General features: G+C 32.2%; 3 protein-coding genes and 1 pseudogene across 3 annotated transcripts; 3 read left to right on the top strand and 1 right to left on the bottom strand.

Annotated features, from left to right (window-relative positions):
* The first annotated feature begins 12209 nt into the window (after positions 1–12209).
* On the top strand, positions 12210–35712 carry LOC107615373 (2-alkenal reductase (NADP(+)-dependent)-like; annotated as a pseudogene).
* Positions 35713–37552: 1840 nt separating this feature from the next.
* LOC107615374 (rhodanese-like domain-containing protein 6) lies at positions 37553–38349 on the top strand. The gene has a single exon (XM_016317439.2). It carries the CDS (start codon positions 37553–37555, stop codon positions 38237–38239), a length of 687 nt encoding a protein of 228 aa, XP_016172925.1. The 3' UTR covers positions 38240–38349.
* A 4674-nt stretch (positions 38350–43023) lies between these two features.
* LOC107618007 (2-alkenal reductase (NADP(+)-dependent)) lies at positions 43024–66851 on the top strand. Its single transcript, XM_088500135.1, has 7 exons — positions 43024–43226; positions 45325–45610; positions 58675–58852; positions 63726–63858; positions 64596–64629; positions 65355–65437; positions 66341–66851. Exons 2-7 carry the CDS (start codon positions 45377–45379, stop codon positions 66726–66728), a joined length of 1050 nt encoding a protein of 349 aa, XP_088356261.1. The 5' UTR covers positions 43024–43226; positions 45325–45376; the 3' UTR covers positions 66729–66851.
* Positions 51329–55136, bottom strand: LOC110266254 (uncharacterized). The gene is made up of 3 exons (XM_088497939.1): positions 53349–55136; positions 52792–53268; positions 51329–51609 (listed from the first exon to the last, which is right to left on the bottom strand). The coding sequence occupies exons 1-3, from the start codon at positions 54772–54774 to the stop codon at positions 51329–51331; spliced, it is 2184 nt and encodes a 727-aa protein (XP_088354065.1). The 5' UTR covers positions 54775–55136.
* Positions 66852–72089: the final 5238 nt, after the last annotated feature.

Genomic DNA, 72089 nt, shown 5'->3' with positions numbered 1-72089 from the left:
TACGCCCAAATCCTAATTCGGTAGTTTATTTGAGTGCATACCTATGATTTAACGTTCTCTGTTTTAACACGAACCATGTAACGTTGTCATGCACGGTGACTTGTTTCAACTTCTGAATACTCCCTGAGTAACCAGGCCGATGTAATGGAGGGCGTCCACCCTGAAATCTTGGCGCAGCGATACGGCAATGACCACATGCACCCGACGGAAGACCTGTGCCTTGTAAGCTACCGACCGATAAGATTATTATACGCAAGTTCTAAACCTGGGCGGACTGAATTATGACTCTCTTATCGTATTCAGCTTTTTATTATACGCAAGTTCTAAACCTGGGCGGACCGATAAGTCTATATGCCAGTACTGGAAGAAGATTGTGAGAAGCACTGGTTCTTGGCTGTGGTTGACCTGTCGGAGAGGCAGGTCTTCCAATTTGACACGAATGCAACTAAAGAATCAAAGGCAAGGAGGAGACGTGTTATACAATGCATGGTAAGCAACGCACATAGGTTAATTCCGCGTCCTATCCGAATACGCTAAGCTTTATTATCTTGGCGAATCTATGCCAACTGACTGCGCTGGATGGAATCGTTGCAACTGACGGGTATAAAAACTCACACTCTAAGAGTGCTCCCGAGTTTGCCTGTTTAGACATCATGGCCGCACCGGGAGTGCCAAAGAATAGCAGCAGTACAGACTCTGGTATTTGGATCATGCAGTGGATGACAATGGGACGGAGGTTCACACACGCGGTGCTGCCAATTGTAAGTTAATGCTTGCCTACAAGTACAATGCAATTGCACTGTGTGTCTCTGATAAACGCCGCATTGACCATTGCAGCTGGACGAAGAGAAGATCAGGATCAAAATGGCAATTGCACTGCTAACGGGAAGATGCAACGAGGAAAGCGGTCCATTGCTTACGAAGGCGGCGGAAGCGGCCAAGACGGGGGAACCGTGTCTAGGAGACGTGTGAATGGGCCGAATACAACGTTTTTTTTTCTTCCACTGCAATTTTTTTGGTTGTTGGATGCATTGATACCGGTTATGTTATGTGACATTGTTGGGTCTCCTCAATGGACGGACAGTCTTCGTGGGGTGATTATATCATGGTCCATATATCCTATTACTGTTATTGCATCTTTATGTTGGGCCCCTCTATGTTATATCATGTTATTTTCCACCATGCATCTTCGTTGAGGATGATCGGCTGTGTCATCGCCACCATGCATCAAGTTTTCCGAGTCTTCCGAGCTTCGGTTGGAGGGGGAGTTGACATCGGCGGAGCGAGGAGTTTTACCTTGGATGAAGAGGAAAGTAGCTTCGAATAGGGTCGGGCATTAGGGGTTGGGTCGCTTTGCGAGTTCGGTTTCTGGGTTTTGGGTCGAGTCAGTTTCTCTGGCCCAACACCCAGTCAAAAAAAAAGTTATTTTCCAGCATGACAAAAAAAAGTTATGTTACAAGGAAAAAAATTTAAAAACCGTTAAGATACCAAAAAAATAAAGTAATTATGAACAACTTACTTGCTTCCATCGCCTATATCAATTCGTCCATCCATCGCCAATGCAAGGCTGCCAATACGAAGTGACTATTCACTGACCCACGCAATGGAATGAATGATTCAATGATAACATTTAATTAAGGCTATGTTTAAATCTTGAACTCATTCGGTTGGTAGCGCTTTTTTTGAAATCCGGTTATTGCCCTTGGTAATTGCACCAACGTTAATGCCCCATTAATGCCCAGTCTAATCAGGTTTAATAGTTATTTATTAAAAAAATAAAAAAAGCGGGAGATGTTTCGCCTATTTAACGCGCGTACGTTTCTCATTTACCAAAAAAATAAAAAAGCAAACTTTTCAAAGAAGGGAACCCATTGTTGGAGACTCAAAAACTCCTGGCAGTAAAGAACCGGAAACCATCAGAGAAATCACAGGCGAGGTATCACAATGCCGACGCTCGCTGATTTCCGCTTCTTCAGATTCATAATCCCCAACACAGAAAATCAGTTTGTAAGTTTTCAGTTGTCTTTTTTCTACTACCCTATCCCCAGGCCCCACATGCAAGCCCACATCAATATCGATTTCTTACTCGTGTAGAGAATGCCGGCGCCCTTCTCCAACGCTGTCCAGGAGAACATGAGCAACCCCGTCGAGGTAAGCACCACAAATGGTCAGTCGTGGAGCATCTCCTGGGTTGTCGAGGAGGAGCATCTGCATCGAATCGTCTTCACCGGAGGGTGGCGAGCCTTTTACGAACACTACCGTCTTCGAATCGGAAACACAATGCTATTTTCGTATCACCAACCAAAGTTTTTCTACGTGGCCATCCATGACGCAAGATACTGCGAGATCAACTATGGAAGGTAACAAGATTACTCTAGCGGGTTTTCTGTATGCACTCGGCTAAGGCGTTTGTTTAATGCCCTTTTTCGTTGTACCAGAAACTTGCGTAACGGAAGTCTTCCAGCAATCCCCGCACATGGCAACTATACAGTCCAGTTCTTCGCGATAATCCCGGTGAACGACCCTGATACACTCGTATAGACGCCAATTTCAATTCCTTTACTACCTACAATCATCAATCCATCCATGTCTGACACATTGTGAACCTTTTTTTTTCCACCATCCGCTACAGATGCTCCCGCTACGGTTCTCGCGGGATTATGGCTGGTCCCTACCGCGACCCCTGACCCTAACCACGCCTACAAGACATCATCATCGCGTGGGCTGGAATATGGAACCTAATGGAAGGATCGTGCTTCATGGAGGATTGGACGCTGTCCGGGAACACTACGGCCTAAGGGATCAGTGGCTGGTGCTGTTCCGTTATCACGAAGCTCAAAACACCATGTATGTCATGTTCTTCAACGGTCATACAATGGAAATCAACTACTTGGCCCATGCCGAGCCGGGGACGGACTCCACTTGTATAAACTACCCGACGGCCCCCAAGTCAAGGCACATAGCCGATGGGTTCAGATCGACCAATCCCTTCTTTGTTAGTCCAATCGTGCACAGACTGCCAACCCGTTTTCTAGTAAGTCTCTCGACAGTTATTTTTAAAGGCAACTATTTCCGGTGCTATTATTCTATTCAATTATTTCGTTGCTCTCACCCTAAAAAATATGTCCTCGCTTCCAGCCAAATGTCCCCCCTCTGCCGGGAGTATACGAGAATAGCCCAATTTCGATTACCAATGAGAGGGGCGTGTGGACCGTTCAGTATACGCACTATGTCGGGAGGACGAACGGATGTTTTGGAATGGGCTGGAGTGTCTTAGCAACAACATGTCAACTAAGACACGGCCATGTATGTGTCTTCGAGCGGCTGGTGCCGCAGGACTACCGGCTGCATATATATTGAGAAATCCTGTATCCTAAACCCCCTAGTCGCCGCCCCCCAACCCAATCAAAGTAACTCGATCGGTCCTTGGTGTTTTCTTGCCTCAGTTTGTCAAATACAATGATGCAACCTGCGTGTCCATATATCTGTATCTTTAATCTACATTATATTTCCAGGCATAAAATTCTACCTTGCCCTCATTAACTTATGCTTTAGATGATAAACACGATAATCGTTTCTGTTGTTAATGTGCGCATGGCATTGCAAATAGACTGATCTCCCAATATTACAAATGTATGTCAATTAGTGCCTGTGAAGTTTGAATGTAATTTTATGATGTGAAGCTTGAATGTAATTCGATTCACTTCACCTACGTTTTGTATGTTTGAATTTTGAAACTTCACACTGATTTGTTAATTCCCTAAAAATGAGAATTAGTAGTGGTTTTTTAATGATTCAGATTTGTTGCCGTGCTTCAATTAGTGCATTTTATTCAATACTTCCGGTGTTTTAAACGTGTGTTTTAAATTACATCCAGAAGCCATGTTCCCTTACAAAGAATTTCAAAACCGCGATGGAACCACATGCATTTTCCAACTAGCACACAAGGTAGTACGAGACGTAACTAGTTCTGAATGTCTGCTGCAAAGAGGCGGACGAAGGGAGTTTTTTTAGGAGACGTCCATCTGAATATCCACTGAACGTTACAACCAAAATATCCACATAAACATTACATACAAAATATCCACTTACCATACATACAAAATATCAACTACACATAGAATCGCTATAAAGATGCCCCTAACTAACATGTCCGGTTCAACAAAAGGGTCGACAAAGAGCGATTAATAATACATCAGGTTTGACAGTGGATTTGCAGCTATTCGCATGACACAACTTCACACCTCTACTTCTTCAATCCCGATTAAAATCTGTTCTATCTAGAGCACAGCCACATACCAACGAAAGCCAGCATAGCAAAAACTTGTTTTAACGTCGACGACATATAGACGATTCTGTACCCAGATGAAATACAGACAATATTCTGTGTACGGCTACAGCCTACCGGAGAGTGTGAAAGGATTCGACCAACCTACCGTTGCAACACACCATCGTGACGCAACACACCATTGTGACGACTGTAGCCCCCTTTGCTCAATCGGCGAGAGACATGACAGGCCCGGACGTGTTGGTCCCAGCGAAGTCGCTGTTAGCAAACCCAGCCTGCGTGTCACTATCGGAGCATTGGAACGAAAGAATCTTGGCTGTCGCATACAGATCGCCGGATAGGTTATCATATAGCTGACACCAATGTGAAAAACAAATGATTAGAACCATTTAACAGGGCAAAAAACTTAACTAGATCATCTATAAAGCGACTAACCCACCATGTCAGTGTCCATCGAATCCATGTCATCTGCAACTGCGCTGGATGACTCCATTGTGCGGCGGCCCGGACACGTCGTCCTATTGTGTCCGACCTCCCGGCACAAATGACATCGCTGGATTTTCTTTTCACCATGAGCACCGTTACCCTTTGTATTGCGCCTGGGTGGATTCCGCGCCGGGCCCCTGCCACCCTCAGTAGGTGGCCCCTCGGGTGAAAAACTGGTGTCCCCTGTATCTTCGTTCTCGAAGTGCTTCAGCATCAGCATGGCAGTGTCTCTTGCAAACTGGAACTTTTCAGTGCTATGACATGCAATCTTGCACACTTTTCGGTACCAATCCATCAGTCACCAGTGTTGCGTTAGTTGCACAGAATCCCAAATCACGCCCATCAACTGCACCGCCACAAGTTTTGCATCCTTGGTTAGGGGTGTCAGGCGGGGAAGCCCGCCCCGCCGGAAGCCCGCTCTCTGGCGGGCTGGCCCGCCCCGCCCCGCCTATTCTGGCGGTCCCAAAATCCTAGCCCGCCCCGCCTAATGGCGGGCTAAGCCCGCCTAATTGGTTTTTTTTTTTTTTTTTTTAAAGAACATATCTAATATCTTTTATTTAAATCAATATAAATCGGGCTAAGCCCGCCTAATTAATTTTTTTTATAAGAACATATCTAATATCTTCAATTTAAATCAATATAAATACAAATATTAAATATAAATAGTCTTCAAAGTATATAAATAGTCTTCAAAGTAAATAAACATAATCCAATTATCCAAAATACTCAAGTCATAGTTATAAATAGTCCCATAGACAAAATAAATATATAATCCAAAGTCCAAAAACATAATTATAAATAGTCTTCAAAGCAAATTAAACTTAATTTAATACACTTAATTTTCATCTTCATCTTCATATAAGTCAATAACATCATTGGAACCAACTCCTGAAGAATAGCCTTCTCCTTTTGCAATATCTTCCTGATCTTTATCTTCCTCTAGAAAAAAGTAAATAAATATATTAGCAAAATAGTACATAATAATGTTCAAAATCACTCAAGTATGTATGTCATAAATATAATATACCAAAATCATCATATCCACGTATCCAATTTCTGGTGCAAATCACCGCTTCAACATTATCTGACAACAAACGACTTCTATACTTATTCAAAACATGAGAACCCATGCTAAATGCAGATTCTGAAGCCACGGTAGTAATAGGAATGCTCAACAAATCTCGTGCCATTAGTGATAGTGTTGGAAAACGATGATGATTGTCTTTCCACCATTGCAAAACATCAATGATTGCATCATTGCAAAATAATGTTGCCTCACTCAAATAAATATCCAGTTGGTTCTTTCCACTTTTCACTTCAGCTTCTTGATTACGGGACATCAAATCCTTTGCATTACAAACAATATATGAATCAAAAAGCATGAAAAATAAAAAACACATATAATCAAGTAGATAAAAATACTTACACCAACAATTTTAATAAGCTGAGTTCCAATTGCAGAAGATGTTGCTTGAGAAAAATTACTTGAAAGTTGGGAAGAACTCTCTACAGTTGTAGAGGAATTTTGGTCATAAACCTCAAAAAGCTTGTATAACTTGCTCTTCACATGCTCCACTTTGTCTTTAGCACTAATAGGATCAATCTCATTATAGCAATGAACCAAAGTGTTGAGTTTAAATCTAAGATCAAGAACTGCCCCAAATGCAAGAACAACACTGTATTCTTCCCAATATTTCTTGAACTTAATCATCATTTTTTCTCCCATGTTCCTTATAAGCACTTCATCATTCTTCAAACTATTCATTAAAATCAGCTGAATTTGCCAAACTTGTAAAAAATACAAGTTGGATGTTGGGTAAGAAGTTCCAGACATCAACTTGGTAGTTTCGTAAAATGGTAACAAGAAATCACATATCTTTTCAGTTCTTCTCCACTCATCTGATGAAGGACAATACTCCCTAAACCCAGCTTCTTTTACTTTATACAATTCAAAAGCTTTCTTATAAGGAATAGCACTTGCAAGCATTGCATAAAGTGAATTCCACCTAGTAGGAACATCTAAACATAATGCAGTTGTATACTCAAGTCCCTCAATATCTTCAAAACATTCTTTAAACTTAACCATTCTACTTTCAGATTTTCTCAGAAACTTAATACCCTCTCTAATCTTACACACTGCATCACCACATATTTTCATTCCATCTTGGACAATAAGATTTAAAATATGAGCAGAGCAACGAACATGAAAGAATTCACCACCACACAACAATGAACCATGCACATCCAAAGTACTTTTCAAGTGTTCAACACAAGTATCATTAGAAGAAGCATTATCCAAAGTAATGGAAAAAATCTTTTTATCAACTTTCCACTCGGTCAAAAGCGTAAAGATTTTAGAAGACAATTCATATCCTGTGTGAGGAGGAGGCATATGACAAAAATTGAAAATTTTACTCTGTAATTTCCAGTTCTCATCAACAAAATGTGCAGTCAAACATATAAACCCCTCATTGGTACTTGAAGTCCAAAGATCAGATGTTAAGCAAATTCTATTTGGAATGGAAACTAAAATTTTTTTAAGTTTCGCAGCTTCTCTCTTGTGGACTTTCACTATGTCAGCCTTAACCGTATTCCTAGAAGGAAGTTTCAAAGTTGGACTAATATATTTCACCCAATTTCTAAATCTCCTATCATCAACCATATTAAAAGGCTTATCCCCAGCAACTACATACCCAGCAAACATATCTCTAGCCACTCCTGAATCAATCTTAAGTGAACCCATTTTAAGTTGCAATTCTGCTATAGTCTGACCAATATCTTCATGCTTAATTTGAGTACAACTATCAAGATGACGTTTTATAGTAGAAGTGCCATATCGCTTACCTCCAACTTTAAACACTTTCTTGCATCCTTTACACTCAGCACGTTCTACTCCATCCTTATCTGGACCGAGCTTTTTGAAAAAATTCCAAACATTGGAGGTTGCTTGTCTCAGCCTTTTTGAACTAGGTTCATCAATCTCAACTGGAGCAGCCTCAGAACCAACTCCAGTAGTAACAAGGTTACTCACAGTTTCAGAATTCATATTTTCTGAAATAAAAGTAAATTCTGTTTAAAGATCAACAGTTTCAGAATTCATATTTCAAAATTCAAGTATTTAACCAACAATCATTAAAAATACCTACTAATAATATTATAACAAGTTTAATAAATTTTAATTATACCCCTAAAAATAGTTATATTAGAACATCTCTTTATACAGTTGAATATATAATCAACTTTCAAATAACAAGAGTTGCACTCTTAAAATATTTTAATTTTTTTTTATACAAAGCCATGCATGTCTCATACAATATATGAGGGACATCCTAACTTATTAAGACTAAATATCTTGTAATACAAAGTAATTGCGACAACAATTTGACAAATAATTTTCTATTTCACAATATATGAACTATTTATGGCAAATATCTTGTAATACACTCTGTTGCATTTGCTTCTAAGTTTTGATGGTTGATTAAAAGTAAAGGAGAAAATAGTAAGATAGAAGAGGCAAAGCTAAAAGAAAGAAAAGGAACATGATGCAAATTAAACGAAATCAAATCAAAGGTGAAACAGCAAACGAGCACTACTTAATTATACAACATATATATGGCAAATATCCAAATAATTTACATATCAAGTATACTTTTAATTTACTGCTAATAGTTCACACTTGACAAGCTACTTAATTATTAATATTAATTACCACTGGCATACATGCAAGTATACATACAAGTAGAAACGAACACTGTCTTAGAAAGCATCTGAATCTGAAATCTGATACATCTATCATAATCATATCATGATGGAGTTGAACTCAAAACCACTCATAAACACCCTTTTCTGTACATAATAAATAACAACACCATGCACTTTCACTTAGCAACGCCAACACACACTATAAATTACAATCATCAAGTATATCATATATCAACTTATGTTAATAATTTGAAAACAAAGAATTAGTTACAAATATGTGTTCAGGTAATAGCATTAGCAAAGGTTAGAGTTGTGGAGAGTGGAGACCTTGAAGGATCAGAGCACAAAACAGCCCAAAACACAAGACCCAGAGCGTGGAGCAGCCGTGACCGAGAATGAGACCAGCAGAGTCAGAGGACAAGTCACGACTCACGAGACCCAGGAGCCAGGACCGAGACCAGCAGGCAGCAGCGACGACGACCGAAGATCGACGGTGAGGAACTGACTCCGACTCAGCGACCGTCAGGGGTGAGGATGGAACTCTGAAGTTCGAGCTCAGGTCGATGGACGATGGAAGTGAGAGACTGAGAGTGACGGTGAGGAGCTGAGGATGACCGAGTGAGGAACTGACGATGAGGAACTGAGGAACTGAGACTGAGGAACCGAGTGAGAGGCTAAGAGTCGTCGAGGAGACTGGAGACGAGACGACTGAGTTCTGAGTGACTGAGAGAAGTGAGACGTGAGAGTGAGGCAGCTGCAAATCTGGAATTAGGGATTAGGAAGTGGGGAATGGGGATTCAATTTAGGGTTTCAGGCTTTCAGCCGTGCCCGTTTCGCTGGGTGGGGGGAATGGGGATTGGGTCGGGTCGGGTCGGGTGGGTCTGGGTTCATGGGTAATGGCCTAATGGGTTCAGCAAAAAAAAAAATAAATAAATTCAGCCCGCCGGGGAAGCCTGCCCCGCCCCGCCAAAGCCCACGGTTTAAACGGTTTGGGTTAGGCGGGCTTTTGTCTTTCGGCGGTCCCAAATTTTCAGCCCAGCCCGCCTTTTTGGCGGGTTACGCGGGCCGGCCCGGCGGATTAAGGCCCGTTTGCCACCCCTATCCTTGGTCCATCTCGGCAATATCAAAGACCTCGGGATCTCATGAACATTGTTAAGAACAAGAACCGCAATTATATGTTCGCAGGGGACCCCGAAATATTCCATTCTCATGCACGTGCATCGGACCTGCCTCATATCAGACGTTGCAACAACACGCCAATCCTTCCCCGGAGTGCCGTATCGCGAGACGGTGTGGATAAAATAGGAACCGTTGTCTTCAGAGTCAACCACCCTCATTGCACAGGCCTTGTCAAGAATGGGAACAAACAAATAGAATATTGCATGAGTGTAGTTCTCGGCTGCACTCCGCTCCAGCTGTTTCAGGTTGGTAGTCATAACAGGGTCACCCTTTGCACACTCGAAATCAGCCTCCACCTCCTTTGCACGCACGAACATCAAGCATCGCTGGAAATGACGTAAAAACTCAGTGTAGCTGTATCGAGACTTAACATACCGTGATATCACAGCGTGCAAGCCCTCGCACCTTGACGTTGTTCGAAATCCGGCAAAAAACTTTCCCCGTATGTGTGCTGTGGCCCAACTGTGCCTTCTCTCGTACATGTCCTGTACCCATCTTTTATCGGCGACGCCAAATTTCTCAACCATCTCAAACCACTTTCTCTCGAATGTTCGGACCTCGTAGTCACCAAGCATGCAATCCCTAAACATCCTGGTGAATTTGGGCTTTCCGATGTTGCTCGTGGCGTTTCGGAGTAGATGCCAAGCGCAAAGTCGATGGTGAGCCTCCAGAAAAACTTGCTCGATCGCAGACTTCATTTGCATGTCACCGTCGGTTATTATGGACACGGGAGCCTTCCCTTTCATTGAAGTTTGCAACTGTTGAAGCAGCCAGACATAGGTCTCTTCTTTCTCGTCTGCCACTATTGCGGCGGCAAAGACAACCGTTTGGTTGTGGTGATTCACACCGGAGAATACTACAAGAGGTGAAAGGTAAACGTTTTTCTTATACGTTGCATCAAATGCAACCACGTCTCCAAACACCTGGTAATCAATTTGGCTGGTGCCGTCACACCAAAACAAATGTTGCAACACGCCCTCACCGTCAACAACTTCCTTGTAGTACAGTGCTGGATCATTTGTCTTGCACTCTCGGAGATACCTTAGGCACGATTCCGCATCTAGGCCACCCTCCCTTCGTTGCTTCGCATTTACATTGTGCATGTCCCTTGTTGTGTACGGGACATTATGATACCCGCCGCTAGGCTTGCCATAAAACCGTGGATTCGGGAGACGCCAATGCCCCCTTTGCGCATGTCGTTCATCTGCTCGATGTCCGCTTCGCTCATCCTCCGATGGCTTGGAAGCATGGAAGAAAATCGCAACTCAAGAACGTGGTGGTTATGCATGTCTGAAAAGTACGCAACGAGCCAACGTCCTGATTCATCATCCATGCGGAGTAGCATCCTTGCAGGGCATCCACAACGTGTCTCGGCCCTCGGCCTCTTTTGCCGGTTAGGCATCGAGTAGAACTTCGGGGATCGGTACTCTTGTCGGTGGCACACGAACTCCTGCCGTATCCTTACTTCGCCGCGTTTTTCGCTTCTGGAACGTCTCCCCCCGAAGCCATGGTGCTTTGCATATTGCTGGTAGAACTCAAATGCAATGTCAACGTCTGCGAAATTAAACCGGAAAACATCCTCCTCGCTCAAGTTCAAAAAATCAATCCAACCTATCGACTCCACGGAATCAACAACGTAAAACTCGTCTTCCGCATAATTGTCAGACATTCCTCCGGCGCCGTCCAAACTGTCTTCCAATTCAACCGCATCCCCATTGTCGACATCGGCCTCTGCATGACGGTCGTGTTCTGTTTCATCTTCCTGAAAGTCGTACTTGTCCGACTCCATCCGTGCAGAGCCTTCGCCCTCAAACGATCCAACTCCGTGCTCTGCTCCGTCAGACATTTCTGGTTCATCGGCGACGTGCACGCCCCCAGTGGTATCTTAATCCCCGGCAACCCTGTGCCAAACAGCAACAATGCGGTAATTTAGCGAAACACACAAAATTGGGGGATGTCCTCCAAAGAAAATTGCAGTCCTATGACGAAGAAAAAGGGGGATATTTGTAAATCAAGTGAAGGGTGATAATACAACGGGTACCTTCTTTCCATTGATGGAGACGGCGAAGCCATCAACTGCCGAAGACAACCGACGTCGTCAGAGGTGAGGCTATTTGTGTGCTTGGATCCGCCTGAACAGACTCGTTAACACTGAGTGGGGGTGGGAGAAGAAGTTAGCTCAGTGTGAAGGTTTCAGTCGTTGTCGGTGGTGGAGATAACAAGAGATGGTGCGATTGGGTCAGAGGGGGAGGGGAAGAAGAGGGTGCGATTGCGACGGACGGGAAAGGGGAGGAAAAGGTTGCGATTGCGACGGAGGGGAAAGGGGAGGGGAAGGGGAGGAAGAGAACCTGGGCTGGAGGAGGAACTTAGCGACAGTAATAGTTGTTAACCAAATGCTGATTGTCTACCTAATTCTAACCATTAAGTTAAATGTATTCATTTTAAAAATTCTAAAAGTACCCCTCTAACTTATACAAAATTATAGAAAAGACTCACCAAAACAATATATTTTTATTCTTACCTCCTTCGACTGATAGGTGCGCCAAACAACAAAATGGCATTTCAGTGCGCTATGTATAGCCGCTTACCGAATCCGTTCCCAAGTAACAAATACATAGTGATAAAGCATCACATTGAAGGTGCACCAAAAGAGTCAGATTTTGAGATAAAAACAGAGACTTTAAGTCTGTCAGTAGAGGAAGGAAACGATGATATAATAGTGAAGAATATGTATATATCTATTGACCCATATCAGATTAACCGCATGAAGAGATTTAACACTTCCCAAGATGCTATCAGCTATTCCACCCGCATAACTCCCGGCAAGGTACTTATTATTTTGTTATTTCTATTTTTATTTTCTTTTGGCAATCAATGGTATCTTTTATTCTTTTTAGGATTTGTTTATGGTAAAAAAAAAAATTCTTTTCATTCTTTAAGGTTTATGAATGAATATTTTAAAGGTGAATATTATTATAAAAATTTTATAATTATCTTTATATAAAAATATTTTTTTATTTATTTTTAGATGATGAATTGTATGATTAAATTTTAATATATTCTAAAAGTGTTGTCTTTGTTTAAAGTGTAGCTAAATAAATAATTTAATTTTTTAACAAAATATTTTTATAAAAAGATATTTTTTCCATTTTCATTTAAATAATTATCTATTTTAAATTTATGGCTATTTTTTGTACCGTATAAAAATTGTAATTATATCTACTTTAGCCCTAAAATTTTAGTAATAGCAAACCGATACCAATTTGACAAAGCAAATAAACCATCTTCTTTTGGTTTATAATAAACCATGATTTTGATTGAAATTGTATGAGGTGACATGTGATTTATTTATTAGACTTGAATAATGAGCTTTTGTTAATATAAGATAAGTGTTATATATTTTATTATAGAGGAGTGTTAGGGCCAACAATTTTTGGTATTTGTAATCATCAAATAATCATTAATGATGATTTTAATAGTGTAAGATTGGTGTGAGATTTCATCCAATGGCTCACTTTTTTTTGCTGGTTACATGCTGATCAGAATTTAAAAAAGTTGCTAGCCCCCTAAACTTTTTTTTTTATTATATATTATTAATTTTATTATATGATACTTTTTTAATTGTAATTTATTTTTTTAAATTAATAAGTTCTTTTTTTTTCTTTTTTTTATCACCTATTTTATTTTATTTTTTAATTTTGATATTGAAAAAATAATAATATTTTATAATGTTATTAAAATATGATGTATTTAACAAAAATGTAAAAGATACAAATTTAATTAACAGATTTATCATTTAAAACACAAACCTAATTCTCATATATTTGTCTACCTAAATTTTTTAAATTTTTATTACACAAATTTGACACTCCAATTTATGTATCTGAATTTTTAAAAAATTTTAATGTATAAATCTGACATTTAAATTTGTATATCCAATCTAAATGGGACGCGCTACATATCTATATAACCATGTAACCAAGTTGGCCCAATCCTAAATAGAGTCATGCGCATTAATGAGAGTGAAAACACGCGCCTGAAAATCTTTCGTTACTTTGCGCTCATTATGAAAAAACGTTACTTCTTCTTCTCTACTCGTGTTATAGGTTTTACTGTTCTCCTCTGCTTGCGTTTTCTTTTTTGTTCTTCAACGTAATTATCTTTGTTGTTGTTGTTCTTCTTCTTCAATATGAACTCCTGAATGGAAACAATGAATGAATCAACTTCAAAATCAGTTAAGTGAGTGCGATTTGGATTATTCTTCCGAAACGCATCACAATAATCTTAAACATTGAACAAAGTAAAAGGAAGTCACCGAACCGAACAACATTCATTTGATGAATCAAAATTACAAAGGCCACCGAACCGAACAATGTTCATGTGGTGAATAAATGGTGATCAACTTTCAATCAACAAGAATAATACTTAGGGTGAACCGAAATCTTAATTACGGTGAACTGAAATCTTAATTATGATGAAACAATTATATAGTGCTTAGGGAACAAAACAGAATATATTCGTCTAATTTTTTTTAGACTTCTTTCTGCATACCGAACCGAACACATGCACATGGTGAAACACCTCTATAATACTTACTGAACCGAACAGTTACTCACAGTTACATATTATCAATTCAAATAAATTCAATTTAGATATAGATCACCTCAGTCCATTCAATTCACTTCAAATAAATTTAGCAATTGCATTCCATTGAATTCGATTCAAAATTCAATAATCCAAACCTCATCAAATTGATGCGTTTTGGAAGAATTATCCAAATCGCACTCATTCTACTGTGTTCGGTTCACCATGAGTACTGTGTTCGGTTCATTCTGCAGAAAGCTGTTTGAATTTGATTTTATATAATGGATTATGTTTCGTTCACTCAGTACTATACAATCGTATTGTGTTTGGTTCACTATGAATACTATGTTTGGTTCACCATGAGTACTATGTTCGGTTCACCATGAGTACTGTTCAGTTCATTCTGCACTATTCAAAACTCTTCTTCCTCACCTTCTACTGCTTCTTCACCAGAGAGAGAAGGAGGAAAAGACAAAAAAATACAGCAGCAACAACAACAAAAAAATGACGATAAGGAGAAAATACGTGAAGAAGAAGAAACGCGAAAAAGGAGGAAAAGGAGGAGAAGGAGGAACGCGAAGAAGAAGGCGAAGAAGAAAAAGACGCTCCGTGCGTAAACGAGAGCGTGAGAAGAAGAAGAAGAAGAAGAATGAATGAATTTAATTAGGTTGAAGAAGAAGAAGGAGAAAAGGAAGAAGAAGAACAAGAAGAAGAACGCGAACAGAGAAAAAGAAAAAGGTACTTGGATTACGTTATATGAGGCGCGTGTAAAACAAACGAGTGTATGGGTGGGGGAAAACACGTGTAGTAGAAGGTACTTGGATAACATCCATATAATTTTTACATGGATGTAGAGCTTTTCTCAATCTAAATCGGTCCTTCAAATTTTATTTTTCTTCTCTCTCCTTAACAAATTTGATCCTCCAATTTGTTTAATAACAATTTAAAAAAAATTAACTCCATATTAAAGAAAAATACCAACTTTTTTAATAACTGTGCATTACACACACTACAACAATATAGATTATTTTTTATGGTTATAATGTGTAAAAGAAAATTAAAATTTGTCAAAAAAACAAATTTTGACACTATTTTAACTATGAAAATATGTTAATAAAAATTTTGTCAAAAATAGTATTTTTAACATATAAGTGATTGTGAAAAAAATTTAAATCTTATTTTGATAAATATTGGCTGTCAAAAATAATTTGTTAGAAAATTTTGAGAACATATTTTCTGTGATACTTATTAATTGTCAAAAATACTATTTATTTTGACACTTATTGACTATAAAATATTTTCAACAAAAAATTTTAACAAAGAATGAAATGAGATCTTGAAACTAAAGAATAAATTGAGATTTTGAAGATAAAGAATGAGTAGTATAATCCTAAACTGAGAGCAGTGTGATGTCAAAATTAACAGAGCCCAAAGAAGAAGAAAAATAGTGGAGTAAATTGAAAACAAATGAGTATCAAAATTGAGAAGTAATTTTCTACGGTCAAATTATTCATCAAGAAAATATAGAAAATTTGACATTTGTGATATTTGTCAAAAATATATATTAAATTTGACATTTAATTATGGTGTTAAAAAATAAAGTGTTAAAATAACTCTATTTTTTGTAGTGACACTAATTTACTTCATATATAAAAAATTAACCACTCTATTTTTTTATATATTATTATTAATTATTAATTTGACAACCAAAATATATCACATATCATTTGTTAGTTATAATTAAAATTAAATTTTAAAATCGATATTTGTATTTATATTATATGATTAGTTTGACAACAAAAATATAAATTTTTTATTTTAAATTATTTAAATATTTTATTTATTATTAAAATGTGCAACGTATACTTTTTAAACTACCATTATATATTTCGGATACAAAAGATAAAAGATTAATCAATATAGAAGTAGAGTACTATCCATCCTAGCTGTGAAATACCTTAAAAAAAAAATTCCAAATACACTCGGGATGTATTATATTTATGTATATATACATATTTAGAATACAACACTCGAGATAAAGCCAAAAAATTAAAAAATATAGGTATAATAATATGATTATTAAATAAAAAATGAAATAATAGTAAATAATAAATTATTAATTAATTTTATTTCAGAACAAAAAATTAATTGTAAGAAGAAAACTAATATATTAGCTAAATAAATAGATATACAATAATAGAAAAATAATAATCATATTTTAATTAAATTAACAATTTTTTATTAAAAAAATTAAATATACGTCTTCCAATCAGGATTTAGAATTACAGTTTTTGATTTTGATTTTTTAGAATTATTTTTGTTAGGCCTATAACCTATTATTTTATTATTATTATTATTATTATTATTATTATTATTATTATTATTATTATTATTAGTAAACAGTATAAAAGTAAAGGTTGCAAGAAGGATAATATTAGCATGACTATAAGGTTAATTTATATCTACATATGCTCCAATTATTACAATCTACTATTTGTGGGCCGATTTCTATATTTCTGTTTATCTTCATTTATTGGTTGATCCTTTACACTGTGTTTGGAACAAAAGAAAACTAAAGGAAAGAAAATGGAGAGAATGAAAATGAACGAAAAACTTAGTTTTCTTTTGATTGGATGTGAAAGGAAATTGGATGGAATGGAAAAGAATTGACGTCAGACCCATGTTTAATTTTTCACTTCATCTATGTGAAAAAAACCGAAGAAAATTTGTAAGTAAACATGATATTACAAATTTACCTTTTGTATTATATTAATATATTATAATTTTCATGTAATATAAATAAGAGTATTAATGTAATTTTGTATTATTATGATTTTCTTTCTTCTCACTTTTCTTTCAATTCAAACAAAAAAAAATTTTTTTTTTCTATTTTCTTTCCATCCATTCTCTCTTATTTATCCAAACAACATACTAATAACTCTACTTTTTTTTTTCTTTCCTCTTATTTTCTTTCCTCTTATTTTCTTTCCTTCCATTTTTCTTTCTATATCCAAACAAAGCATAAGGTCCGATTTATACTTTTTTTACTGAAAAAAGTTCCATCTTTTTATAGTAAAAAACTCTTCTTAAGCGGGTCATATCAGATTCTTCCCTAACATTATTAGAATAATACATGATTCAACTTACAAAACACAAATCAAATCTATTTTTTAAAGTTAAATAAAAAAGAAATATAATTTAATTTGAAATTCTCCTAAATTTACTTGGTATATTTTTATTTTTAAGTTTAAATTTAGTAAAATTTTGTAGAGTGATCTTTGTAAAGTATCTTATTTTGTGTTTAATAAATAAAAAAATTATGTTTTATACTTACAATTTTTAAAAATTTAAAAAATACTTAAAAATTTGTACTTACTAAAATTAAAAAGTCTAATCTATTTTTGTATATTAATAAATATTTAAATTTACTTTTATATTTTTACTAAATACAATTAGTTTAGTGTTATTTGTATTTATTAAAAATTATTTATAGTTTAATTTACTAAACAAAGCTATTTCAACTTTTAAAAAACTATTTTTCAAAAATTAGTATTTTGAAAAGTAAAAATTTTACTATCCTTAATATATTGCAAGAAGATCGTTATATCCAAAGTCTCTTTCTTTAGTTGAAACGTATATTCATACTTTCACTAATAAAATTAATTTTTATTAAATTTTGACTAATTTAATTAAACTTAATTGTCAAAATAATTTGAATATGTAATAGCAAGGCTCTTCAAAAAATTATTTTTCAAAAACCCAATATATTTAAAAAGTAAAAATTTTACTAATTTGACCCTTAATAATATGTTGCAAGAAGATCATTATTATGTCCAAAGTGTCCCCTTTAATTTTGCCTCTCCCTACCTCGGCTTCAAACGTTATGTGTTGATGTATTCACTTTCCAGGCAATTGATGGTCCTGTTATTGAAAAAGTTGTGGCTTCTGGTAACAATAAGTTCGTGAAAGGTGATTTGGTTCTTGGAGTATTCACTTGGGCTGAGTACTGTTTAGTGAAAGAAACAACCATACTGAGAAAATTAGAGCTCTCCGAATTTCCACTCACTTATCATCTTGGGGTTCTAGGTAAACTTCTGTTGTAAATGAACATAATCTTAGCTAATTTACATGAATATTCTTATATTAATTATATGGCTCATCATGGTATTTGCATGGATACTTCATTATTACAGTGATGGTCAAGCATACTTTGTGCTATATTTACCTATACAAATGACACAATTGACTACATATTTAAATTAATTATTAATTAATTAATTAAATCCAAGTAAATCATGCCCTGTGAAAAGAGAAAAGTTGCAAGAGTAATATCATGTTTTTGTCGGATTTTTTATTTTAATAAATAAAATAATTATAATAATATTGAAATAAACAATGTAAAAAATATTTATCGAAATAAATACCCCTCTCTTATCTTGTTTACACTGTAAACGAGATAATTTTGTACGTATCTCGTTTACAGTCTAAACGAGATAAGATCATCTTGTTTACAGTGTAAACGAAATACGTACAACATTATCTCATCGAATACGTTGTGCTCGTAAACGTGGTACTAACCTCATCGAATCCTAACCGGTCAATCGATACCCGCCATCGCAGGACCCTGACCTCATTCTGATCTCTGCTCTACTGCTGCAATCCAACCAACCTCACACCAACCAGAAGAATAAAAGCAGTTCGTTATGCAATAAGTCGTAGGAAGTAACAAAGTCATAACTAAATACAAAAAAAAATATTTATTACCTCGCAGCCATAGAATACTGGTAGATCCCTCTACCTGCCAGACAACACTGAAGAAATTTCTGGTAGATCTAGGACATCAACAACGGAGTGCAGCCGGCAATGTCCGTGACGCTTCGGTATGTCACCGAACACAGTGACCGGTACGTCCAGGCAAGCACGGCCGAGCCCCAAGACAACACTCGGCACCGCCTGAAGTCCTCCAGAAGTGGGAGCCAACGCAAGTGGACCAAGTTGTTCAACTTGTCCATCATGAGATATCCTTCGATTAGCAACATAATGTAGCACCTGACGTACTGTCGAAGGGTCTCTGGGTCGTCTGTAGGGGCATCTGGCGGACATGGTCCCGCAGCCAAACAAGCTTCAGCGTGAATGACTCCTTCCTCTGCGCGGCCTACTGTGGAGCCACCGGAGGCCTGGCACCCAGCAGCTGCTCCACAAACTGCCACGTCTCCGTCTGGTGGTACCTACCGAAGTCACGGAGGCACCCCCGACTGGCTCCCCGTGTGCGCGTAGCCCTAGGTAGTACGCCACGTCCTGCAGGGTGATAATGGCCTCACCCCACGGGAGATGAAACGTGTGTGTCTCCGGACGCCATCGCTCCACGAATGCCATAATCAAAAAATTGTCGAATGTGAAATTCTTGAGGGGCATCATGTTGCCGAATCTAGCCTCAACCAAACACGGGACGATGGCATCTGGTGGAGAAAGGGTATGACTCATTCGCCAGAACAGTAGAAGGCGAGACTTCTGAAAAAAAAAAAAAACAATTCAGAATTATAAAAAAATATTTTGAAATGATTAATTGGATCTTAGACGTTTAACGGTCCTCGTATTTTAAAACTTTTAAATAGGCTTCTATATTTTTCCTATTAAATTCTGACACTATTTTTAAGTAATTAAAAACTTTTGTAGTAGGATCTTTTTAGTATAAAAAATATTACAGTAAAATAAATATTTCTTTTTAAGTTAAACATATTTCTAGTTAAGAACATATTTACATATTTAATTATTTGTTTTTTAGACAAATATTACTATGTTAATTTTAATATATTTGATACTAAAAAAAAACCCTAACTAAAACATAGAGTTCTAAACTAACAACTATTTAGTAATAGCTTACCACAATTAAATAGAGTTTCAACTTTCTACAAGCAACTTATTCCTAACACTACAAACTATATGACAGTTCTTTGCGAGTACGCTAACCATAGCTACATACAAAAATATATCTATATGGGATTTCATAAAATTCAACACAAAAGAACTAACTTCAAAGTCGGCTGCCCGGCGTAATGTGAAATCTCGTTCAGCCTGTTGATATCTCCATCATTACATGCTGCGTGCGCCATCATCGTATATATTGATAATATGCTTAGAAAGGGATAAAAAAGACTAGAAAGAATTTGAAAAGTTTAAAATGGGACCCGGTCAAAGACTGTAAACGACATATATTTAAAGACGTCTTCCAGCCATATCTCGTTTACAGTATAAACGAAATAGGTCCCCACGTATCTTGTTTATACTGTAAACGAAATACGTGCAAAATTATCTCATTTACAGTGTAAACAAGATAAAAAAAGAGTATTTATTTTGATAAATATTGTTAAAATTATTTATTTCAGTAATTATTATAATTATTTTATTTATTAAATTAAAATAAACCCTGTTTTTGTCCTGTAAAATATGTGTCATCGTCGTATCGGTCCTTGAAAAATATATTTCACAAATTTAGCTCAACAACAATGTTAAGGTTATGACTTACGATAGTATATTGGATTCGTTATTTGGAAAATCTAACTTCGTATTCCCCTAACATTTTAATTTGAATATTACATAAAAGAGTAAATGAACAACGAAACTCTCGCGCGATCTAAAATTTTCACAAATAAATTTCCGTTGTAAGTATAGTTTTTAGATCGACAAAAATTTCTTTCTTACAAAAGTTTGGTTGTCACAAGTAACAAAACCCAATAAAATTTATAACCGAAGTATTTAAATCTCGGATCGTCTTCTCAAGGAATTGCAGGAAGGTATGATTTATTATTGGTTATATAAAAAAATATGTTTTTGGATTTTTTTAATGTATAAGATAAAAAGCAAGAATAGTAAATGGCAAGAAAGTAAACTGTAGGAATTAATTTAAATAAATAATAAAACTCTTAACAAGGTATGAAAACTGGACGTCCTATCCTAGTTATCCTTATCAATTGTGATGAGAATTGGATTCAGCTCCCACTTTTAATTAACCTCTAACTATGAAGGTAAGTTAAGTGGATGAATCAATTTGATTCCTCATGTCCTAGTCAATTCCTAAGAAATGACTAGAGTTATTGGAATTCAAATCAATCAGCAAAGAATTCCAATTTTCAATCAACAAGGAGTTTGATAACTCAAGTGTTGCCAATTGATCAACCAAAAAGGAAAGAAAATCTACTCGAATAAAAATGCTTTCAGATGTGAAACAACAGTAACACAAATAAAAGAAAGAAATCTTAATTCTGAAATACCTCAAATTATATTAAATAGAATATTCAAATGTAACATGGAAAGCTTCATAAGCCAACTGGGCAACATAAGTCAAATACAAATAAAAGTATTATAGTAAATAAAAGTAGAAGAGAAATATAAATTAAAGGAACATTGAACCTGGAAATTGAGAGAAGTAGCCTAAACATAATAGAAATCCTAAATCCTAATCCTAAGAGAGAGGAGAAAACCTCTCTCTCTAAAAACCTAAAATTGTGTATTTTAAAGTATGATTCATGAATGAATGGATTTTCCCACCTTATAGCATCTAATCTGTGTTTTCTGGGTCGAAAACTGGGTCAGAAACAGCCCATAAATCACTGGGGCGAAATCTGCCACGCTGATTTTTGTCACTGCGATGCGTTCACGTGGAGCACGCGTTCGCATCGCCTAGATGTACGGCCACTATAGCAAATTATATATCAAATCGAAACCCCGGACGTTAGCTTTTCAACGCAACTAGAACCGCATTATTTGGATCTCTATAGCTCAAGTTATGACCGTTTTAGTGAGAGAGGGTCAGGCTGACAGCTTTGCAGTTCCTTCAACTTCTTGTATTCCTTCCACTTTTGCATGCTTCCTTTCCATCCTCTAAGTCATTCCTGCCCTGTAATCCATGAAAACACTTAACACACATATCAAGGCATCGAATGGTAATAAGAGATGATTAAAATTAATAAAATATAAGGCCAAAGAAGCATGATTTCAATTATAGCACAAAATCAGGAAGGAAAAAGTAAAACCATGCAAATAGTATGAATAAGTGGGTAAAGAGTTGATAAAAATCACTCAATTGAGCACAAGATAAACCATGAAATAGTGGTTTATCAACCTCTCCACACTTAAATATTAGCATGTCCTCATGCTAAGCTCAAGAGAAGCTATACAAGTGAAGAGGAATGGTAGAATGTATGAAATGCAACCTATGAATGCAACTAAATGCAGAATGTTTTTTCCTACTTGGTTAAAAGTAAATAAATTCTTCAAAAACAAATATAAACTGGATTTCAATAATTCAAGTCATGCAATAAAAGACAAGTAAACTTGTAAGAAGATAGCTCATGAAAGCAGGGAGCATAGAATCAAGCATTGAACCCTTACTGATGGTGTATATGCACTCTAGTCTCTCAAGTGTATAGGGTAATCACTTTACTCTTCTCTAATCATGCTTTCTAAACTTTGTTCTTCATCTAACCAATCAACAAAAATTTAATGTACCAATGCAAACATCATGAGGTCTTTTTCAAGGTTGTAATGGGGCTAAGGTAAGGGTAAAGGTATATATATGGCTAAGTGAGCTATAAATTGAATCTTTGACTAACCAAGCTCTCACCTAACATACATACACTCTATATAACTCTAGAATCATGCCTAGCTACCCAAAAAGTCCCACTTTTGTATTACATACTCATACTCATGCATCAACCTTTCTTTTAATTTTTTATCATATATGTATTGATCTTTTTTCTTAACTTAACTTAGCATTGGGATAATTTTGTCCCCTTATTTATTTACTTATTTATTGAATATTTTTTTGGATTTTTTTTCTTTTTTTTCCTTTTTTTTAAATAGAAAAATAAACATAACTTATTAATGTACATGGATTTTTATTTTTTCTGGTCTCACATGAGTAGGCACCCAAATTTCTAATATTTTGTCAACATAACACATTCCCTTATTAACCCATGTTCCCACGGTTCCTCACACTTAATTGTTACACAATCTCTATCTTAAGCTAACCAAAGATTCAATTTGGGGTATTTACTTGTTTTTCTGCTTAAGGCTAGTGATGTGGTAAAATATAGAACAAATGAGGATAAAAGAGCTCAAAGTGGCTAACAATGGTGATTTAAAAGGTAGGCTTATTTGGGATAAGTGAGCTAATAATAAATAATGGCCTCAATCATATGCAAGCATGTAAATACACTAAACATTGGACATATAGAATGGAACAAAGCAAAGATTGCAATCATAGGGAAGAAAACATACAAGAATAAAAATTTATGGTTAAATAATGTAACCATATAAATAAGCTCAAAATCTCACAGGTTGTGTGTTCTTAGCTTTAAACCATATTCCAATTTACAATCTTCAAACAAATTTAACACAAATTTTAATTTAAATTAGTGAAATTCTATAAAAAAGGTCTTGAAAAGAAACTTATTATTTTTCAACCAAGTAGAATATGCATAAAATCAAACAAACATGCAATTAATACATGCAAATACAACAATGAACTAACACATAAAGTAAAATATTGGTGTTGAGAAGAAAATAACTAACCCATGGAGATCGGTATCGACCTCCCCACACTTAAAGGTTGCACCGTCCTCGGTGCATGCTAAGATGTGCAAGTGGATGGGTTGCTCCAACTGACGCTTGTAGATAGAGGCGCCTTAGCTGGAGGTCTCTTGGTTCCTCTCCGTGCCGGTGTCTTATCAGTGGCTTTCTCTTTTCCTTTCTTGGTACCCATGCCTAGGAAGAAGAAAAAGGAAGAGTGTGAAATATAGAAAACTAGGACCGGAAGGGAAGAAATTCTAAGTGATAAGAAATGCCAAAGGAAAGATGATAGCCCAACTACATGGTAGCTACAACATGTAGGGAAGACAATAATAAAGATAAAAAAAGGACAATTCAAAATGATTAGAGGCAAGAGGGTAAAAACATGCAAATAATAGGCATGAGAAGCATAGTTCAAGCATCAAGTAATAAATGTGCCAAATTAAAGAGCATGTATAATGATGACAATTGTGAATGATAATCCCAAATACATGTGGAGCACAAGTGTTGTGAAAAAGAGGTATGCAAGTGAAAGAGTAAAATAAAATAAGATTCAAAATGCCATAAAAGCTTTTTCACAAACACTTGGTGTGCAAGTTAAAATAGGGATGAAAATAATGTAATCCAAATGTATATGAGAGCCATAAGTAAATGTCAATTGTCAAATCTCTCCTCAGAATAGCCACATGCTCAAATAAAATAAGGTACTATCCAAATAAAACTCCAACACCAACATGAAAAAGAATTGAAAAAGAAACCAAAAGGAATTAAGCTAAGATGAAATTGAGAAGAAAAAAAAAAGAACAAATAAATGCATTAAATTAAAGGGATAGAAGAGTAGAGGGGGAGAAGAAAAGAAAGAAAGAAGAAAGAAGAAGAAAGAAATTAGGATTTGGGGAAGAAAAGATAAGATATCTTGGCTGATCTGGATAAGTTGTGCGTCGCATATGATGCGGACGCGTGGGTCACATGGTCGCGTGACTTGATTTAAGCGAATGGCGCGAGGGCGGCCATGCGTTCGCGCAACTCTCTGTTTCAAACCCATTTTGCCAAAAATTTGGGGTGACGTGATTGCGTGGTTGATGCGATCGCGCGAATGGCCTTTTTTTTAAAAATGATGCGGACGCGTGGGGCACGCGTTCGCGTGGTAAGGCTTGTGCTTCTAGCATGGTTCCAGCCTCACTCCATCATAACTTACTGCCATACACCCATTTACGTCGATTTCACAGGGCCACGCGTTCGCGTGGGTGACGCGTGTGGAGGCTATTTCGCAAACAACGCGAACGCGTCAGCGACGCGGCCGCGTGATCATATTTGTGCCTAAGGCACGCCTCCAGCCACGCTTACGCGTGACTCTCTGTCCAATTCTCTTTTCTTCAAAACGCACTGGTGACGCGGACGCGTCAGCGATGCTGCCGCGTCGCGTGCGTGCTTTTTTTTTTTATGCAGTATGCAGAATGCAGAATGCAAATGCTGATATGGAGGTTATGAATAATTCCAGGTTCAATAGAATAAAACAAAACTTTAAAACAAACAAAACGAAATAAAATTAAAATTGAAAAGGAACGATTATACCACGGTGGGTTGTCTCCCACCTAGCACTTTTAGTTAAAGTCCTTAAGTTGGACATTTGGTGAGCTCCTTGTCATGGCGGCTTGTGCTTGAACTCATCCTGAAACTTCCACCAATGCTTGGACTTCCAATAAGCTCTATCAATACCAAGTAAATTTCTCAAGCTTTGATGGAGTTTGTCACAAGTTTTGAGCTCCTAAATTTGATCCTCATATATGCCTGGATCCCAAATCTTGTTTTTGCACCCATCTTCTTGTTGATCATTATTGTTCTAACCGGGTGGCAAACAATCTGAATTCTCACTAATGCAGCCAAACAACTTTCTAGACCCATTCAGTTGAGCTTTATACAACCTTTGTACTTTAATTTGGAGCATACAATCATATTGAACCTTGCATGACAATTCCTATTACTAACCATCTCCTGCTTGCTCTTATAGCCACAAAGAGCTCTAAGTTGACCATCTATCTCAAGTAAACCATATTCAAGTGGGATGAGAAAGTTAAGGGATATGAATTTTACCCACTTGAATGTTGTGAAGGATGGTGGTGACTTAGGCGGAGAGGTCTCCAACAACTTTGGTAAGGTAATTTCAAGCTCCACTCCCTTGTGCTCTTCTTTGAATTCCTCCACCTCCTTGTAAGTTTCTTTAATTTCAACCTCTTCAAAGTCTTCAACCAGGCTATGCCTTAGAGGTTGTACACCCTCCTCAACATCAATTTCAAATGTCTTTGAAGGAGGTTCTATGACTTGACTTTCCCATGGAGGTTCAGCATCTCTCAAGTCTTCAACTACTTCTTCCTCTTCAATAATTACTGCTTTGTCCAGTTGTTTTAGTATAAAATCGTACTCATCCTTGATGATTTCCTTTCCATGACAACTCCTTTCAATTATTCCTTCATCTTCAAGTACAGAATCCAACTCCTCCTTGTTGTCTTCCTTCACTAATTCTTCAACCACTCCTTCAACTTCAAGGATCTCTACTACCTTCACCTGTAGGGCCTTCTTTAGCTTTTTATGAAGTATGAATTTGCGAAGACGATCCCTTTTCTCTTGTTCCTTGTCAATAGCATAGCAGGGATCATCTTGCTCTTGGATTGATGGATGTGGGTGCTCTTCCATAGAGGGTGGTGATGGGATGGAAAGATTATTATGTGGTTGAAAAGGAAATGCACTAGAGCTTGAGGGTTGAATATTGGAGGTAGAAGATTGGTTCATGCGGGATATAAGATTTTGGAATGTAGAGGTGAGACCAATGATGTTAGAGATGAGTGTGTTATTATCCAATAGAAGTTGGGGTGGATAGGAGGGTTCATTTGTTGGGAGAGAGGACTCATAATACGGAGGTGTTTGGTTGTAGGGGACTTGTGATTTTGGTGGTTCAAAGGTATGTTGTGGAGGTGGTTCATAAGCATATGATGGGACTTGTTGGTAACTATAAGGGGGTCCACCATATTCATCATCTTGGTACGCATCACAGAATGGTTGTTGGTGATAGCGCATTGGAGGGGGTTGTTGCCAAGGGGGTTGATCAAATCCTTGTGACTCCTCCCATCTTTGATTCTTCCAACCTTGATGCCTATTTTCATTATAGTTTCCATTCCTTTCAACAACATTAGAACCAAACTTGAAAGCAAAGGGGTGAGAATTCATAGTAGCAAATAAAAACTAATAAAAATTAAAAACAAAAACAAATAAACAAGCAAAGAAAAATACAATAAAATAAAATAAATAAGAGAAAAGGTTTGAAAAAGATTTTTAAGATTAAAAAAAATATAAGATAAGTTAGGTAAGAGAAGATAAGTTTTTAAATTAAAAGGTTTTGAAATTTAAATTTTTTTTGAATTTGAAAATTAAATTTTGAATTTTAAATTTTGAAATTTGAATTTTAAAATTTTGAAATTTGAATTTTGAAAAAGTCAACAATATAAGATAAAGATTTGAAAAAGATTTAAATTTTGAAAAGGTTTGATTTTTAAAATTTTAAATTTAAATTTTTAATTTTGAATTTTGAAATAAGATAAGATAAGATTTTGAAAAAGATATGATTTTTGAAAAAGATTTGAATTTTGAAATTTAAAACTAAGATACGATAAGATAAAAATTTTAAAATAAAAATCTGAATTTTTTTTTTAGAAAAAATCAATTTAAAAGTAAATATTTACAATAACCAGTAATAAGGCACACGTTTGCAATTCCCCGGCAACGGCGCCATTTTGAAGAACGAAACTCTCGCGCGATCTAGAATTTTCACAAATAAATTCCCGTTGTAAGTATAGCTTTTAGACCGACAAGAATTCCTTTCTTACAAAAGTTTGTTGTCACAAGTAACAAAACCCAATAAAATTTATAACCGAAGTATTTAAACCTCGGGTCGTCTTCTCAAGGAATTGCAGGGAGGTATGATTTATTGTTGGTTATGTAAAAAGATATATTTTTGGATTTTTTAATGTAAAAGATAAAAAGTAAGAATAGTAAATGGCAAGAAAGTAAACTGTAGGAATTAATTTAAATAAATAATAAAACTCTTGACAAGGTATGAAAACTGGACGTCCTATCCTAGTTATCCTTATCAATTGTGATGAGAATTGGATTCAGCTCCCACTTTTAATTAACCTCTAACTATGAAGGTAAGTTAAGTGGATGAATCAATTTGATTCCTCAGGTCCTAGTCAATTCCTAAGAAAAGACTAGAGTTATTGGAATTCAAATCAATCAGCAAAGAATTTCAATTTTCAATCAACAAGGAGTTTGATAACTCAAGTGTTGCCAATTGATCAACCAAAGCCAAAAGAAAAGAAAATCTACTCGAATAAAAATGCTTTCAAATGTGAAGCAACAGTAACACAAATAAAAGAAAGAAATCTTAACTCTGAAATACCTCAAATTATATTAAATAGAATATTCAAATGTAACATGGAAAGCTTCATAAGCCAACTGGACAACATAAGTCAAATAAAAATAAAAGTATTAGAGTAAATAAAAGTAGAAGAGAAATATAAATTAAAGGAACATTGAACTTGGAAATTGAGAGAAGTAGCCTAAACATAATAGAAATCCTAAATCCTAATCCTAAGAGAGAGGAGAAAACCTCTCTCTCTAAAAACTACATCTAAAAACCTAAACTTGTGTATTTTAAAGTATGATTCATGAATGAATGGATTTCCCCACTTTATAGCATCTAATATGTGTTTTTTGGGTCGAAAACTGGGTCAGAAATAGCCCAGAAATTGCTGAGGCGAAATCTGCCACGCTGATTTTCGTCACTGCGATGCGTCCGCGTGGAGCACGCGTTCGTGTTGCCTAGATGTACGGCCACTATAGCACATTATATATCAAATCGAAGCCCCGGACGTTAGCTTTCCAACACAACTAAAACTGCATCATTTGGACCTCTGTAGCTCAAGTTATGACCGTTTTAGTGTGAGAGGGTCAGGCTGACAGCTTTGCAGTTCCTTCAACTTCTTGTATTCCTTCCACTTTTGCATGCTTCCTTTCCATCCTCTAAGCCATTTCTGCCCTGTAATCCCTGAAAATACTTAACACACATATCACGGCATCGAATGGTAATAAGAGAGGATTAAAATTAATAAAATATAAGGCCAAAGAAGCATGTTTTCAATTATAGCACAAAATCACGAAGGAAAAAGTAAAACCATGCAAATAGTATGAATAAGTGGGTAAAGAGTTGATAAAAACCACTCAATTGAGCACAAGATAAACCATGAAATAGTGATTTATCAGTAAACTACCATTTCTACTCACAAATGTTGAAAATGCTGACATATCTGTCCTTAGAAAAAGAAAATTATTATTTATACCTATGAAATATAGGTTCCATACAAAAAAATTATCCAAACACTAAAAAATAACATAAAAAATCCAAATTACCCTTATCATCATCTGCATCATCTTCCCCTCCACACTAACCACTCTATCATCCTCATTTGTTCATCACCTTATCACCACCACCACCACTAACCTCATCCGATGCCGTCCTCTTTCACCGTGGCCACCCCTCCTTATCTCCTTTCCTATCTCGCCCTCGCCGACCAGGGGACCTTCGCACAGCCCCTGCTTCGCCGCCGCCAGTAACTCTAGAGCCGCAGTGCCCCCTCTCCTCTCTTCACCTAACGTGGCTACCTTCTCCTCATCACTGAACCAGTGCCGCCGACGGGCCACCGAACTAGCCGCCACCACCGCGATCCCCTTTGCGAACCAAAACCGTGGCGAGCTCTCTCTCTCTTTCTGTCTCTTTCGCCATCTATTTTAAACCACCGAATCCTAATTCACTTCTCATTCTCCTCTTCTTTCCCTTCTTCTTTCCTCTTCAAGAACCAGAGACCTCTGAACCACCATCACAGCCCTGTCATCATCGCCGTCTGCACTTCTAGGCACCAGAACTGCCGTGAACCACCGTCGTCTCCACCATCTGCGATGAACCCGAGCCACCCTCACCGTCCCAGTCGTTCTTTCTCTCAGTCCAGACCACTGCCAAGGAGCCACATTAGTCTCGCACCTCCTCCACCGAACCCTAACTCAACCCCTGTTCTCACTCTCTCTTCTACTCCAATGAACTGCCGGCGATGTCACCATCATCATCAGCTTCTCAGTCGCCGAACCTTCAGAGTAACTACCGTAGCTAATGTCTCTCTCGCCGAAACAGAACAAGCTCACCCTTGCTTCTCAGAGTTTAGCTCAGGTGAGGATTGCTCAATTCATTCAATTCCGCACATGACCTGTTTGAGTTTGGCAGTTGATTTGTTGCAGGGGTATTAGGTGGTAACACTCTGTTTTGAGTTCAATGAAAAGTTGAAAACGATGATGATAAAGGTAATTTGAAATTTTTTTTATGATTTTTTAGTGTTTGAATAATTTTGTTGTTTCATAAGTACAAATAGTAATTTTCCTTTTTTATGGATAGATATGTCAATATTTTCAACTGTCGTTGATAAAAATGGTAGTTTAATCTTAAATAAACGTCTAAATATATTAACATGGATCAAGCTCATCCATAAACTATAAAGTAATGAGATTGATCATTTGTTGAAAAGTGAACTTATTAAATTCAATAGTAATTAAATTTTTATTTTTTTACTTTATTAAACGTTAGAAAAACTTTTTCAATATTAATGTATAACATGTGTGAATGTATGTGTGATAATAAGTTTGTAGGTTCCATTATTATTCAACTTTATTTATTTATGTATTATTATTTTCTCTCTTAAATTTAAATTTAAATTTCAATTTCAATTTAAATAAATGACTAAACAAACAGCATACTTACTTGGCTTAGGATTCGGTGGTCCCAGAACGTTTGGACCACTTAGTGGTCCCATAACAAAACATGTTTTTTAAGTTTTTTTAACAACTGCTACATAGTCTTTTAACTAATTTTAATTATAAATTGACCCCATATATTTTATATAATTATAAAAACGATTTTTTATTTTATAAATAATTAATTTATCATAAATCTATCATGTTCATTAACAATCAAAAACAAAAATAATTTTTTGGCCATTACAATCGATTAAAATATTAAATTTGATTCGTCTCGTTCGCGAGGAATCATAAAATTGTGTTTTCTGCGAAAACCAATCGATTGGAATAATGAATCAATCGATTGAATTATATCTCAATCGATTGGATTACAGTTTACCACTAAATAATCAATTGAAAATTGCCAAAAGCATGGTTTTCGCATAATTCAATCGATTGGTCATACGATCCAATCGATGGAACGATGAATAAAAATTGGATTTTTGTAATTCAATCGATTGTTTAGAATTTCCAATCGATTGAATGCTTCAAAACAACTTAGGTCTCACCAAATTCAATCGATTGCTTTTGTGACTCAATCGATTGTAGTGTGTGTGAATTCAAATTCAATCGATTGAAATAATAATTCAATCGATTGGAACGCGATGTATTACGCCTATGTCAGTCTTGTTTTCGTTTTTAAAAATTATCTTCTTATTCATCTATCTTATCTTTAAAATTCTATCTTCCTTTGTTAAGGTTTTATTTTGAATTAGATACTCCAACCGATATGAAAAAATCGAAAACCGAAAATCGAAAACCAAAAAAACCAAAAAAAGATAAGATTAGAGTATCTAATTCAAAATAAAACCTTAAAAAAGGAAGATAGAATTTTAAAGATAAGATAGATGAATAAGAAGATAATTTTTAAAAACGAAAACAAGACTGACATAGGCGTAATACATCGCGTTCCAATCGATTGAATTTGAATTCACACACACTACAATCGATTAAAATTGGCAAATTCATATTGTTTGGGTAAATTCAATCGATTGAGTCACAAAAGCAATCGATTGAATTTGGTGAGACTCAGGTTGTTTTGAAGCATTCAATCGATTGGAAATTCTAAACAATCGATTGAATTACAAAAATCCAATTTTTATTCATCGTTCCATCGATTGGATCGTATGACCAATCGATTGAGTTATGCGAAAACCATGCTTTTGTCAATTTTCAATCGATTGTTTAGTGGTAAACTGTAATCCAATCGATTGAGATATAATTCAATCGATTGATTCATTATTCCAATCGATTGGTTTTCGCAGAAAACACAATTTTATGATTCCTCGCGAACGAGACGAATCAAATTTAATATTTTAATCGATTGTAATGGCCAAAAAATTGTTTTTATTTTTGATTGTTAATGAACATGATAGATTTATGATAAATTAATTATTTATAAAATAAAAAATCATTTTTATAATTATATAAAATATATGGGGTCAATTTATAATTAAAATTAGTTAAAGGACTATGTAACAGTTATTAAAAAAACTTAAAAAACATGTTTTGTTATGGGATCACTAAGTGGTCCAAACGTTATGGGACCACCGAATCCTAAGCCTACTTACTTTTAAATAGACAAAATAATCTCACTCTTTTTATCCTTATATAAAACAAACGCTATAAAACAACTCACTTGAATTGGTCATAGCTCACTCATCTCCTTAAAAAATGGTTGGGAGTTTAAATTTCATACGTTTTGTGTATGCAGCAACGATCAACCTTTAAATTAAGTTTAAATTCGTGACGGATTAATTTTTAACTTGTCGAGACGAAAGATACCATAAAAAATAAAAATATAAAAACCAATATAAAGCATGTTAACCTAAGCTAGAATAGTTTATTAACGTTACTTATATATGTGAAGCAACTTTTTGTAACTTATGATAACTTAATCTGATTGGTCCATAATAATAATAATAATAATAATAATAATAATAATAATAATAATAATAAATATTATTATTTATATTTTAATAATATCATATCACTCCTTTTTCTATAAGTTTACGCAAAACATTCAATGAAAAAAATCATATATAGAATGCCATTAATTAATAGAAGATGAAGATTCACCTTTATACGAGATTTATAATTAAAAATTATTAGATAATAATTTAGACAAATTTATTAAATTATCTAACAATAATCAAATATAACTTCACATTAACACAATTATACCTAAACTTTCACCTTAATATAGAAATGGGAATGCCGTTATCATTTTTTTGAGAATGAAAAGAGAACAACTAGGGAACCAAAAGCATATCAGCCAAAAATCAGCCAAATACCTTTGGTGAATTCAAAATCTTTACGAATTAATATATATGGATGTTTTTTCTGCTAAGTATCAGAATGTTTCTTTTTCATGCTAAATGGATGTTATTTTATATATTTTTCGAATTTTTTTGTATTGCAAATGTGAATGTCTCTATTTTTTTAAAAATTTCATATTTTTTTAATTTTATAGATATTTAATTATTTTTGCTAAAATATAATTGGATGTTTCTTTTATTAAGTATTAGGATGTTTTTTTTCATATTAAATGAATGTTTTTTTATAATTCTATAATCGTATAATTTGCAGAAAATAAAATTGTTTAATTTTGTATCCTTTGTTTTATTCAACATCAACAAAGTCTTATTTCATTTAAAAAAAAAAAAAAAAAACCCGCCTTGCTGCTATATTGTGTGCGATGAAAGCAATGTATTTGTCACTAACAACAATGGCAACATGGCCAAGATTCTTGCCGGTCGAAGGAGGTATATGGGTCACAAAAGAACTATCAGACCAAATGCCAAGAGGCTTAGCACTCTGTTCGTGGAGCGGCATCAAATGGACTGGGACACTTTCGCCGAAAAGGTTAAGGCATCTTAACGAGGATTCATGGGAGAGCCAGATGAGATCAGGAGGATTCATGGGAGAGACAGATGAGATCAGGCCTGGACGCGGCGGCACCTCCAGCAACATTGGTGAGAGAGAGGGGTTTGTGTGTGTGGAGGTGGGTAGGTTAATGTGAGAGAAGAGAAAGGTTTTTATAGATTTTAATTAGGTTTACTTAATTAATTTTAAATTTTTTTAATTTTAAATTTAAAAAATTTAAAATTAATTATTAATTTAAATTAACATGATTTTATTTAGTTTTTGGCTGATTCCCTTTTGGTTCCACGTACTTTTTCGAATGAAAAAGGTTTTGTCTCCACGTCTCCAACTATATATGCTAATAATGCGCGCTACACACCTTTTACTAATAAATCTATCTTTTTGCTCTATATCAGCACCCGCTTATGTTTGAACAATGCAAATTATAATCTTGATTTTTTTTCTTAGGATTTGGGGGAATGACAGCTTATGTGGGATTTTTTGAATTGTGCAAACCCAAAAGGGGAGAAAAGGTTTTTGTGTCAGCAGCTTGTGGAAATATTGGAAGTTTGGTTGGGCAATATGCAAAGCTTTTCGGTTGCTATGTTGTTGGTTGTGTTGGAAGTTAAAACAAGGTCAACACTTGCTAACACTTTGATATCCAACTTGTATTGGGTATATCATTAACAAAGTCTAACCCTTATGTAATTTTATGTAGGTTGCATTTCTTAAAGATAAGCTAGGATTTGATGAGGCATTCAATTACAAAGAAGAAACAGATTAAAGTTCTACTCTTAGAAGGTATGAAATGTACTTAGTTTAATTGAAGTATTAAGGTGTGCAGAAATATTTGATAATCAAAATAAATTAGCCAAAAATAATTAGAACTTGTTTTATTTAGTATTTATTAATTATTGACAATTAATAAATGTTAAATAAGATAAATTTTAATTATTTTTTTGTCTTTCTAACATTACTGTAAGATGTAATGCTTCTTCATTCACTATAAAATAATTTAAAAATAATTTAAAATCATCACAAAATTAAGAAATAACCATTGCAAAGTTTCGACTGTGATGTAATGATTTCATTAGCTTTAGAAACTTATATTTCATCCCATTTTACTAATTAATTAAGGTTTCTGAGATCTTTGGTTAAAATAAAATATTAATTGTTTATAATTATTTACCAATTTTTAATATTAATTTAATTTTACATCTTATTTATTTAAAATACTAATGATTAAGATTTTTAATTAAAATAATAATTTCTTACTCATAAAATAGTTTTAAATATTTTTTATGAGTTCAATTCTATATAACAGTAGCGCATATATATAACTCAATATGAGCAGTCAAATAGTATAAATTCAAGAAATTGTAGATTCGGTTAAAGCTATTTATAAATCAATATTTATTTTACGCATTTTTATTATATATATATATATAGTGTATAAATGTTAATTACACTAAATACACTCTTAATCAAATGAAAATAAAACTCAAATTTTCAGCGGATTAGTCTTTGACTTATTAGACCGAAAAGTACTATAAACAACAAAAAAATGGGATGAAGTGTCAAAATATAAAAGTAATTAGAAGTTTTAACTTATAATTTTTTAATTATTCTCCTAATTTTTAAATAAAAAAAATTTTGTATTTTTTTTATGTTTCAAAAAAATAACACATAAATTTAAATTATTTTTTTTCAGTAAAAAATGTATCATAAGTAATTTTGCTTTTATTTCATTCTAGGTATTTTCCTGAGGGAATTGACATATATTTCGATAATGTTGGGGGCAAGATGTTAGAAGCAGTGATTGATAACATAAACACATTTGGTAGAGTGATTGTTTGTGGAGCAACATCGAAGTATACTGATATAAGAAAGCGAGCATCACTAGATTTAGTGAATGTTATATACACAAGAGAATCACCATACAAGGGTTTTTAATTCCTGATCTCATGATTCACCACTTCCAAAATTTTATGATAAAAACATCAAATTATCTTCGAACTGGCGAATTACAAGTAATTGAAGACATCCCATTGGGTATGGAAAGCACCCCTTCTGCATTTGTAGGCCTCTTCAATGGAAGCAATATTGGAAAGAAAATTGTTAGGTTAGTAGAAGAGGAAAAATGAAGGGATTATAAAAAATAGAGTATGAGATATATAGCAGAAGGTTTAAATGTCAAACTTTTCCGTTTATATATGTAGTGTATGGTGAATTTTATATTAATAATAAGAATAAGAATAATGTTGTTGCTATTATGTTCAAGCTTGCTAAAATAAAGGATTGATATGATGTCGTTATCCAATAAAATTAGTCGTCGTTTACTTTTTTTTTTACATAAATTAAAAAAGTTAATTGCAATAAACACATCAATAAATTTAAGGCAACTATTCAAATGAAGATAACAAAATTATTTTTTTATAAAGATGTTTTGTTAAAAAATATAATTTATTTATTTGGCTATACTTTAAACAAAAACAACACTTTTAGAACATATCAAAATCTAACTATACAATCTATCATCTAAGAGTCAAAAGAAAACATTTTAATATGAAGACAATTATAAAGTCTTCATAGTAATATCCACTTAAATTTAATATTTTGTACATTAGAAATTTTGGAGGCCATAAGTTTTATAATAATTTTAACTAGTATTTAATTAGTATAAATATTAAATTATTTTTAACAAATAAATTGTACAAATTTTGATATATATATATATATATATATATATATATATATATATATATAAATTGTATTAATTTATGTGCAAACTTTGATAATTAGAGATATAAATTATATATTTTTTGTATATAAATTCTTATAAATATAAATACAAATTATTACTGACTAAATACTGATTTAAAATAATAATATTTGTATGTAGCATTGTTGTTTTGTCTCCACCTCTTTAACTATGCTACCACATCTTTTACTAGTTAATCTCTCTTTTTGCTCTACATCAATATATGCTGCTTATGTTTGGAAAGCAGTGCAAATTATAAAATCTTGATTTTTTCTTGGGGCTTGAGGGAATGACAGCTTATGTGGGATTTTTTGAATTGTGCAAACCCAAAAGGGGAAGAAAAGGTTTTTGTGTTAGCAGCTTGTGGAAGTATTGGAAGTTTAGTTGGGTAATATGCAAAGCTTTTCGGTCGCTATGTTGTTGGTTGTGTTGGAAGTCAAAACAAGGTCAACACTTATTAACACTTTGGTATTCAACTTGCATTGGGTATATCGTTAACAAAGCTTAGCCCTTGTGTAATTTTATGTAGGTGGCATTTCTTAAAGATAAGCTACTATTTGATGATGCATTCAATTACAAAGAAAAAACAGATCTAAGCTCTACTCTTAGAAGATATAAAATATACTTAGGCCCAGTTTGGGTAACTAACTTAATTAAGTTCCTTTTGATAAAATAACTTAAACAATAAATGACTCTGTTAAAAGTAACTTATAAATAAGTTATTTTGTATTTGGATTTTTAACTCTAAAAGTGCTTATTTTAAAGAAATGTAGTGAAAAGTAGAAGTATTATGAGAGAAGTCATTTTTTTTAACTTCTCTATAAGCTTCAAAATAGCTTCTTAGAAAATTGCAATTTGGTTTTAAAAATTGCACCCAACATTAATACTACTACTTTTCATAAGTCAAAAGTTAAAAAAAGCTACTTCTAGAGTTTTCCAAACGGACCCTTAGTTTAATTGAAGTATTAAGACGTGATGCTTCTTTTATTTACTATAGGATGATTTAGAAGTAATTTAAAACCGCCACAAAATTAAAATATAACCACTGCAAAATTTCGGTTGTGGTGTAGTGATTTCATTAGCTTTAAAAACTTATATTTCACCCCATTTTATTAATTAAGGGTTTCTGATATCTTTAATTAAAATAAAATATTAGTTGTTTATAATTATTCACCAATTTTTAATATTAATTTAATTTTACATCTTATTTATTTAAAATACGAATGATTAAGGGAAGAACATCATCATTAGCAAAAAGACTAAAGAAAATTGCCGAATTTGTTTTCGTGGATGCACCTCATGAGTTGTCATTCATTTATCAAACAACTTTGGCCAAAGGTGCGATTTGTGAATCATCTCCAATGCTGTCTAGTCCACCTCCACCTTTGGAGAATTGCAAGAATAAATTTGCATGGTTAGTAGCTCCCAATTCTGATGGAAGTACTGATGTCAATTGGAAGGTAGCAGAAGGCCCATTCGATCCACTTCAATACCAGCAACAAACTGAAGGATATGATACTTCCCTGTCACACTTGAAGAACGTTTTTTCCCAACAAGGGTCATTTGACGGTATCTTGGGATTTTCACAGGGAGCGGCGATGGCGGCTTTAATCTCTGCGCAACAAGAACAACTAAAAGGTGAAATGGACTTCAAATTTGTAATAATATGCTCAGGCTTTTCTCTCAATGTAAAGGAGATGGAACGCGGCATCATCAAGTGCCCTTCTCTTCATATTTTCGGCAATGAACATGGTAAGGACAGGCAGATAGCCAACCAAGCAAGCAAGGAACTTACTTCATTGTATGACGATGGTTGTTCTGTGATAATTGAACATGATTGTGGTCACATAATTCCTACTCGATCGCCATATATTGATGAGATAAAGGGTTTCCTTGGACGTTTTCTGTAAGAGGTTATCGAGTAAAATCTCTAGTTTTTGATACAAGTGAAACCTTGCAACTTTGCTTTATTGTATTATCTGTGTTCTGTATACCATTTTTGCTCCATGATGATGCAATTGGCTTGCTTCTTCTTGTTATGTATTACAAATGTGCTTCTTGTTATGTATTCAAAAAACCATTCTGTATACCTAAAGATTTTTCGTAGTAGAATGGCAGGAGGCTATTCACACTGGCATTTACCTCCTCATCAAGATAAAGGGATATTATTATTATTATTATTATTTAGTAGGAGGAGGAAATTTTATGGTATTGTGATTTGTGACCGTAGAACATAATATGGAGGATGAGTGTAAAATTATGAAAAGCGGGAGAATCATCATCTTAAAGTTGTTGAGAATGACAATGTTTGTCAAATCTCTCTATGTACAACAGTGATTATTCAATACAATGTCTATATAGATAGGGTCAATGTAGAATAGCTTATTACTGATGTTCCACATTACGAAGATAATGTTCAAGTAGACCATATGATGGAGGATCAAACTCTTCATAATGAACATGTTATTCAATAACATATAGCTCAAGAATAACTTCAAAAAGAGGAAAAACCTGTTATGCTACTACCTTTACAAGAGGTTGATGATGCAACATTAAGAAGATCAACAAGAATAAGAAAGCCTGCAATTTCTAGTGACTATGTGGTGTATCTTGCTGAGTCTGACTATGATGTTTGTGATGAAAATGACCCAACGACATTTTTACAAGCAATGGAAAGTCGTAATTCCAATTTATGGCTAGATGCTATGAAGGATGAAATGAATTCTATGGCGGATAACCAAGTTTGGGATCTTGTAGAATTGCCTGATGGAAAAAATGCCATTGGCTGCAAATGGGTCTTTAAGACCAAGAAGGATTCATCAGGTAATATTGAGCACTACAAGGCTTGACTTGTTGTCAAATGATTTATTCAAAGGGAAGGATTGACTACATGAAAACCTTTTCTCCTGTTTCAAAGAAAGACTCTTTTCGTATCATTATAGCATTGGTAGCACACTTTGACATGGAATTGCATCAAATGGATGTGAAAACGGCCTTCCTTAATGGAGATTTGGAAGAAGAGGTCTATATGAGACAACCTGAAGAGTTTATTTCAACTGCTGGTAAGGAGTTAGTTTGCAAGCTTAATAGAGTAATGTATGGTCTTAAGCAGGCTTCCCGACAGTGGTATTTGAAGTTTCACAATGTGATTTCTTTATTCGGGTTCATTGAGAATATTTATGATCAATGCATATATCACAAGTTTAGTGGGAGCAAGATCATATTTCTCATCTTATATGTAGATGATATTTTGCTTAGAAAAAATAATTTAGGGTTGTTAAAGTGAAACAATTTCTCTCTAGACATTTTGATATGAAAGATATGAGTGATGCATCTTATATCATTGGCATAAAAATTTATAGAGATAAACATAAAAAAATTTTAGGTTTATCTTAAGAAACCTATATTAATAAAGTTTTTGAGAGGTTTAAAATGTAAAATTGTTCACCAAGTGTTGTACCTATTATGAAAAGTGACAAATTCTGCTTAGATCATTGTCCAAAAAATGAACTTGAAAAGGAACAAATGCAAAATATTCTTTATACTTCAGTCATTGGAAGCCTAATGTATGCTCAGGTCTGTATAAGACCTGTCATTGCTTGACCTGACATTGCTTTTGTTGTTAGCATGTTAGGAAGATATTAAAGTAATCCAGGAATTATCCATTGGAGAGCTACAAAGAAGATCTTAAGGTATCTTCAAGGGTCTAAGGACTTCATGCTTACATATAGACGAACTGACAATTTAAAAATTGTTGGATACTCATATTCAGACTTGGCGGGATGTGTTGATTCTAGGAAGTCAACGTCAGGATACATCTTTATGCTTGCTGATGGAGCAATATCTTGAAAGAGTACAAAACAATCACTTGTAGCCACTTCTACCATGGAAGTCAAGTTTATTGCTTGTTTTGAGTCTACATCACAAGGTGTTTGGTTAAAGAATTTCATCTCTGGGCTTAAGATATATGGATTGTATCTCTAGGCCATTGAGAATATATTGTGACAATTCAGCTGCTATATTTTTATGGCTACGAATAATAGAAGTAGTAGTTGAAGTAAGCACATCGATATTAAGTACTTAGCCATTAAAGACCGAGTTAGGTTTAATGAGGTACAGATAGAGTAGATTAGTACTAAACAAATAATAGTTAATCCTTTGACAAAAGGCATGCCACCAGGATTGTTTAAGAATCATGTTACTAGTATGGGTTTATGTTCTGTAACGACAATTATATGACTTATATATTATATGACATATTTGGATACGAAATTCTTATTATTGTTTGTTTCTCATTTGGTTAGTATTTATGCGCATACATGATTGAGAATGACAAATAAAATTCAGTGAAGGACCTAGAATAAGCATTGGGCTTATTTCTACAGAAACACCATATAAAGAGTTTATTCAATTAGGAGATGTTACATTGTAATACATAGAAAGTAATACTCGATTAATGAGAACCTACCGCTATGATTCTTGTAATTTGTCTTAATTGTTTAAGCATAGTATGTAATTATAGACTATACGTAATAAATGTTGGATCAAGTGGGAGAATGTTAAAATTTTTATTCTAATTGTGGTCTAATTTGTTAGTATAGAAATTAGTTTGGGTGATGTTGTAATTATTAATTAATTATATTAGCAGTTGGTCTGTTCTTTGATGGAAAGAACACGACTGTTCATAAACTTTATAAAGTTTGGGTCCCCAATTCTGATTACATAACAAAAATAAACACATTTTGATTCTATCTGATTTTATGATTCAAGAATTGGAAGTTCTAAATTAAATCAAAGAATTTATTAGTAATGGCTGGAGGTACGCAAATTATTGATTTTATAAAATATCTAACATTTTGAAGAAAAAAATTTAAAATTTAAAATTGTTGGCAGATTTATCATAGGTTAAATCTTCCGGTAGTTATTAATTTAATTATTAGTAAATAATATATTACCGTCGGATTCTCTTGAGAATAAATCCGACGGAAAAAATTATTGACAGCATTTTCTTACAATAATAAGTGGCAGATGAAAAAAACTGCCAGTAAACAATTACCGATAAAGTTTATACCATTAAATTTATTCTGACACTAAATAAATTACTAACAGATTTTTTTGATAAATTCATCGATAAATCTGACAGTATCCGTTAAATTTTTTGTAGTGAAATGCCAAGACCAAAGCAAATCGCGAGATCAAACAATAACGCCAAGACAAAGACACAAACTTAATCTTGAACTGAATTGACTTTTCTTTCTAGTTGAAGACTTTTCACTCATAAGCTTTTCCAAATAATATCTCATTTCATCATAAGCCTTTTTTGTATATAAGGAAGACTCAAACAAAAACTTAATATATCTATTGAGACCAAAATGAAAAAGAATATCACCCAATGTGTAGTGTTTGATTTCTGAATTTTCTCCTTTAGTTTCTTTGAAAACTAATTCTTCTTCTAGTAGCGAAATCCTAGCTTTACCAGCCGTTGTAGCAAATTATTTTTCATTGTTATCATGATACTTTCTTTTTCTATTTGACAGTAGTAAATCTTTACATATTCTTTTTGTGTCTTGTTGTTGATAGTTGATTCTTTCTAAACATAACAAACTCGGTATTAATATCATTAACAATCCTGAAATTTTATAGCACATTCAATCAAATCACAGATTAAAATTAATTCTCAATAAATTAACTAAATATTTGTTATCACAATAAATAACTCAAACTCAACAAACTGTCTTGGTTAATTTTTTTTTAAAACACATCATAATTATTCTTTAATATTAGAAGTTGTTTGAAATTAAATCAATTAGCTAAAAGAATTTCTTGAACTATATATGCTAACATATTCCATTGCATACAAGTTCAAAGACTTGATAGAATTTATAATTTACTTGCTTCAACGAAAATTATCCTAATATGATTCAACCCCATTCTTGTCTTACGTCTTTGTCATTTTTAACTTGGACCTCTAACACATCCATTGTAAAGCACTTAGCTTAGCTTAGAATAAAGTATGCAAATGAATATAATTTAAATAACATTTGTTTTACCCAAATTAAGTAAAGAAGAGTATTTGCAGCTAAATAATAAAAATAACAAATAAATAAACAACAACAATATCATTAATAAACCAATAAATGAAACATAAAAAAAACGAAATGAAAATTATGACAAACAAGAGCAAACTAGAAGAGAATTTTATTTATATTCTAATTATGTATAGATAAAAAAAAGGAAAAAGGGTAGGGAAGTAACACAAAAAGATGTTTCTTTTCCGTTTGGAGCAAACAAACTCAAAAGGAGAGTCAAATGAGGAAGAAAAAAAAATAGGAAGATTTGAATGGGTAACTAATAAGCCTATATATTTATATTAGCTGTAAAATTAGGAAGACTAAAAGATAACACCTAAAGTTATTTTATTTAATTTAATATATATATATATATATATATATATATATATATAATTGTATACATATAATATTTATAATTATATATTTATTGTATTTAAAATTATAAATAATTATAGTAATAATTAATAAAAATTAAATAAAATAACTTTATATTATTTGAACTATTTTTTCCTACCTTGCAAACGTTATCGATATTTTTAGGTGCTTGATTTGTCGGGGTTGCTTATCTACTTGCACGTGTTCTTCGTGGTTAATTACGAGGATATCCTCAATTTTATTTTGTGGCTATAACGAATTCAAGAAGTAATTGTTTTTCACTTTTTCTAATTTGGGGGCAATATAACATGGTGGTGACTGATATGCTGCACTTGTCTCTTCACTTTCTAATCATAATTAATTAATTAATTAATTTCCTTCCTCCCGTCCGCAGTTCTTTTCCAGTTGGTTGTGGCTACCAGGATCAACAATCTCATTTTTGTGTTAAAAGGTTAGTTTTAAGGTGCATGTTCTGTTTTCTGAGGGTACTTAACTGAAATCAATTTTATTGTAGAATAATGCAGGTTGCATTGGTATATCCGTATATGGTTAGTGAAAAAACTAAAGAAGTAAATTAAATTGCTAATATTTGGACCGTTTGGTGTGAGTCTAAACTCTATGGGGAGGGATAATTTATAATATAGATTTGAATTCTCTAAATTTTGAATTTTACTTTAGAGGGTAAAATATAATTTATTACCATTTATTTTATAGGTAAGACAAAAAAAAAATATAAAAAAAATATTCAATGATAAAAAATATCATTTTATTTTCTAAAATAAAAATATAAAATTTAGAAGATTTAAACTCGAAATATAATAGGAGATGATTTCAGTGAAATGATGGAAAATTTAAGGTGTAGAAAGAAAAAAGGGCTAATTTTGTTTTCAATCAATATTAGTTAATTTTTTAAAATTATTTTATTTATCTTAAATTATAAATCTTTAATTTTAACTTTTAAATTTTAAAAAATATTTTTAAATTTAAAAAATAACTAATATCAATTAACTAAAAATTAATTCTTTGTACTTTCTCTTTAAAAAACATATATATACACAACAGTGATGCATATGTCATTTTATTATTTGTTAGACACACAGTGTAAGTTCTCCTCCATTCATAATATATTATTTATGTATGTAATTCAACCTTAGACAGAAATACGAAAACAAAAGTTTTATGGAGCATATATATATATATATTCTAATATCATTTATTATATATTTGTATATAAATATATATTATTTAATTTTATTTTAATATATATTTTATATTTTAATATATATTATATATTAGTGGCTAATTTTACCATATATTTAATATGATATATATATACACCCTTTTTTATATTAAATATTTTCAACTATTTTGTGATAATAATTAGAGAAAAAAGATAATGAATTTTTCGATAAAAAAAAATCCTTTTTCTGCCCTTGATTTTTATTTTTCGTGATAATAATTAACTTTTCTGTTAATATATTTTTTTGGGTTAATAGAACATACTTATATAATACATTAAATTCTTGATTTGTTCGTTAAATGCTAATTAGAATTGACAAATTTTTTTATTAAGAGTCTCATTATTTTTTGAAAATAATTTGCAGGACTCATTTAGAATTTTTTTTTTATTTTTTGTTATTTTTTAGATATAATAACTAAATTTATTGTGTAAAAATTAAAAAATATTAGTAATTTTAAAATTTTTTTATTTATAAAAATTGAATGGAGGATATTTTTCTTAATCTTTTCATTGTTGTTTAAAAAAGTTGTTAAGATATTATATTATTAGGATTATGTTAAATTTTAGGTGTAGTCAATTTAAATTAATCATAATAATTCACATAAAAACTCATTATTAAAAGAAGTATATATTCTATTTTATAATAGATAATAAAAAAATTGACATAATATTTTATCTAAAATAGATATAATAAATGAGAATGTTTATGTCAACTAACCACGTAAATTTAATATTAAAATTTAAATTTTAATATTTTAGAATAACTAATAACAAATAGATACGATTGATAACAATAAATAATAATATTATTTTTATTAATATAATAATATGTATTTCTCTATTCAATTTTTATGAGTAAAATAAAAATTTAAAAATCACTAATATTTCATAATTTTTACATAAAAAATTTAGTGAAATATCTAAAAATGTAACAAAAAATAGAGAAAAAAATAATAAATAGTTCCTGACAATTATCCAAAAATAATGAGATTTTTAATAAAAAAATTTGTCAATTCTAATTGATGTTTAATAGATAAATTAAACAACTAATGTGTTAGATAAACAAGTTTCATTTACTCAACAGAAATATTATTAATAAAAGAACTGATTAGTCTCACAGAATTAAATATAATTCGCCAAAAATATTTTTTTTTTTGTTAGGATCTCGTCATCTTTCAAAAAATTATAAAAAAAAAAAAATTCTTCCTTCCTCTATATATCTAAGAATTACACGTTTTTCAATATCCTTCCCGCATTTTAAAAGCCTCATGCAACATGCAAGCATTCATTCTTTTCTGTCAACCTGTAGAGGCACAGGGACAAGCAGAGCAAGTAGAGGCAAAGGTGAAATTAAAAAAAAAATGGAAGTGAGTAACAAATACATAGTGATAAAGCATTACTTCGAAGATGCACCAAAAGAGTCAGATTTTGAGATAAAAACAGAGACTTTAGGTTTGTCAGTAGAGGAAGGAAGTGATGATATGATAGTGAAGAATCTGTATATCTCTATTGACCCATTTCAGATCAACCGCATGAAGAGCTTTAGCGCTTCCCAAGATGCTATCAGCTATTCCACCCGCATAACTCCCGGCAAGGTATTTATTATTTTAATTACATATTATATAAATATAATTAGTTATTTTATATAGAATAAAATATTAAATTAATTTTTTATATTTGGATATAATTCTATTTTAATATTTAAAGTTTAAAATATTCTATTTAAATTTAAGAAAATTTTATTTAGCTTTAATATAGTTCATTGTAAAGTCAAAGTTAAATAATTAATGGAATATCTTACATGACAGCAGTATAAGAACAAGATCAAGAATTTGGAGAACAAGTACAAGTTCTAGAGTTACAAAATAATCGTGAATTTATCAATACATTTATTTATCATTCTTCTTAGTTCTGTAGAAAATATTTCATTTAAATTGTAAGAAAAATGATAAATAAATATATTGATATATCCACGGTCGATTTTGTGCTTTTAGAGCTTGTACCTGTTTTCCAGATTATTGATCTTGTTCTTACTTCTTATACTGCTGTCATGTAGGACATTCCATTAATTATTTAACTTTGACATCGGACTATATTGAAGCTAAATGAAATATTTTTGGATTCAAATAGGACATTTTAAACCTTAAGAACCAAAACAAGATTATGTCCAAATGTAGGGGACCAATTTAGTACTTTACCCTCTTATATAAAATATAACTATTTGTTACTTTTGATGCTAAAAAATTTAAGTTTTAACCCCTATATCATCTTAGAGAGCTATACTTTATATTAACTTTTTCAGCATCAAAAGTTCCGGTAATGATTCTTTGGGCAATTTACCAAAATAAAACAATTGAGATTTAAATTTATCGAGATACAACTTTTACAAAATGGATACCAAAATACAAATTTTTAGTAAACTATGTAAATCGCGAGAGAGATCCTACAGATTCCAAACATACATAAACCGCTACATTCCTCCAGTGGTTTAAGTTGAAGCAAAATTTGGCCAGAAACCGCGATAGGCTCTTGCGATTTCTGTGGAGGCTGCAAATAGGCATAAACCGCGACAGAGCAAATGCTTTCATGTAACAGTTTCAAGATCCAATTCATCAAAATCAGAACAACGCAAATGCTTTGAGTTCTTTTGCCACTGAACCAAACACATATTTCATCCAACAACAACCATGAATGGATCAAGCACCTCTAATGGCAGCCGTTTCTCCGCCTCAACCTCTAATATTACTTGATCCATTCTAGACTGAGACTGAGGTGGAGGAACGGCTGCCATTAGAGGTGCTTGATCCATTCATGGTTGCTGTTGTATGAAATTTGTGTTAGGTTTAGTGGCAAAAGAATTCGAAGTTTATGCCAATTTGCAGTCTCCATAGAAACCGCGAGACCCCTACGCGGTTTCCGGCCAAATTTTACTTCAACGTAAATCGCTAGAGGGAATATAGCGGTTTATGTATGTTTAATTTGGAATCCGTGGGACCTCTCTTGCATTTACATAGTTTACTAAAAAGTTATATTTTGGTAAATTGCCCTGATTTTTATAAAAGGGTAAAGTACTAAATTGGTTCCCTATATTTGGGCGTAATCCTATTTTGGTCTTTAAGGTTTAAAGTGTGCTATTTGAATCTAAAAAAATTTCATTTAGCTTCAATATAATATAGTCTTATCGTGAAGTCAAAGTTAAATAATTAACAGAATGTCCTACATGACAGCAGTACAAGAACAAGGTCGGTAATCTGGAGAATAAGTACATGTTCTAAAGGTACAAAATCAACCATGGATGCATCAATACATTTATTTATCATTATTCTTATAATTTAAATGAAATATTTTCTATAGAACTAAAGAGAATGATAAATAAATATATTGATGCATTTGCGGTTAATTTTGTGTCTCTGGAGCTTGTACTTGTTTTACAGATTATCGACCTTGTTATTGTACTGCTGTTATATATGTAAGATATTATGTTAATTATTTAACTTTGACCTCACGGTGGGACTACATTGAAGCTAAATAAAATTTTTTTTGGATTCAAATAGGACACTTTAAACCTTAAGGATCAAAACATGATTATGCTCAAACGTATGAGACCAATTTAGTACTTTACCCTTTATAAAAATATAAACTTTCTAGAATTTGAACTAAAACACAAAAATTGAATTTCTATTCTTATTTATTTGGATTTTTTTATATTTTATTTAAATTTAAATGGAGATATTTTTTATTGACATTTATGTTTTAAAGTTAATAAACAATCATATTAAAAGTAGTAAATATCAATACTATATACAAATGTATAGTAAATCGAATCAATTAACGTTGTATTAGTAGTAAATCGAATTTATTTTATTCGATTTATTACTGGTACAACAAATACATGCTAAATCGAATCTAATTAATTCGATTTAATGCTAAAAAGTGTAAATCAAATGTAATTGATTCGATTTATATAGAAACATTTAGGACATGTATATAAGGGCAATTTATGTATATAAATTGAATGGACGAATTGTTTATCCAAATGCAATAATAGAGATTTCATTACTTATGTGTCCTGAAATAAGTTTATATAATCCGTGGAACCTCCCACGTTTTACAAATTGTATATAAACCATGGAAGCCTCCCACGGTTTATGAAGGAATCAAACTATAGAAAAACCGTGGTTTCCTGCCACGAATTATGAAGAAGGGAGCTTGAGCATAAATCGTGCCATCTTCTTACGGTTTATGAAGAGATCGCATTAAACAAAAACCTTTGGACCCTATAACGGTTTATGAATAAGAGACAAGCACACATCAACCGTGATAAATTTGTGTCAAAATTTTATGCATGTTATATATGTTCCTTAGTTATAATATCTTAAATGTAAAAAATATAGGATTACATGTTTGTTGGCGGTATCTTTAGGAATATAAAATAAAAGTAAATAAGAGAGGGGAGCTATTAGCACTTTTATTATAGTGATTTGTTTGGAGATTATTATTATTATTATTATTATTATTATTATTATTAGAGAAAATATAAATCAAAGATAAGAAATAAAAAATGTGAAATTTTAATTATGGATAAAGAATATATATGCTCAAGTTGTATGTTTATACTATTTTTTTTATATTATAGTTAATCATATTAATATTGCAAGTATGATGAGGAGCACATGATCATCATACTTGCAATATTAATATGATTAACTATAATATAAAAAAAAATTAGTATAAACATACAGCTTGAGCATATATATTTTTTATTCATAATTGAAATTTCATGTACTCCTCATCATACTTGCAATCAGTGACGGATCCAGAAAATTTTGATAGTGGGGCAATATATATATATATAAAAAATAATTTTTATAATAAAAATATTATGTGTATATAAAAATCAGTTATCAAATTATTCATTAATCGTTATGTATTTGTATATAAATATATGTATTGTTTAATTTATTTTTAATGTATATTTTTTATTTCAATATATATATATATATACAGGCGGTTATTTTCTATATACATATAATATATATAATATGGTTAGTTTTTAAAATATCTAATTTACAAATTAAAACACTAAAATAATAATTTAAATAATAACATATAATTTAAAATTTTATTATTTAGGTTTTGTATTATAAAAAAATTAAGTAATCTTTTTCTTAACAATACAATCGAAATATCTATCTTTTTATATAGGATAATGCTACATATTCATGTTCTTTTGTTAACCAAATCCACCCAAGTTAGTCTAAGATAACAAAAATCAGTTATCACTAACATTATTTCAAGTATTATTGTTTAACTTGGTTAGACTTAGTTCATAAAAAAACTTGGATGTGTAGTATTATTCTTACATATATATAAGTAAATACTTATCTAGAAATTTACTTCTCATGCAATTAGAAGCCAATATGTATTGAAATTCATAGTTGAGAAAGTTCTTTCAATTAATGCAATTGTTATGGAAAAAAATTAAAACTAATATAAAAAAAAGAATAAAGAATACTCTTTCGAGTCGATTTCTAAAAAAAAAAAAACACAAATTTCATTTAAATTGAGAATTGATCATTCTAATGACATCTAATATAAAATTTTTAAATCGACTATAAAGTACCAAAAATTGAATAAAAAATTATTATGGGGTCAAATTCAATAATTTAATGGGGGCAAATAAATATTATTATCATATACTACTCAAAAAATTTTAAAATTGTAGTGGGGGCGATTGCCCCATAATTATATATGTACATCTGTCCCTGCTTGCAATATTAATATGATTAACTATAATATAAAAAAAATAGTATAAACATACAGCTTGAGCATATATATTTTTTATTTCTTATCTTTGTTTTATATTTTCTCCAACAACAACAACAACAACAACAACAACAACAACAATAATAATAATAATCTCCAAACAAATCACTATAATAAAAGTGCTAATAGCTCCCTCTCTTATTTATTTTCATTTTACCTTCCTAAAGATACCGCCAACAAACATGTAATCCTATATTTGTTACATTTAAGATATTATAACTAAGGAACATATATAACATGCACAAAATTTTGACACAAATTCATCACGGTTGATGTGTGCTTTGTCTCTTATTCATAAACCGTTGTAGGGTCCAAAGGTGGTTTTTATTTAATGCGATCTCTTCATAAACCGTGGGAGGCTGGCACGGTTTATACTCAAGCTCCCTTCATAATCAGTGGCAGAAAACCACGGTTTTCCTATAATTTGATTCTTTCATAAATCGTGGGAGGCTTCCACGGTTTATATACAATTTGTAAAACGTGGGAGGGTTCCACGAATTACATAAACTTGTTTCAAGACACATAAGTAATGAAATCTGTATTGTTACATTTGGGTAAACAATTTGTCCATTCAATTTATATACATAAATTGCCCTGCATATAAGCTATTTTGTTTTAGGATATTGGTGTAATATTGAAGGCCATTTAATTTGTTTATGTTATTTACCCTAAAAATTAGGTTGAAACTCAATGTAAAATTTGTCATTTCAATTCTTAGTCTCAATTCAATTTATATTTTTTTATGATTTTTAATTATTTCAAATAATTTCAGTTAAATTGTGAAAAATTAATTAAAATAAAAATTATAGACTTACACCATTAATAATTATATACCATATTTAAAAATATAACCCATTAATAAAAATAGACTTTAAAATATTATCTAAATTTTATTTAATTAAGCATAACAACAATAAAAAAAACACATTACATGTTTTGGCTCATTAAATTTAAAAAATTCCAATAAAAAATTATAATTTTATAGATGTGAGAATTGAGAATTTTGTACATTTGAATTGAAAAAAAATTAAAATTTTATAAATAATTGACAAAGAATTTACATTAAATTGGTTTGAATCCATTTTTTTTATAAAATTAATAAAAATATGATGAAAAATTAAAGTAATAAAATGTAAGAGTATAACTGAATACATTTTATTTATTTTGATTGAGCTTTTGTCATAATGTTACAATAATGTTTTATTCAATGAATTATATAAGTGGTAATATTTAATATTTTTTTAAAAAGTTATATTTTCTCTTTAGTCTTATTTTAAATATTGTATCTAATACAAATTTTATTTCTAAATAGATATAGTTACAGTAGAGCAATGTAGTGAACTCGTAGTTTTTACCTCGACTCATTAACCTAACTCAAAATCGTAATTCGTTGAATCGTAAGAAGGAACGTAAATATGACTCGTAAATTATAAAAATTTAGAAAAATTTAATAGCAAAAACTAATTTTACAGAAAATAAAATAAATCTCAAATAACAGCTGTACAAGCCCCAACATCTTTTTGAGTTCCTGCTAAGTGGTGTTTCAATCTATAAACTCCTCCTGAAAAATTTTTATGACAGTATTTACATTGTATCTTCTTTCCATCTTCTCCAACAGATATCCCGTTCTCCCATCCTACATCAGTTCTACTTCCAAGAGCATTCTTAGAAACTTTTCTTTTACTAGCGATTCCAGCTGTACTTTCTGACTGAGAAGCTGGAATGTTAGTCGAATTTTTACTTGCATTAGCTTGAGTCGATGTCATTCCTGTTCAGAAAAAATGAAAATAGTAAATATTCAATGAATCAATTCAATATCATAGCAAAAATTCAACAATTTAACAAAAATTATAGAATTGTGTTCAATTTCAATTACAACCATCTAAGTTCACAGAAGCGTTTAAACAAGGAACATAATCATCTTATGATTCAAGCACAGTATATGAAGATATGTTCAAAATTGCTAAGATTATAGCACATAGATGTTTATTGCATTAGAAGATTCAAGTCAGGATCAGGAAAAAATAAAGCCCCATCTGATAGCTATGGGGTTAAGAACAGCATATTGAAATCCCTTGCACTCTAGTCAATTGAGTTACAAAACCTAGCTTATTGATATATTGATACAAAAAACTCACTTGGAGCTTGACAGATTGCTCAATAATTTGCATGAAACATATCGAACTTCCAACAAAAATGCAAGGACTCAACAATATCAAAAAAAAAAGTGGCATATATAAAACTAAGATGACGAGGATTACTATTTTCTCAATGTATTGTCATTAAGCACTTATTAGAGGAAACCACTCAACAAAACTATGATTTATGCCTGAATAAGACTGGAAGGAAGCTTAGAAAGAGAATTTGAAATTAGCAAAGTAGAATTCCAGACAAGAACACCATAGTTTTTTATTGCGGATGGCGGCTCATGGCGGTGAGCCAAAAATCCGCCATAAAGTTATAGCGGATGGCGTTGCGGAAAATGGCGGAAATGGCGGATTACCTAAAAAATACACATATATGTACAAAAAAACATGCAGAAAAATTGCAAATATAATAAACTATAAAATCTATCTATATAAGCAACTTTCTAGTCATAAAACATCCAATTAATATAGCAAATATAGTAGCAAATTTAGCAAATAAACATAACATCAAGTTCAAATCATAAGTTCATAACTCAAAAGTCATAAGCAAGCCATAAAATAGAAGACACAACATAAAAACTATAGAACATCTAGATTCTAGCTCTCATCAAATTCATCCAAATTAACACGATTATTATCATGTCCCTCTGCTCCCTCATCATCCTCTGATTCGGTATCATTGAATTGAATCTCCTCTTCTTGTTCTTTTTCATTTTCAGAATCCTCTTCATCTTCAAATTCTGGTTCTTCCTCTTCCACAATTACTGCCTTTCCTTTTCCTTTTTTTGAAGCCTTAGACCCACTTGGTCCACCTTTTGCACCACCTCTTGCAGTTGCAGGTTCTTTTCTTTTCCTATTTTGTTGTCTTCTAGTATTTGTTGTAGGATCATGTCCTCCCATTGCTTCAAAAACAAGGTTCCAACTCAAAGTGTTGTCATCTTGATGAACGAAATCAGCATCATCATCCACACTATCATCTCGAAAGGTGGCAGTCCCAATTTCTCCCACTAACCACTCATTACACTTATCAATATCATTGAGTGCAATAGGGTCAACTTCATCTTTGAGGTTGTACCTCTCGATGAGTTGTTGGTTATACTTTATCAAGACCAAACTTTCCATCCTTTCATGATCAAGCCTATTTCTTTTCTTAGTATGAATGTGCTCAAATATACTCCAATTACGCTCACATCCAGAAGCACTACAAGTCAAGCTCAAGATCTTGATAGCAAGGTCTCGCATGTTTGGAGCTTCATGCCCATATGTTCGCCACCAAAATGCTATAAAATTAAAATAAATTTGTCTAAGCCTTTAACCAAACTAAATTTATAAAGCTTTGTAAAATTTATAACAATCTTACCGGGTGAAATCTTTTTCCTTTGAGATTTTGCAAAATCTGATCCAAAAAGTCCATAGCCGGCCTTGTATAGTGCTTGCTCCTCCAATATCTTCTGTTTCACAGCTTGACTTGGCACCAATCTAGTGATGCACTCAAACCACCCCTTTGTAACTTCTAAATCCAGCTCAATCCGAGGGTTGTCATAAAACAACTCGGGATTTAGAAAATGACCGGCTGCATGCAATGGACGATGAAGTTGGCAATTCCATCTGTTGTCAATGATTTTAAAAACATCATTGTACTTTCTCTCATCATTAAGAAATGTTTTCATGATGCATTCCTTTGCCTTCTCCATTGCTTCATAAATATATCCCATTGGTGGCTTCTTCTCTCCATCAACAAGTCTAAGCACCCGAACAAGAGGGCCCATGATCTTAAGGGTGTACTTGACATGATTCCAAAAAGAGGGCATGATAACAATCTTTGTTGCCTCCCTCCCCTTTGCCTCATTTGACAACTTATTCTTTGCCCATTCATCCGAGGTGAAAATTCTTCTCAAATTTTCTTTCTCCTCATAAAGCCTTTCCAAAGAGAGAAATGAAGTGGCAAATCGGGTGACTGCATGCCTTACCAACTCCTTGCCATTTGTGAAGTGTCTCAACATAGCTAACGTGCTAGAGTGACTATAGGTGAAGCTAACCAATGAAATGGCCCTTTTTATGGTTTTTTGAATTAATGGTAACTTCCCAATGTCCTCAAGCATCAAATCCAAACAGTGGGCAGCACAAGGAGTCCAAAACAAATTTGGCCTTTTCTCCATCAGCAACTTACCAGCAAGAACATAATTACTCCCATTATCAGTTACAACTTGAACAACGTTGTGCTCACCAATTTCCTCGACAACATCATCAAGAAGCTCAAATAATTTCTCACCAGTCTTCACATAATCAGAAGTATCAATAGACTTCAAAAACATTGTCCCAGCTGGAGAGTTTACAAGAAAATTAATAATGCTCCTTTGCCTTTTATCCGTCCAAGCATCTGACATAATAGAGCAACCATACTTTTCCCATTGCTCTTTATGACCCTTCAACAATCCTTTGGTGTAATCCAACTCCTCATTAAGCAGTGGAACCCTTAGAGCATGATAACTGGGAGCAGGTAAATTGGGACCAAAGCTTCCAACAGCCCACAACATTTCTTGAAAACTCTTCAACTTTACCGGGTTCAATGGAATCCCAGCATGGTAGAACCACCGTGCTATGTATCGATGAACTCTACGAACTGCTTCCTTATTACATGCTTCTTTGATGTTCTGCTGCCTCAATTTCTCTCTTTTGTTTCTTGCAATGGCAGTTTCAGGTTTTCTAACAAACAAGTCCATTGGACCTCTAGCACTACTTGCACCCCCTCTAGCACTACTTGCACCCCCTCTAGCTGCTGCCATTGGAGCTGGATTATAAGGTTCATCAATCCCTTGAGCATCTTCCTCCGACAATCCAAACCCCAAACTCTCTAAGTCAAGTTCCCTAGCATTGACACTCTGTTCTTCGATGCTTCCCGGGGTAACACTTTGTCTTCCTCGATTTTTTTTTTATGGTAATACTCCCATAATTCAGCAATAACATCTTTTGGAACCATTTTACATCCAGCAACGTTTCCAGGCTTGATCATTAAGTGCTCTTTTGCCCGTGTGATGCATCCTTTCATAATTTTTCCACAAAAAGTACATACGGTGTCATTAGTATTTCCTTCTTCTACTGTACTAATATATTTCCAGCCTGGGTCAACTCTATTAGAGCGGACAGCTGCAGCGGGAGCAGGACCAACAGGGGCAGCACCAACAGTGGGACCAGCAGAGGCAGGGGTAGGAGCATTAGAATCAAGGGCTTGTCTAGAAGTGGACATTGTATACTGAATGCAAAAAAATGGAGGAAGAGAAGTTTAACACTGTCACTGATTATTGAGAAAGAATGGGTAGAAAGAATGGGCAGCAGGGAAGAGAGGAAAGAAAAAGATAGGAGCAGACTAGCAGAGAAGAAGGGGCACGAACCAGCAGTGTCAAAAGGTGATGAGCAGCAGTGTTGAGAGAACAGAGACGGGCGGCGCGTTGGGTGGCGCGTTGGGCGGCGCGACGGGCGACGTGATGGACGGCTCGACGGACGGCGCGACTGAGGGCGGCGATGGATGAGGGCTGGTGAAGAACTCTGGTTCGCAGAGATGAGAGCACAGAGACGAAGAGAGGGAATTTTTTTTTGAACAAGAGGCAGAGGAGGGAGTTATGAGTGAGGGGCTGAAAATTAGGGTTAGTGGTTAGTGGGATCTGACCTAGGTTTATTAAATTACCCTAACTACCCTCATTTTTTTTCTGGAAAACCCAAAACAGCCCGCCATTTCCGCCATACGCATTGCGTCCCGCCATGGTGCCACCGCAATTGCGGCCGCCATGGCGCCCCCCGTTATAACCCCATCGCGGCGTTCGGTGAATGGCGGCAGGGTCAAAACCCGCCATGCCATACCGTTATGGCGCCGCCATAACCGCCATTTCAAAACACTGAAGAACACTAAACAAAACCCGAACTTAAAAACATGAGGAATGAATTTTATATAATAAATTAATAAAATTTTATTTTTACTATCATAGAATCAAGAGAGTCAATTTAGAAATCAATATCAGTTCTAGCATTTACTTTTCCAAAACCTCTAACGGCAAGGTTATATACCACATTGTCAATGGAATATGGGTTATCACTTATCATCACATAAACTTTAACCCAATATACAAGCCTGAACATTTATAAGAAAGACCTCACTTTTTAGAGAACATGACTATCCAACTATGCAGCAACATTCAAGAAGAAAGCATAGCAGTACCAGACCAGATCAGACCATTACTTCAACTTTTTCAAACTAGGAAAAATCAAATTCGAAACAGTAGAAATCAAGAGGTCTAAACAAGCAGAACATAGGCAACCTATATTGATCCAAATCTCTACACATAAATACACAACCTGAATTTAAGAGGTCTCTAATTATGTTATAACAATGAGATAATTTTATCATTCTAGTTTTTTGCAGCATCATCGATTTCCTCATCTTCAGGCACACCACAAGGGTAGAGAACATTGTTACATCTAGAAATAAAAATAATAAAACAAAACATACTTATTTCCATTCAAGAGGTTTAGTCAAACACAAATCAAACAGGCCACAGCAATTTCATTTTCATGACAAAGTCACAACTCATAAACCTATACTTGCTAACCTCCTTTCTATTAAAGGCAACACAGAAGGTTTGTAAGGCCAAATCACGAAGTCATTTATGAGAGGTATTTACCGATGAAGCTATGCTGGTAATCCACAACAATATGATGATGGATGAAATTGGCCTAATTAGTCTAATTAGTTAGGTACATTGCTTGTACTTTTAACACAAATTAGGATGAAATTTTGCCATATATTGACATAGAACCACAGAAGTAGCGTTCAATTATATTACTAGCTAGAGTGAGAAAGTGATATGCTTCTTCTTAACTTACCTGATGAACTAGCAGCAAAGGGGAAGGGAAGAGCAGCAACCAGTGATCCAGATTCCAATCCAGATTCTAGAGCCAGAGACAGAGACAAAGAGGCAAAGCCACTAAGCCAGAGAGTCTCAATGTGTTGCAATCGCAAAGTGACGCTCACGGCCTCACGCAGTCCAACCACCACCAGTCCGAGTCGATAACACCAGCCGTAAACCTCACGGAGTCACGGCGAGTCAGCGATGCTCCAAATTGGGGTTTCCGGTCGTGCGAAATTCAAATTTCAGAGGAAAAGAGAGATAGAGTCAAAGATTGAGACTTAAGAGAGGTGAAAATTTGAAATTTTGGCCATGGAGAATTGGAGATAAACTGTAAAAGTAAGGGAGATTAAGAGATTGGAGACTGTTACTCTGCTAGGGCTCTTCTTCCATGGTCTTCTATTTAGATTGGGCCATTGAGTTGGGTTGGGCTGCAATCAGGGGGCTCAGGGCCAAGAAAAAGAAACTTCTTCCACCTGAAACGCAACCACGTAGCAGAAGCTACGATTCTGGCGACTCTGCGATTTTTAATGGCGATTTCACACGGAGCAGCCTGGTTCTGCACGAGAAGCAGAAGCGCAACGAAAAAATGAGGTAAAAGCGTATAATGTGCGTTTCCACGAGTTTACACGCGATTCTAACTACCTTGCAGTAGAGGTCAAAATAATAATAAAAAAAATCAAATTGAATTTGTTCCAAGTAAAGCAAGAGAAATTTAGGAGCAATATCATGCAAGATGTCTTTCTATTATATTTTAAAATATTAATTTAAATTTAAAGTTTAAACTTTTAAAACTTTTGAAAATTTTAACAGATTACGGTTGTGGTACTAATAATTTATTTTATTTTAAATTTTATTAATTATGGTTGTTATTGATGGTATGAATTCAATCTAAATTTTAAATCATTAATTATTTTTACATGAATTTACGTTTTTTTAATTAATTGTTTGAAAAAAAATTAAAATTCAAACATTTTTTTTTGGTGACTAAATTCAAACATTTTTGAATTAAATAACTTTAAAGTGTAATATTTAAATAATCTATGATTTAAATTAAAAAATTTAAAATTTTAATACTACAACAAATTATACTAGTTTTTTACTTTTTAAATGGATTCAAATCGTATTGTAAAATGATCTCATTTTGTTGGAACAAAAACTGAGATAGTTATAAATGTGTATTTTGTTTTGCACGGCCAATGTGACATGTTTAAGAAAATTTGCATGCTTTTCTCCTGAACAAATGAGATACTTTATAACTATCTTATTACATTTATTTATTAAAAAATTCATACAGGTATTACAACTTTAATTTTACAAATCTATATCTTTCAAATGCCAACTATAACAGGCCACTCTAAAAAAATAAATATTTACCAAACTTACCTCTAATATGTTGCAAGAGGATCATATATTACACTTAATTTATTTATAATTTAATTTATCAAATATATATATATATATATATACTGATTTTTAAAAAATAATAAAACTTTATAATTAAATAAAATACTTAATCAAGTCTAACTAAGTTGTTATGATCATTTTTTACAAGAGGATCATATATTACACTTAATTTATTTATAATTTAATTTATCAAATATATATATATATATATATATATATACTGATTTTTAAAAAATAATAAAACTTTACAATTAAATAAAATACTTAATCAAATCTAACTAAGTTGTTATGACCATTTTTCACATTGCGTTTTTTTTTTTTTTTTCCTTCTCCTCCTTCGCGTTTCAAATGTTATGTGTTGATGTATTCACTTTCCAGGCAATTGATGGTCCTGTTATTGGAAAAGTTGTGGCTTCTGGTAACAATAAGTTCGTGAAAGATGATTTGGTTCTTGGAGTATTCACTTGGGCTGAGTACTGTTTTGTGAAAGAAACAACCATCATGAGAAAATTAGAGCCCTCCGAATTTCCACTCACTTATCATCTCGGGGTTCTAGGTAAGCTTTTTATTAATTACATGGCTCATGGTTATTGCATGGATACTTTGCTATTATAGAGATGGCCAAGCACTTTATGCTATACTTACCTATACAAAATTACACAATTGGCTACACATTTTAATTAATTATTAATTGATATTTTAATTAATTAAAGCAAAGTAAATCATGCCCTGTGAAAAAAAAATTGGAAGAGTAATATCATGTTTTTCTCCCCTAAAATATGTGTCATCATCGTCGTATTGGTCCTTGAGAGTATATTGGAATCGTTATATGGAAAATCTAACTTCATATTCACCCAACACTTTAAACTGAATGTCCCGTAAACATACATTTATAAATGAGAAATATTAAGGGCAGCAATTTTTGTGTTTTGTAATCATCAATTGATTATTAATAGTCTTTTTAATAGTATAAGATTATATCTAATAATAGAAGATCACTCACTTTTTTTTTTATGGTTAAGTGCTGGCTACAAAATACAGAAGTTACTGCCCCTAGACTTTTCCTTTATAAATATATGAAGATGGATCAATCCCATATATAAAGAATGATATTAGTAAAGTGAAAAAGTGCAAAGTCTAATTATTTTCAAATTAAGATATAATGAAATTTACGCGCTATGAAAGTTATAATTTTATGAGAAATTTTTAAATTTTAAAGTGTTTTAAGATCGACCTTCAATTTTATGAAAAACTTTTAAGTTTTAAAGTGTTTTAAGATCAACCTTCTTACTATGATAAATTAATTATCTTTTATATTAATATTATATGATTGTTATTATTTTTAATTTAAATTTTAAAAATATTAGTCAGCTAAAATTTTAAATTTTAAACCACATCTACATCTTAAAATTTTAAACTCTAAAATAAAAACTAATATCAAACTGATAAATAAATAACACAGAATAAGAGTATTTATTTACTCTTAGAACATACACAAGTTTTAAAATTCAATAGTAATTAATTTCATAATTTTTTATTTTATCAGTTTGATAATTTTTCAAGATTAATTTATAGCATTGGTGATGATAGTGTAGGTTCCACTATTCAAAAAGTTCATGTATTTTAGATATTTATATTTTTTTATTTTATATTTATTAAATTAAAAAAGTTTATGTATGTATTTATATTTGTAGCTTTTAAAAGTTAGGATATTTTTAAAAGCACTTAAGAATGCATTTATTTACAGTGATAGGACACTAAGACAAAGACATAGAGACATAAAATAGTATTTAACAGATACGACATTAAAAAAGACATTATATTCAAAGACATTGAATTAATGTATTTTGTATTCATACTAACAAGAAAGACACAGAGATACTAATAAAAAATACAACTTATTTTTTATTTTTCTTTCATTATTCTAGTTAATTTTTCATAATTATATTTTTTTCTCAAATTTTTTGAATGAAAAAATGAGACTTAAATAGATTTTCATAATTTGTTCTACTGTATCAACAAACAGAATACAAGAATATTAAATTATGTGTCTCTGTCATTTATGTCTTGTTCTCAGTGTTTTATCTTGTCCTGTTCTCAAAAACAAACGAACCCTAAAAAAAATTTTTAAAGTTGGCTTGTGTTTATCACAAAACTAAAAAGATTAATATAACCTCATACATTAATTAATATTCAAATTTAATTCTTACATTAATGTCTATTATAATAGTTTTAAATTTTAAAAGTTATTTTAGGAAATACATTTGTTGTTGCTTATGCTTATTAAAAGATATTTTTAATTTAATTTACCAAACACATATGCTACCATTTTTACAAAACTAGCTTTTATAAGCGGGTTTTGAAAAATAAAAACTTTAATGCCTTATCAAATTAAGCTTTAGCCTTGGTTTGGTAAAATCTTTCGAAGAGATGTTTGTAGTTTTCAAAAGCATTGGTAAATCAAAAAGCGTGCCTGTACGTACTTACCGCTTTTAAGAGTTATGGTTGCTTTCGAAAGCACTTAAGAATGAGCTTTTTAAAGAGATATTCTCCACATCCAAGCAATTTCGGCATTCAAGTTTATTCAAGCAATTTTAGGTCATGCGCTTTTCCTACTTTCTTCTTTCCCACGCTTCTTCTCTTCTTCTTCTTCTCTTCTCTCCCGCGCTTCTTCTTCTTCTTCTTCTTCTTCTTCTCCTCCTCTCACGCTCATTTATGCACGGAGCGTCTTCTTCTTCGCATTCCTCCTCCTCCTCATTATCCTCCTTCTTTTTCGCGTTCCTTCTTCTTCACGTGTTTTCTCCTTATCGTCATTCTTTTGTTGTTGTTGCTGTATTTTTTTGTCTTTTCCTCCTTCTCTCTCTGGTGAAGAAGCAGTAGAAGGTGAAGAGGAAAAGTTTTAAATTATGCAAAAACAGAAATAAACGGAACATGTTATTATGGTAAAACATTTATATAGTACTAAATAAATAGAATATTATCCATTATATAAATTCAAATTTGAACAGCTTTCTGCATAATGAACCGAATACGTACTCATGGTGAAATAATTGTATAATACTGAATGAACGAAACATAATCCTTATATAAATCAAATTCAAACAGCTTTTTGAGAACCGAACACGTACTCATGGTAAAAACAATTGTATAGTACTGAATGAACGAAACATAATCCATTATATAAAATCAAATTCAAACAGCTTTATGCATAATGAACCAAACACGTACTCATGGTGAAACAATTGTATAGTACTGAATGAACGAAACATAATCCATTATATAAAATCAAATTCAAACAGCTTTATGCATAATGAACCGAATACGTACTCATGGTGAAACAATTGTATAGTACTAAATGAACGAAACATAATCCATTATATAAAATCAAATTCAAAACACCTCTATCTACAATTTAGAGATTATCAATTCAATTCAATTCAGATTCAGATTCAGAACACTTGCGTCCATTCAATTCAATTCAATTCAATTTAGTAATTGCATTCCATTCAATTCGATTGAAAAAAATAATCCATTAGCAAAATGTTGGTGTTGTTGGTGACGACGATAACGAAAGAGGAGGAGGAGAAGAAGAAGAAGAGATGGAGGAGGAGGGGGAGGAGAAGCAGAAGAAGAATCTGCGTGCACGAAAGAGGAGGAGGAGGAGATATACGTGAATTTGAAAGAAGAAAAAGATGACGTATGCGTGTATTTGAAAGAAGAAGAAGCGTGGGGGAAGAGAAGAAGATAAAGCGCGTGTAATGACGCTCTTCTAATGAGAGTGGTTTTTGTTGGTTTTGGACCTACTTGGATAAAACTTGGATGAAAAAATACTTGGATTTGTAGTATAATCCCTTTTTAAAATTGGTCTGTACTTATCAAAATTAAAAAGTCTAATATAATCTCATACATTAATTAATATTTAAATTTAATTTTTATATTAATGTCTATTATAATATTTTAAATTTTAAAAATTATTTTACCAAACATATTTATTATTGTTTGTACTTATTAAAAATTATTTTTAATTTAATTTTCTAAATACAGATACTATCATTTTTAAAAAAATAAAAATTTTATCAAACTAAATTTTACTTTTGTTTCTTATATAAAACACAAACACTAAAACATGTTAATCTAAGCTAGAACATTTTATTAACCAAAATGCTATTTCGCCAATCGAAGATGGCTTTGACAACTGCTAACTGCGTATTCGTAACCATATATATCAGCTAAAAAGACAATTTATCCCTTCTATTTATTTTCAAAGAGACAAATGTTTTAGAGAGCCCTGTTTACTTTGCTTCATTCTTCTTTCCTCTTTCTGATTCTACTTCATAATCCCCTTAAACCATTCTCAAAATCTTTGAAAATCACTTTTACAATTTCTTAGCCATTTCAGCAAGTAAAGAGTGGTGCAACGAGAACAATCAGAGTGTCGTACTAGTTTGTTGTGAATGTAAATTTAAGCAGAAAGCATACGGCTTCCCATAAAAAATCACATGGGCCGTGTGTTATGAATCAGTATAGATTTAAAAATTGATATGTAACTATGTACAGCAAAAGAGAAGGAGAGAGTGTGCATTGGGAAGCTGCGATGGAAAGGGAGAGGAAAGAAAGGCTGCGATGGGGAGAGAGGGGAAAGAGGTTGCGCTAGGTCGGGGGAAGGCTGCAATGGAGAGGGAGATGGAGGAGCAGTCTACGCTCGGAAGGTAGGGATTAAATTTGGGGTGTGGTTTGCCAAGTCATCAAAATACGGTGGCCATGTTAGCATTGTATACTTGTCGAAGATGTTAGCATTGTATATTTGTCGAAGATTTGTTCCGACGAATTTGGGGACACGTTTATTAAATTTTAAAATTTTTTAGAGACCATTTTATTAATAACAAAAGTCAGGTACCATTTTGTTAATATCAGAATCTCTCAAATATCCATTTGATATTTACCTCTTTTGATAAGGAAAACAATGAGTTTTTTTTATACATATTACTCAATTATCAATTATTGAAGTTATTTTTGGTCGATAAAATAACAAAATTTATATATTAACATATATATAAATGACCAATTCGAATAAGCTATCCATAGATATTTTTTTGTAACTGATGGTAGCTTAACCGAATTGGTAATTTCATTTTAAAATTAATAATAATAATAAAATTGTTTTGTCTCCACTTTTTTAATTATGCTATTACATCTTTTATTAGTTAATTTCTCTTATTTTTTAAATTTTAAATTTTATTTTAAAGGATAAAATATAATTCATCATTATTTATTTATAAAAAAATATAAAAAAATATTTAATAATGAGAAATTTTATTTTATTCTCTAAAATAAAATTCTTAAATTTAAAAAATCTAAATTCCTACGTCAATATATGTCGCTTATATTTGAACAGCAGTGCAAATTATAAAATCTTGATTTTTTCTTAGGGCTTGGGGGAATGACAGCTTATGTGGGATTTTTTGAATTGTGCAAACCCAAAAGGGGAGAAAAGGTTTTTGTGTCAGCAGCTTGTGGAAGTATTGGAAGTTTGGTTGGGCAATATGCAAAGCTTTTTGGTTGCTATGTTGTAGGGGTGTGCATGGTCTGGCCCGACCCGAAGACCCGGTCCGGTCCCGAACACTTTAGGGGCTAATTTGATGTGATTTCATCGGGTCTAGGGCCGGGTATGGGTCTCAAAAGTAGACCCGGTCATTATTTCGGGTCGGGTCTGGGCCATAGATTGGGTCACCCGAAATCGGCCCGGTGGCCCGGTCATCATACACAATTAATATTTTTTGTTATTAGTGATGGATGATGGTTATTATTATGTGAAATTTAAGTATTGTAAACCTTAATATTTTTTGTTATTAGTCATTATATATAAGACTATAAGTTAATGTTTTATGTTTAAAATGCATAAGACTTTAGACTAATGCATAATCTTATGTTATTTGTATTGATTTAAATATTTGGTGTTATTAGGCAATATTAGTATTGATTATGGTTATACTTTAATTTTAGAGAAGAGTTAGTTCTTATTATATTTTTCTAAGTGAATTTTACCATGTCAAATAATAGTTGGAGTCTTGGAAATTTTGATATTTTTACATGCTAACTTACAAGAAGGTATCAAGGTAATATAATGTTAACGGCCCGGTTTTCACCCGATTTTTACCCGGTATAATCGTGGCACGAAAGTGTATAGGTTTTATCGGGTCTAGGGTCGGGTTCGGGTCTAACAAATAGGCCCGGTATATATTTCGGGTCGGGTCTGGGTCACATCAAACCCGGTTTCACCCGGCCCATGCACACCCCTACTATGTTGTTGGTTGTGTTGGAAGTCAAAACAAGGTCAACACTTGTTAATACTTTGGTATCCAACTTGCATTGGGTATATCACTAACAAAGTCTCGTTAGGGCTCCACATGAATTGGATAATATTTACATATTCGCGGTAATTATCCGCGTTCGATCCAAATTTTGTGGATATTATTCGATCCGCAAAGTCATCGAATCGGATCGCACTATAGTAGGATCGGATTGCGAATTTAGTAGTGATATTTGCAGATCTGATCCGCAAATCCGCATATCCACACGTCTCATATAAATAGCATAGTTTAAGAAAGTAAACCCTAATGTGATATGAATTTTAGTGTATTGTTTTATGAATTTTATGATATCTTGTTTTTAATTTTTTATGTTGTACTTCAACTTAGAATAATTAAACTTAAATCTTGTGTTATTATTTTTTTTTGTTATTTAAGAGAACTTTTATTGATAATATTTTAGGAGTAAATAGGCTCAAATAGGTGAAAAATAAATTTTATGGATATTTTTTTATAAAAATAGCCAAATAGAATATTAAAATATATTTTTTTAATTATACGGATATACCCGATATCTGATCCGATCCGATCGGATCGGATCGGATCTGACCTGAAAAAATGTGGATATCGTATCCGATCCGATCTGATGAATACAGTGCGGATAGATAAAATTTTAGGCTATATCTAATCTGATTCGATCCGTGTGCAGCCCTAAGCCTAACCCAGTAACTCTTGTGTAATTTTATGTAGGTTGCATTTCTTAAAGATAAGCTAGTATTTGATGACGCATTCAATTACAAAGAAGAAACAGATCAAAGCTCTACTCTTAGAAGGTATGAAATGTACTTAGTTTAATTGAAGTATTAAGGCGTTCCAAAATGTTTAATAACCAAAATAAATTAGTAAAAAATAATTAAAATTTATCTTATTTAATATTTATTAATTATTATAATTATTAATAAATATTAAATAAGACAAATTTTAACTTTTTTTTATTTTTTTAATATTACTAGAAAACGTGATGCTTTTTTATTCACTATAAAATATTTTAGATATTGCTTAAAACCGTCACAAAATCAAGAAATAACTACAGCAAAATTCTGACTGTGGTGTGATGATTCAATTAGCTTTAAAAACTTATATTTTATCCCATTTCATTAATTAAGGGTTTCTGAAATCTTTGATTAAAATATAATATTATTTATTTATAATTATTTACTAATTTTTAATATTAATTTAATTTTACATCTTATTTATTTAAATTACTAACTATTAAGATTTTTAATTAAAATAAATAATAATTTTTTACTCATAAAATAGTTTTAATATTTTTTGAGTTCAATTCTATATAACAGTAGCACATATATATAACTCAATATGAGTGGTCAAATAATATAAATTCAAAAAATTGCAGATTCGGTCAAAGCTATTTATAAATCAATATTTATTTTACAGTTCTATTATATATATATATATCAAATGGAAATGGAACTCAGATTTTTGGCGAATTAATGTTTGACTTATCAATAAAAAATATTGTGACAACAAAAAAAATGGGATAAAGTGTCAAAAATATAAAAATAATTAGAAGTTTTAATTTATAATTTTTTAATTATTCTCCTAATTTCAAAAAAAGTTTTGTATTTTTTTATGTTTTACAAAAATAACACATAAATTTAAATTCTTTTTTCAGTAAAAAATGTATCGTAAGTAGTTTTGCTCTTATTTCATTCTAGGTACTTTCCTGAGGGAATTGACATATATTTCGACAATGTTGGGGGCAAGATGCTGGAAGCAGTGATTGATAATATGAACACATTTGGTAGAGTGGCTGTTTGTGGAGCAACATCGGAGTATATTGATATAAGAAAGAGAGCATCACTAGATTTAGTGAATGTTATATATAAGAGAATCATCATACAAGGATTTTTAACTCCTGACCTCATGATTCACCATTTTCAAAATTTTATGATAAAAACATCAAATTATCTTCGAACTGGCGAATTACAAGTGACTGAAGACATCTCATTGGGTATAGAGAGCGTCCCTTCTGCTTTTGTAGGCCTCTTCAATGGAAATAATATTGGAAAGAAAATTGTTAGGTTAGTAGAAGAGGAAGAATGAAGGGATTATAGAAAACAGAGTATGAGATATATAGCAGAAGGTTTAAATATCAAACTTCTCAGTTTATGTATGTAGTGTATGGTGAACTTTATATTAACAATAAGAATAACGTTGTTGCTATTATGTTCAAGCTAGGGATGTCAATGGGGCAGGGCGGGGGCGGGGGATGCCTCCCTGCTCCCCATCCCCGCCCTCAGATTTGCTCTCCATCCCCACCTCATTCTCCGTCGTGGGGGAATATTGCTCCCCATCCCCATTCCCCACGGGGCCCCATTCCCCGCGGGGACTCGATTCCCCATCTACATAATAGTTCTAACTAATTATTAATTTCCATATGAATAGAGCTGCAAGTATCTATCTTATACAAAAACTGCAAGATTTTATACAAAAAGTCTAAATGATACGATGGTGACTTCTCTCGAAATAACGCAATAGGGAGACGCAACGACGAGTCAAAGGACAAAGCAGTGGACGAGGTAAGAGACGTGGCAACAGAGAGGAGAATGGACACGATGGCAGAGTTATGAAAAAGAACGCCGCAAATAGAAATTATGATGGCACGGTGAGGTGTGACGATTCGGTGAGAAGGGTGACGAGGGGGTGACTGCAGAGAGGTTAGATGGAGTATGGACAGCCTTAGGGATCTCTGAATTGAAGAAGGGTTATGCAAATAAAGATTAGGAGTTTTGGGTTTCTATATATGTGTGTGTGAGAAATGACTAAAAAACATATATGAGAAATAAACTATTAAGGATAATTTAAGGAATTCATAAATTTTGGGGAATAGCAGGGACGGGGCGGGGATCCCCGCTCGGGTCCCCGCGCCTGCTTCGGGGGAATTTTGTCCCCCATCCCCATCCCGCGGGAAAAATTCCCCACAATCGGATCCCCATTCGGGGCAGTCCCCGCAGGGATCCCCGCGTCTCGAGAAATTTTGCCATCCCTAGTTCAAGCTTGCTAAAATAAAGGATTGATATGATGTTGTTATCCAATAAAATTAGTCTTCGTTCACTTTTTTTTACATAAATTGAAAAAGTTAATTGCAATAAACACATCAATAAATTTAAGACAACTACTCAAATGAAGATGACAAAAACATCTTTTTATAAAGATGCTTTGTTAAAAAATGTGACTTATTTATTTAGCTATATTTTAAATAAAGACAACACTTTTAGAATATATCAAAATCTAACCATATAATCTATCATCTAAGGGTCAAAAGAAAACATTTTCATATGAAGACAATTATAAAGTCTTCATGGTAGTATCCACTTAAATTTAATATTTTGTACATTAAAAAATCTTGAAGGCCATAAATTTTATAATTATTTTAACTAGTATTTAATTAGTATAAATATTAAATTATATTTAATAAATAAATTATACAAACTCTGATAAATATAGAGATAAATTGTATTAATTTATATGTAAATTTTGATAAATATAAATATAAATTATGTATTTTTTGTATATAAATTCTTATAAATATAAATACAAATTATTATTGACTAAATACTGATTTAAAATAATAATATTTATATGTAGCATTGTTGTTTTGTCTCCACCTCTCCAACTATGCTACCACATTTTTTACTAGTTAATCTCTCTTTTTGCTCTACATCAATAATATATGCCGCTTATATTTGGAAAGCAGTGTAAATTATAAAATCTTGATTTTTTCTTGGGGCTTGGGGGAATGACAACTTATGTGGGATTTTTTGAATTGTGCAAACCCAAAAGGGGAAGAAAAGGTTTTTGTGTCAGCAGCTTGTGGAAGTATTGGAAGTTTGGTTGGGCAATATGTAAAGCTTTTCGATCGCTATGTTGTTGGTTGTGTTGGAAGTCAAAACAAGCTAAGGTCAACACTTATTAACACTTTTGTATCCAACTTGCATTGGGTATATCGTTAACAAAGCCTAATCTTTGTGTAATTTTATGTAGGTGACATTTCTTAAAGATAAGCTACGATTTGATGATGCATTCAATTACAAAGAAGAAATAGATCTAAGTTTTATCTTTAGAAGGTATGAAATGTACTTAGTTTAATTGAAGTATTAAGACGTGATGCTTTTTTATTTACTACAGGATGATTTAAAAGTGGTTTAAAATCGTCACAAAATCAAAATATAACTGCTGCAAAATTTTGGCTGTGTAGTGATTTCATTAGTTTTAAAAACTTATATTTCACCCACATTTTATTAATTAAAGGTTTTTGATATCTTTGATTTAAATAAAATATTAGTTAATTATAATTATTCACCAATTTTTAATATTAATTTAATTTTACATCTTATTTATTTAAAATACGAATGATTAATATTTTTAATTAAAATAATAATTTCTTACTAATAAAATAATTTTAAATATTTTTTATGAGCTTAATTCTGATCTATATAACAGTAGCACAAATATATAAATCAATATGTACTGTCAAATAATATAAAGAGTAAAGCATTGAATTCGTCCCCTACGTTTTGGCGTAATCCTATTTTGGTCCTTAAGATTTAAAGTGTCATATTTGAATCCAAAAAAGTTTTATTTAGCTTCAATGTAGTCCCACAATGAGGTCAAAGTTAAATAATTAACAGAATATCCTACATAACAGCAGTACAAGAATAAGATCGATAATATGGAGAACAAGTACAAGCTCTAGAGGCACAAAATCAACTGTAAATGCATTAATATATTTATTTATCATTCTCTTTAGTTCTATAAAAAATATTTTATTTTAAGTTGTATTGTTAAAATTAATTTTAATTATAATTATTTGATTAATAAAAAAATAACATGTCATGCGGTTTGTTTTTTCTTAATCTGATGTTAAGTATATCAACTCTAATATAGTTATTAATTATTTTTATTAATCTACTCTAATGGAGAGCACGTGACAGCGCGACGGGTGGGCAGCGATGGCGAGCACATGACAGCACGACAGATTTGTTCTTTATGTCGTTATGTGGCCGCTAGGTTTATTCACTTATTTGGGTTTAAGGTTGTTTGTGGGTTTGGATGTAACAGGTAGCAGTTAGACCCCAATTATGATTAGTTCATAATCCTGGTCAAGAGAAGAGAAAAATTTCTAAGTAGAATTATGAAAGTAGGTAAAGTAGTTAAATGGGTGGGTTAGGAAGTTCTCTGCTGCGATTGTATTTGGAGCTGGGTTAAATGGGTTATGCATGTGTTTGTTGTAATATCTATTTAATTTAATTTTTATTTTTATCATATGTTACAGTTAATTTTAAAATATTTATCTAATACACCATGTACTAATACTAAGAGTATTTTTTTAAAAAGATATACACGTAAAAATAGATATAATATGATTACAAATATAACATAAATAAATATATTAAATAAAAGGTTAAACCAATATGCTTACCAATGCATTTGTTAAGTTTTGCAAATTGAAGAATAAGTATGTATTTAGTTGCTTGATGATCGCGTAGATAATTGAGTAATTGGGTTGCAAATTGATTTCATAGTGTGCAGCTTATTTTTTCCTCATTTCTAAATAAAAGCGGGAATTAAGAGAAATAAGTAGTAATATATCATAAAAAAGATAAAAGATTTTGCATATGAATAGATAATTATTACAAAACAAAATCTCGTTGTAAAATATTAAAATTTCACATACAGCAAATCATGAAGATTAACCAGAATGTAATGACTACTTCTCCCTATTTTTTATCATGATATAAGCTTTCTTTTTTTCGATCAAGAGTCCAATAACATCTAATTGAAAAAAAATTGAATTAAAAGTAATAAATTAAGGAGAAATAAATGAATAATATAATAAATTACTTATAAATTAAAGAGATTTTATCAATTTATTTTATACTAAACGATAAAACTAACAATATGTTAATTAATGGATATACTTTTAAAAAAAGTCACAATAAAATTTTAAACATTTGCACAAATTAAATGTTAAAATTTATATTATCAATAAAATAATACTATTATATAATTTTTAGGCAAAAATTAAAATAAAAAAAAATTTGTGTAGGTTAATACAAATTAATTACGTACCAAATAAGTTAAATTGTTCATTTGTTTGTTTCAATATATCAGCATGAGCAAGAAAATTGAATTGATTGGCAGAAATTTTACAATCATCGACCGTATTTACTATACGTGACTCTTTCTTAAAAGTTATTCTACACACGTGTGCAGTTGGAAGATAAATTCTGCTTAATTCTTCAATCACAAAATTTGAGAAGACATAAACCCTCCCATTGATCAGTTCATTCTCAAACATCGTTGTCAAATAACTCTTGATTGAACAATGAATTTTATCACACTGTAAAACAAACTAAATATAAAAGCTATTAGAACTTATAAAGCTATTAAAAATATTTATAAACTGGACCTAGCATTATTTTAAAAAATCATGAAAAATAATTAACTAACATTATCATCCATTAGAACCATTTCTATGTAAGCCGTCTTACTCTTGTCAAATTTAGACGGAACTTTTCATAACCTTATAATTCTTGCCTTTATTTTCCAAATTTTTTCATCACATAATCTACCATAGATAATACTATTGTTAGAATCGTAGGTAGTAGCCATTAGGTATGAAAATTAAAAAATAGAAGAGGAACTATGTCTGGATTATGAATTCTCTAAATGATAAATAATTGTAAAACATCACTATTATATATATATATATATATATATATATATATATATATATATATATATATATATATATATTAGGTAATATTTTCAATGGAGATACTTACTACAATTAAGTAAAAATTATGTCATTATATTTTTTAACTTTTATGTTTAATTCAATGGCGATACTTGCTTAGTATATATATTATCTAAATAGTTAAAGAAGAGAAAAAAATAATATAGAATAAAAATTTCGTATTCTATAAAGAATGATATAATTTTTAATGTATTCATTACGTAAAATAAGTAAGTTAAACTTATTATCAAAATTTAAATACAACTAAGAATATTATGGACATGTAAAATTTTTAATAAATATTATTGTTGATTTATTTGTACCCAATTATTAATTATTTTATTTTTTTATAATAATTTTATATAGTTGATTAAAATAATTATCATATAAAAATAATATTTATTATTTACAATTTTTTTAACTTAACTATTTTTTTTCTTAGTTATACTGAGAGTAAATAAAAATAAAAATAAAAATAACTTAAAAACTGAAATAAGAAAGAAATTTCATACTCAAAAATTTAAAAATAACATATTAAAGAAGAGTAGTCGTAATATATAAATTGAGATAACAATTTAAATTTAAATTAAGCTAAAACTAATTTAATCAAATGCCAATATTAGAACTAAATTACTTAAATAATATTTAATCTATTCTAGTCCTTA

This window comes from Arachis ipaensis, chromosome B9, assembly GCF_059453495.1.
Source record: "Arachis ipaensis isolate K30076 ecotype BB chromosome B9, ASM5945349v1, whole genome shotgun sequence".
In the NCBI taxonomy this organism is placed as follows: domain Eukaryota; kingdom Viridiplantae; phylum Streptophyta; class Magnoliopsida; order Fabales; family Fabaceae; genus Arachis; species Arachis ipaensis.
This window is presented reverse-complemented; position numbering and strand designations above follow the sequence as displayed.

Coding starts and splice junctions, on each gene's coding strand:
- LOC107615374 (XM_016317439.2), top strand. CDS start 37,553: ATGATTAAGGGAAGAACATCATCATTAGCAAAAAGACTAAAGAAAATT.
- LOC110266254 (XM_088497939.1), bottom strand. CDS start 54,774: ATGGCAGCAGCTAGAGGGGGTGCAAGTAGTGCTAGAGGGGGTGCAAGT. Junction 53,269..53,348: donor AAGGAAAAAGATTTCACCCG/GTAAGATTGTTA, acceptor TTAATTTTATAG/CATTTTGGTGGCGAACATAT. Junction 51,610..52,791: donor TGGTGCAAAAGGTGGACCAA/GTGGGTCTAAGG, acceptor TTTTCTGAACAG/GAATGACATCGACTCAAGCT.
- LOC107618007 (XM_088500135.1), top strand. CDS start 45,377: ATGGAAGTGAGTAACAAATACATAGTGATAAAGCATTACTTCGAAGAT. Junction 58,853..63,725: donor TTATCATCTCGGGGTTCTAG/GTAAGCTTTTTA, acceptor ATTTTTTCTTAG/GGCTTGGGGGAATGACAGCT. Junction 63,859..64,595: donor TATGCAAAGCTTTTTGGTTG/CTATGTTGTAGG, acceptor TGCACACCCCTA/CTATGTTGTTGGTTGTGTTG.